Raw genomic sequence first — 72089 nt, forward strand, 5'->3', positions numbered from 1 at the left:
TCATCTTGATTTTCATTCTACTTTTCTAGGTGTTCTAATTGTTTAATTAATCCATTATTTACTAATTAGTGGGTCTGATGCTAAAGTAGTTGCAGCCTTTGATTATTCAGTGTTGTTTGTCCGCGGGTCTGTTCTGCTCATTTTTAATTGTCATTAATAAGATACAACAAAGGGGAAAAACTGCACAGAGAAAGGGCAAAGTATAATGAAATCAATGAAAGAGAGTTAAGCATTTAAATCTATAGCAAAAACAGAATTATTTCTAAATGTCTTATAAATGTAAAAATCATGCTACTGGGCCTTTCTTAATGTAGAATAAAAGAAAAAAATACCAGCTAATTAAATGAGATCAGTGTTATCAGGTGTTATCATTGATTAGGATTCTGGATGGACCAAAAACCTGCAGCCACAGTGTGACCCCAGGAACGAGGTTGGGAACCACTGGGTTAAGATGCTGAATATCTGCCTAATCTCCAGGGGCCTCATGTATAACGCCATGCATAGAACTCACATTATAACATGGCGTAAGCACAAAAGCGGGAATGTGCGTACGCACAGAAAAATCCAGATGCAGGAATCTGTACGTACACAAACTTCCACGTTCTTCCACTACATAAATCCCGATCAGCGTGAAAAGTAACGCACAGCACCTTCTCTCCCACCCCAACTCCTCCCAGAATTACGCCTCTTTGAATATGCAAATCGATATTAATAGCTTTCTGTGAAAAGACAATGGGAAAAGCACGGGGGAAAATATAAGGATTTCAGCGAATACCAAGTGGAGGCAAAGGAAAAATGTACTATTTGTTGGTTTAAACAGTGGTATAATCAACAAAAGAAAGTTGATCGAGTGACATAGCATGCCGGAGAAACTTTAAAGCTCAAGTTCACAAAGTCGCACAGTGCCCGAAATAAAAAAGAAGTCACATATCAAAGTCAGCGTGAAAAGGCGACTCGTAGCGGACCGTCTGAGTGTCATATGAAAGCTTATTAGGGTACAGAGAAAGAAAATAGGCACACAGTGGGAAAAAAGCACGAAATGTCAACTTTAATCTCGAAATTTCCACTTTAATAACGTAGTTTATTTTGTCATTAAAGTAGAACATCATAAACTTCATCTTAAAATCATTTATTTTACTCGTTTCTGAAGTAGCACGTTAAATGCTTTGTTCTGTGTTTGATCTTCTATGTGCTCTATGTGTGTGAATCACTATGTGCTTCCGTTCTTTCTCTTTCTCCGACAGGACACAGAATCCATTACATTCATGATATTACAGCTCTCTGAATAATTAAAATACTGAGATGTATACGTGATATCTTTTTCATGATGATAGGAATGAAAGCATGTTATTAAACATGGGAACACGTTGGTGCAGTGATTGTTTGTATCTCACGCAAGAGGCTTGCTGCGCCATGTGCGACCTTCGATTAAATAATTTATTACAGAAGTACTGTCTCTTTTAAACGTACTAACCTCCAATTCCTGTCCTTACTTTTCTTTCTCCAAATACCCAATCGCCACACAATCAGCTCTGTAATAGACGTTAAGCCATCTGTAAGCTTAGAACGCCAATTCTTCAAAACTTTTAAGGAACATTGAAATATCTTCGTAGTACATGTTTAATTATTCTATCCATCTATCCTTCCAGTGTCGCGTCAGCACCAGCAATAATACAGCGCAAGGCAGGAGCTATCCGTGAACTAGCTAGCGCTGCGGCACCGTGTCCTCACATGTTTAATTATTAACAATACAGATTATTTAAATTAAGTTAAAGTTTTATCTGTATACTATAAGCAACATATTTTGCTGCATTTCATCTTAAAAATGTAATCGTCATCATACGCGCTTTATAAAGTGGCGCAGGTTGTGCAATATTATAACTGTAGTGCAAGTTTACAGTGAGGTAATTGTACTTATAAGTACATACAGTTCTACAAGGAGCACTTGATTGAGTGCGTTTATAGTTCTTGGGATGAAACTGTTTCTGAAACGCGAGGTCCGTACAGGAAAAGCTTTGACACGTTTTGCCGTGGCTGAGGTAGTGTGTGCTTGAAACTGCATACCGATAATTCTCTTTCCGATCAGCTGCTGCTGTGATTCCCCACTCAGATACAGTGATATAAATACTCTGAGTGGTGCAGTGAGAGTAATATGGAAAAAGATGATCCGCTGTGGCAACCCTTAACGGAAGCAGCTGAAAGAAGAAGAAGACACAGTGAGCGTAACAACGGTAAAGCAGTTATGGTATTTGGAATACTATGGCTATTCCCTGGACCATTATATTGCTACAGGTTAATTACAATCAGATGCATTACACTAATAAACAATATGCAGTTAACTTCAGTGTATTTATAAAGCCGCGTCAGGAATGTGAAGCTAAGAAAGAAAGGGTGAGCACTGCTTTGACGCTGGGTGCCGCCAGTCTGCAAAACTGAGCGGAGAAATTGCGTACGCCAAGGTATGAGTTACCATGGAAATGTGCGTGGCTTTACGCCAAGTTTAGGTTTTATACATCGCGATTTGAGCGTGGAAACGTTCGTATGCAACATTTCTGTGCGTACGCACCATTTATACATGAGGCCCCAGGTGAACATGCGAAACAGTAAAATTGCCTGATTGGGTGCTAAATGTAATATTCTTTTTTATTTTTTATTTAAAGTGGAATTTTGCATTATACTTAAATGATCTTGTTTGAAGATAAATGATAAGCTTCCCTCTGGTCCTAAGTCAGCTTTTATTGTTATATAGTTCCTTTCCATAGGTAATACTTGGCGCAGATATGCAAAGTTTCTACTCACAAGAATTTATTTAGAATTTCAAATTTGCTATCTAGTGAGAAGTCAAGCAAAATGACAACTTTTATTGGCTAACTAAAAAGATTACAATATACAAGCTTTCAAGGCAACTCAGGCCCCTTCTTCAGGAAATTCTTCTTAATTTGTCCCACTTCTTCTTAATGTGCTATCTTTAATATGAACTATCTTCCCATTTTCTATAATCAGAAATACACAACAATGTGAGTTTTAGCAGATTGCCTGTGTCCCTTTTTAGTACTAAAGAGAGGTGTTTGTACTTTTGTACAAATTGTATCCATTTATTGACTAGAAAAGACCAAAGTGCAAATGATAACCAATGGTAAAAAGAAGCAATTACCTGAGTGATATCTTCCAAAACATTTAACAACAAAATGGTAAAAAGCAAGTCCAGGAATGCAAATGTATCTCTGCTTTAATAAAAACACACATTATTGTTCAATTCTTGTAAAAATCCAGGTTTAGAAAATAAATGCAGTTCTGTGTATTCAGTCAGTCAGTCATTTGCTAACCCATTTAGTCCTGAACAAGATCTTGGGTGTTGCAGGAGCCCATCTCAGCTAGCATAGGGTGCAAGGCAGGAACAAACCCCAGACAGGGTGCCAGACAAACACACAAACATACAATTCACCTAACCTGCATGTCTTTGGACTGTGGGACGAAACTAGAGCAAACTCATGCAGACATGGAAAGAACATGCAAACTCCATACAGGGAGGACTCTGGAGGTGAACCCTCATCTCCTTACTGTGAAGAGTGCAGGACCACCACTGTACCAACGTGCCATCCAGTTCTGTATATTAAACACAAAAAGTCTGGTTAAATCGTGGTAAAGAATTAACAAACCTTATTAGCAATTCCTATTTTAAACCAGTAAAGGGAAACACTGAGAACGAACAGCATGCTTCATGATGATAGGAATTTGCATAAAAGTGTTTAATCATTTGCAGCCATAGTGGTCAGCACGTCTGAGTGTGAGAGCCAACATCTTTAGCTAATGCAGTGCCAGTAGGACTTACTGTTGTCTGCTTTGCCTTTTGGTTGAAGGAGATATACCAAAGAGGAAAATATAATGATCTTTTTAGCATTTAGGCAAGAGCGTTTTGTGGGACTCCATGATGACAGATCCTTTATACAGTGCTTAAGATTAAGATCAGAAGGGCCGTGGCATGCTGCAGGGATGACCTGACCTTTTTAGAGTTGTAAATGGTCTCACGGTACCAAGGACAAACGGAGAGCAAACATGACAGCCAACAAGTTATTAATTGATAAAACAAGATGTTTTTGCTCTATATTTTAAACCAATATAAAATAAGCAAAAAAGTAATTTGAGAGACAGTCTGAAGAATAAGAAATTGCCTCTCTTTGCCTAAAGAAAATGTATATAAGGTTTTATATATTTTCTTGTTTTTAATCTCATAACTACTGTGCAGAAATAGGTGATTCACCATCAAGAATGAAAACTATTTTTCAGGTCTTTAGGGCAGCCATGAGCAGTAAAATCAGTAATCCAGCAAAACGTCCAATGTATAGTTAATCTAATATTTGCCTTAGCTTCTTCCGTCTGATACGTTGAGTTTGATTTCTCTGTTAGTGCTGATAAGAGTTAATGTGTGAACAGTAAGAAAACATATTTGTGGAAAACCAAACAGCTCAGCAGAATAGCAAAGGTAAAAAGACATGCAATTGTTAAATTTCCTGTGTATCCTTGGAAAGAGGAATGGGTAATTAGTCTGTTTCGGCAGTAGAAGGAGATTCCGGAACTGTGTGAGAAAGCAGTAATATTAAAGCAGGCTTGCCTTGCAAAGGTGTCAGAAGCGTGATAAGTCCTGTTTAAACTTTACCCAGAACTGAAAGCCATGTGTCAATAGGAACCCGTGCCTGAATGCTGTGATCAGGCCAGGCAAGTATCAAATCAAAGCAATAAATCAAGCAGGCATCAACAGCCCAGGAGAACAAGTTATAGTAAGTAACTCATTAAGTGCTGGCGGAATATGAGTCACTGAAGGAATGTGCATTTTTCTAACCTTGCATAAAGTCGAAGAGACCAAAATAAGTACGGTCTCAAAACCTGACTGGACCATGCAGCCTTTCAGGCTCATCTGGATAGCTAATAGTGGGGTGTCCCAAATTCTCTTCCAGAATTCTTGAAATACTATAAATAATTTTACAGTTTGTTATAGAGTCTCATGTGCCTTTGAAAGAGTGCTTAATGCATTTCAATTTGGATGTGGTTTCCTTATTTTCCTTCACTGTCCTCAAGTGCTTTATTCACTATTTAACAAAGAATTGTGCCGAATCAGCTCAATCAAATACCTTGTTTAAGCTTGAAGACTTGGATTACATTCTGACATAAGTGCAGTTGTTCAAAACTTAAAATGTTTAATTTACTGTTTAGGTGTAAGAATGTACATCATGGATTTAATTTGCATCTAGTGTTTATTATGTGTCTTTGCTCCAGATTTCATCAAACTGCAGCCTGCAGGTTTTTATTTCAGTCACTTACTTAATTATTAACTAATTACTGCTGCTAAGACAATCAACTTCTTTTGCATTCATTTTAAGTGACCTTCTTTATAAATTTCAGAAACCTTATTTTTTTACACTACTCAAACAATAATAGGATAGAACTGAAAATCAGTTAACTTGATCCCATTTGCATTGGTTTGTCCATCATCTACTATATAATAAAATGCCACTTTCTCTCTGTGTGTGTATGTGTGTGTGTGTTTTCCCTCCGTGCCATCTGATTAGTCAGTTTTGCTTTGGCCTGATTGGTCAGTTCAGCTTTGGTTGCTCAGTGATGTGGATGATGACATGATACTTTAGGGGAGTTAAGTTTAATTCATCATTGTGACCCCTTTTTTTTTGTTTTACAAAAAAAGGAGTTAAAACGAAGCATTTTGACAACAACAGAGCAAGTAAATTACTGAGAGACGTTGAGTCTCTAAATACTAACGTGTTTGCAAGAAAATAATTGATGCCTTCACAATGGGTAATGGGGGCCCATCCACCACTAATGGTGGTCAAAAGGTGGATAGGAGATGAACAAGGAACATGATTGAGAAAGGAAGAGCTGGACAAGTCAGTGTGAGACACATGAGGATGCTGTGAAAAGTCATGGGAGGAACATTGAGGGAATGGGTAGGGCAACAGTCGTTAAGACATGTCAGGATATTAAGAAGAACTCTATTTTTAAATTCATTCTGTTACTATGTGACTCTGTTTTTACCTACATTTTTATTACTCTTTCATTTAATTTTTTTTTTGTATCAGTATGCTGCTGCTGGAGTATGTGAATTTCCCCTTGGGATTAATAAAGTATCTATCTATCTATCTATCTATCTATCTATCTATCTATCTATCTATCTATCTATCTATCTATCTATCTATCTATCTATCTATCTATCTATCTATCTATCTATCTATCTATCTATCTATCTATCTATCTATCTATCTATCTATCTATCTATCTCTCTTTGACAGGTAGGCATAGCTAGTAACAATATATGTTTGAAGAACATGTTTGAAAAGACAAAAGTGTTCTGTTTTTACATTCTTCTTGTGTATGTGTGGCTTTTCAATTGAGTACATTGGTTTTCTTTCCACATCTCTTAAGACATACTGGTGAGGTTGACAGGTGATTCAAAATTCACCCTTTTCTGTGAGTGTGAACAAAATGGTCCCTGAGATGGATTGCCACCCTGTCCGAAGCTGTTTCCTGCCTTGCTGCCAGTGCTGCCATGATAGGATCCAACACCCTCCCCCCAAGCCCATCCCAAATGGTCCTGAAATGCATTAGACAGGATGGGAAAAGTTATCTGTTATGTTAGATGGAGTGGGAGTTCTCAGGCTAAATGATCTGTGCTTGTAACTCGAAGGTTGCTGGTTTGAATCTTGACAATGCAAGAAGTAATGCTACTCTCGTGGGCCCTTGAGCAAGACCCTTAACCTGTGAGAAAATGTTTTTCTTTAATCTTGATTTCTTTAATGATTTCCTTCATAAATATTATGTTTCTGTGTATTATGTGATGTTCTTCTATGTCCCTTGTGTTTTGTGGGTGGTACCTCAAGAGGCGGGGCATTGATGTATTGATGAGTACTATTTTTTTTGTTTTGATTTTCATAACTTTTGTTTACTTTGTCCTCTGTTTATTGATTTCTTCTAATGAATTGTCTTTTCAGGACTGGGTTAACTAGAATTAATTTTTGGTAAATCATTTTGCTGTTTTGAGCACTATTGTTATTTCTTGTTTGTTAAATAAATATTTTCCCTTGTAAAGATTTCTTGGTAGATTGTTCTCTTCAAACTAATGGTTTTTCATGGTTACTTTTTCCCTTGAGGGACACTTTGAAATTGTTTAAACAATTAAAGTATTTGTAAGAGCTCACTTATTTCAGGTCTGTAAAGGCCAAAATGGGCAATTACGGTTGGGGCTAAGCTCTTTGTGGTGAGGCCTATTCGAGGCAGGCAAAGGAGGTCTAACCTGGATAGTGGAGACTTTAGAGTCCAGATCATAACACTACTGTCGTTGGTCACTTCTATAATTAGAAATCTTCTTTTATCACACTGATATACACAATGCCATTTTATAATAATAGTTGTTTAGTGTATTTGTGGTGATTCTGTAAAGGTCTATCCCCAACAGAATTACAAAGCCTTTTACAGCTCTGAAGAAGGAAACATGTTGGCCAGGCTTCAGTGTGAACTGTGGTTTCTACTTCATCTTTTTGCAACATACTACGACTAAACAACAGTGGAGTATATATATTTTTGACAATGATAATATGGACTTGGTTCTTTTAATTAATTTCTACTGCTTTGAGACTACATGCTTTCAGTTCTTTATAAGAAATATGTAATAATCAGTCCAGATTTTTCCTTTGTCTATTTTTTTTCATAATACCGTATATTGAACTGCTTGTGTCAATAGTATTTGTTTGTTCTCAGCCACCCAATTATTTCATTACTATCTGTGCAACCTGACTAAGACAAGTTGAAATCTAAGTAATCAATTGTGATGTGTCATTTGTTGGAATGACAAATGCAATGCATTTTATTACTGTTGGACAGAGACATAGAGAAACAGACTCTTTTATTAAGGTGGAATAACAGTTGCATTCTAATAAAAGTATTGTATTCATTGTGAATTCCCAGCAGCCACTGTTAAGTGCTTGATGTTGTTTTACAATTATTGAACCTTTTAATTCGAATTTTATAGCCGAAGAATTTCAGTACCATGGGGTAGTAATTTCATTTTTAGCATTTATTACTCATACAATTAATTTACATTTATTTTCATTTTTTTCCTAAGACTATAAGGATCCTGATTTTTTTTTTTTAATTTATGATGACTGAAGGATATTTAAAAGTCTTTGACAGAGCAACTGCTGAAATGTTTAAAGAAACCACACTACTCTCACTTCTACATATTTAGTTGTCCACAAATTCATCTTCCGATCTGATGTTTCTCCAAACTCTGAAGCACAATACATATATCAATTTGAAAAACCATAACTGTTCAGTGTGGCGGGTGGCCGGGTCCCATGCCCGGCCGGTACGCCCCTTCTACTTATGTTCCGGGTAAGCAGCCATGGGCTCCTCATTACCTCCCCCAGGACGCTTCATGGAAGCCTCCCTGGTTGACGATGGTGCCTCAGTTTCTCGCAGGGTTCCATGGGAGATGGAGTTCTCCACAACCCTGTGGGGATCTGGGGTGGCCGCCAGGGGGTTCTACATGGATCCCAGAGCAAACATAGACACTTCTACAGCCCCTCCTGGAAGTGCAATTAGCAACAGGTGATCAAGCACCTGGAGCACTTCCGGGTGGGCTATAAAAAGGGCCAGCATCCACCACTCAGGGGCCAGAATTGGGAGTAAGAGGACAAGGTTGCCTGGGAGGAGTGGTGGTGCCATGGTGGAGGATTGTGTGTTGTGGGTTTAGTGCTTTTGGGACTGTTATGTGGCTGGGGGGTTCACGGGGAAAACGTGCCCTCCAGCTAAAGAAAATAAAAGTCTTGTTTGGATTTTACATGTGCCTCTGTGTCAGTCTGTTCCGGGTCAGGGGCTATATAGCGCCTTTCTCACATCAGGAAACTGCAACAACATTGAAAGATTAACTCTGTCAGATGAACATGTATGAACACCAGGCCTTTATACTGTAAACATTTTTAAAAGTTAATTTAATGCTAAGAATTTTTACATTTTCAGCCTCTGGTGCAACAATTGGGACAGCAACCTTACAGCTGCCAGAATCTGAACTCTTGTCATAGCCTGACAAATGCCTGTGTGGAGTTTGCATGTTCTCCTCATTTCTATGCAGTTTTTTTCATGGATTTTCAACTTTTTCCCCAGTTCCTAAAGGCATGAACTTGGGTTAACTAGTATCAATAAACTGGATAAGTGTGTGGGTGTGCGTGAGTGTGCTGTTTAATAGAATGTCATGTGGCCGGTGCTGGTCCTTGTCTGCCTGATGATAAAACAGTATACGTTGAACAGATTATAATAGATGTGTCATAGTAACCATCCCCATGGAAGCTCCATCCTGGAACTTCCCACAGTAGCATTCTTCACGTTCACTTCTTATTCTCAAAAACATGTCATTGAACATGTCTGTTTAAAACTCTCTACAGACCAACATGATTCAGGGTGCTAGATAGAAAGGGAAACAGAGGTATTCTATAACGTAGAGCACATTCAGATGGTTTGGAGAATATCATATCTGCCCAAATCCCATTTGTTCTCCACTCAACATATCCCTTGTACACCCTACCCCACCCCCCACCTCTCACAGCCTTCAGTCCATCTCCTTCCTAGGAAGCTAACTAGTGTGAGTGAAAGTATCAGACAGGTGTAAATCTGGGCTCTCACTCCTCAGTCACACTGTCATTTATCACATTGCTGTGGACTCTTCTGAATTCCTCTCATTCTTCATGAGGGCTTTAAGGTGCAAATCAAACAGGCTAGTGCAGTTCCCAGCCGCACCAACTGCCTGATTCTCCCACACTGCTTTTGTCATTAGTTTTTTATCGGCCTAGATACCTAGAAAGGCCTCTCCTTGTGTTGTCAGGATTCTCAGCAGTGTCTGAAATAACTTAACCTGTGCAAAGATAGGGAAAGGGGGAGTCGAGGCTGTCAGTAGCCCATAGGAGAGATAATTTATTGATCTGTTAGCTCCTGCTGGGTTGGAGTGGTCAGGCTAATGATCTTCACACCACCACATATCTTGTGCAGGTGGCCCTTGCTGCACTCTGTGTACTGACTCACACGGCCGACCTGTCAAGTTTGCAGTGGCTAGATCACACCCTATGTGTTAGTCGGTGGCGTGACATAAGGTCAAAGGTTATGTCTCATAGCAGTTTCCTTCTAAGAGTAATTATAAAAATATGGCACTTGCCTTAAAAACTCCCAAACTTCTGTATTAAGAATCACTTTTTACAAGAATACCTTTTTTTGTATAAAAGAGAAGCAGAATTTCAGAGTAACATGGAAACATATCCACAATGCTTTCCTCATGAAATCTTCAGTGAATAAATAATAATACCATGTGCCTGATAGATCAACGGAAATGATCTTTTGATATATTTCAAAATAAATAGTTTAAACGTAAGATGAAACAGCTCTTACAGAAAATTTAGGATTTGTTCAGCACAAGAACTCTTTTAATGAGAAAGTGTCAGGATAAGAGACACGGTGAGAAATCATACCAAGTTAGTACCAAGGAAGTCAACAGATCTTTTGTCTAACTCTAAACACTGACCCAAAAATCAGGAACCTTTAGTTAGGCTTTTAATACCAGAAATGTACCAATAACACACAAAAAACTCTTTAATGTTCTTATCTTGGATAATCTGGGAATGAACCCATATTAACTTTACAGTTTATGGTTGGGCCAATGACATCAGCCACAGCAAACATGGAAAATATTACTATACCAACCAGCATACTGTAGCCCCTAAAATGGTAGTGTTCAAGTACAGTACAATCAGAATGGCACCGTGGAAAATGCAGAAAAAAATGTAAACTTTTTCATCAAAAAGATAACATCAGAAACAAATTCCCACAAAAAATGTTTTACCTGTTATGGTTTATCACACAAAGTGGCTAAAGTCACGCAGATGGTTCAGTGGTAACACTGCTTCCTCGCAATAAGGAAATCTTGGGTTTGTGTCTCGGGTCCTCCCTGTGTGGTAACGCTTTGAGTAGTGAGAAACGTGCTATATAAATTTTGAGAATTATTATTATTAAAGTGGTGTGAGGTCTTCAGAAACAGCCAGGGGAGCAGGCCTGAATCTCACTAGTCTGCCTAGAGGAGGTACACCAGAAGGCAGTCTAGAGACAAAAGTTAAAAAAATATACTATGAAATATGTCAAAAAACACTAACAATGCCTGACAAATGAATCACTGTCAACCCCTACAGAACAAGGCAATGAACAAACTTTTTAAAAGAAGGATTCATTGGAGGAATAGGAAAAATAAAACAAAATAATTCAGACAGGTAAAAAATAAGCAAAAAAAGAGCTGCCTAAACAGGCAATCCAAAGCAAATGAGTCCAAATATGAAATTCACAGGAAAGTCCATGTAACATAATTAAAAAATAGTTAATAGCCAGAGATCAAATAAACAAAAAACATGATCCTCATAAATTCCATGAAAATCCAGCAGAGCACTTTGAAAATGAATCACTTTGGACTTTAATTCCCAGCCTGCTTTTACAAACCAGGGGGCGGTCCCTTAGCATTGTTGGATAGGTAGCTCTGCCTCTTGGGGCTTCACCAGCAAAATACATAAGAGAACAACAAAACACACATAGACACTACAAAATAGATAAATAGTATAAAATTAAAAGACATAATTATTATAAAACTAATGGACAACAAAGAACAGTAATGAAAAGTGGACAAAGAAGATGAAAAGAATCAATTTAAACTTAAGCCATCGGGAGGAAAGTGAGACCAGAAGATAAGACATAATTTGTTAAACCTAACTAAATGTGCACCAAAGGTTCTGTCCTACCTGTGGTTAAAACCCAAATTAGAAACCAAAAATGAAAGTCAAGAAAATCAGAGCACTATAGTATTTAGCTAGAAAACACTGACCAAAACACACTGTGAGACTTGCCTGGACACCACCAGTTGGAAACCACATCTTTATAAAATCACATGTTTATTAATCACAGTTTGCACAGTCCCAAGCTGCACACACAGTGCCCCAAACACCTATCACTTCTACTTAGACTTCTTTCTCAGTCCTTGGCCGCCTTTCCTCTCCTTATGGGAGCTTCATCCTGCTCTCACTCCCGACTCAAGCTCCCCGACTGTAGGAGGGGGCGCCTTTTATTTCCCGCCCGGATATGCTACAGGTGGCTGATGACGATCTTCTGGCAGCACTTCCTGGTGTGGCGGAAGTGCTGCCCTTTGCCTCGGAAGCACTCCGGGCGTCCCTGGCAGATTCATCTGCCATCTTGCCTGGTGTGGCGGAAGTGACAGTTCTCCAGGTCCCATGAAGCTTAAGGCGCCCCCTGGCGGTGGCCATGGTTCCCAACAAGTTAGAACCTCTTTGTCCTTTTCCCGTGGTCCTCTTTTTGTCCAGGGCGGCTGCCCCCTCGTAATCTGGAAGCTATTAATGTCCCTTTCCAGTCCCTCCAGGCATCCCGGCCAGGTAATGACCCCAGCAATCTGCCACAACACATAACAAAGATTTAAAGTTCTATCCACAATCTTGAACAACCAGAATGCATGACCCTGACCTTAATGCTGTCACATTGATGATGTTATGCACCACTCACTCGTGGTCATCCTTGGGAAAAAACACCACATACATGAAATTCCACAAGATGACGACACCCATAAAGAAACAATAATGGCAGCAGTCACTTGTAACATTAAGAAAAACACTTTGAAAGTGAAAATAAATTTTATATTTGGATTTCCTTATGTAAAAACACATGTATGGAGCAGGAAAATTCCGAATAAAATTTCAAAGAACCCAAATCATAGCAGCTTAAAGGTGATAGTCCAGTCTCATAGTATACAAACAGTTTTTAATTTTTCTCTATGGGGTTTTCATGTATTTCTGTGATTCTTTTCCTTTTCTGCTTAAGTGTTTCTCTACACGTGGATTTTATTTTTGATATTGGTTTTCTTCTCTAGTGTCATTTTCTGCATTTTAAGAATATTTTGAGCCTTGGAGCACCACCTTTTTGGTATTCTTTACACAGCAAATGACACATAAGACACAAAGAATCAATATCCCAAAAAAGTAATGAAATTGCGCAATATTTATAGTGAGTATTGCAAGTCTCAAAAGAAAAAAAATTAACAAGAACAATTAATGCATAGGGCGGCACGGTGGCGCAGTGGGTAGCGCTGCTGCCTCGCAGTTGGGAGATCTGGGGACCTGGGTTCGATTCCCGGGTCCTCCCTGCGTGGAGTTTGCATGTTCTCCCCGTGTCTGCGTGGGTTTCCTCCGGGCGCTCTGGTTTCCTCCCACAGTCCAAAGACATGCAGGTTAGGTGGATTGGCGATTCTAAATTGGCCCTAGTGTGTGCTTGGTGTGTGGGTGTGTTTGTGTGTGTCCTGCGGTGGGTTGGCACCCTGCCCAGGATTGTTTCCTGCCTTGTGCCCTGTGTTGGCTGGGATTGGCTCCAGCAGAACCCCGTGACCCTGTGTTCGGATTCAGCGGGTTGGAAGATGGATGGATGGAATTAATGCATATCATCAATAAAAATGCTGGTAGGAAGAAACTTCACAACAACACAGTCCTCAAAAATCCACAAAAATATTTACAAAGAAAAAAAATCAGTGCATATATAAAAAAACAAAAAGTGCACCACAAATGCAGATAATATAAACACCTCCACCAAATGCAATGTAGATATTTACATTTACATGGTAATTAAATAGTAGATATTTACATTTGCAGAATGAAAATATGTACAAAAATAGGTACAAGCCACTATGCTTGATTTACTTTTAAATCTGAGCTACACCAAACACTCACCACTACGTCTTAGTCAAAAAAAGAGATGACCCCTGCAGGCAGGAAGTGCAATTTATACTCAGCGTCATTTTGCCGACCAATCCTGGAGTTCTACGTCACCCTCTAACCAAACATGGCTAACACAGGAATGTTCACACTTCACATCTACCTTTGCAAGGCCTGCATTAAAACATAAGTGATTTTGCAGGTGTGTGAGCATGCACTCTCACTGACGTTATGGCTCGAGCACTCTCAAACTAGGTAAGTTAATATCTTTCTTTAAGCCTATGATTAGGTGACAAAGCAAAAGCTATGCCTTATTCTTCTTCACGAAAAAACTTTCTTTATTTTTCAAGTGAGTAGAAGTTAAATCTAGCTCATCCATCTTTAATAACGTGGCATCTCACACATCATCAGTTATGGGGCATCAATGTGCTTGATCACAAAGAGTAATGAAAATAGAATGAAATCATCAACATCTTAACAAAAAAGCCATAAACAATTTTTAATAATAAGGTCTAAAAAAACTGGAAGATTAAAAAATATTTTAAAATCCTAAATGTGGAACAAACTGATTGTAGATCATGACACAATGAATGGACAGGCACTCTATTTCCATTTTTACATGAATCAAGCTAGTCTTTAAAAACTGTCTGCTTCTGCTTATGGGTACTGGCTGTTTATTTGAGCAACTAACCAATGTATGTACAGTCAGCTGTTTTACTATGATTAATAATTTTCATTTTTTAATTATGATGGCCATTTGAATTTAACATGGTTCTCATGGGACATTCTGGCATTTCTCCCTTGTTACAATACTTTGACTTCTGAATGACTTTCTGATTACTGCTGCTGATAATGAATGATCTGCCACTTGATCAATGCGACATGAAAGACATATTCAGTGGAGCAAAGAACATAAGGATAAAAATTAGTTTTTTGTTCTCTCAGTTAAACCATAAACTTATTTTTGATAGTTTTGTTGATTTCATTTGAGGCATATTGGTTAAAGACTAATGTCTGTGGTGTCATTTAGTGATTCTTGACATTGACCACGCTCCTTTTGTTGGTAGGGTTTCCTTTTGTGTGTCCAAACCTCAATCACTTGATGTACTGTATGTTTATTATAATTATTTGGAAATGGTTTGCTCACCTGAGGCTTGTACACTCTTATGCTAAATATTTAATAATTACTGAAACCTTGATTTTACAAAATTCTGTTACCATCCTCATCTCTAGACTTTGGTATTTCTCACTTTCTGGCTTGTTTTATTGTTTCTGTCAGTTTACTTTGCCTCCAAGCTTTTATTCCTTGCTTTTTTTGCCTAGTTCTTGCCTAGTTGTTTGCTCTCCCTGGCTTATCAATCTTCATCTTTTCCGACCACACCCTTTCTAGTCCCTGAGCTGCCCCTGACCTTAACTAAATCAACAAAAACATTAACATTGCAGTGAGTGTCAGCTGCCCATATGCTCAGAGAAGTCCTTTGTGACTAAATACTGCTGCATCTTATCTTGAAGCATATCATTAGCATGGAAGTAAAGGTGAAGACTTAGCCTGACAGGGTGTAATCCAGTAACTAACTGAGTATGTCTGTTTAATAAAATTATTCACGGATGTGAAACAAATCTGAAATTCCTAACACTACGCTGTGTCCCACCACTACAATAAGCTAATGAGAAGATGCGCACATTGAAGCTTAGCTTAGAATGTTTTTACTGGTGAGCTTTTAGCCAAAGCATTGGATGTAAAGAGATTGTTCCATCTTTAATCCTCCAAAAATCTGATTATGTTGTGTTTTTAAATTGCAAATATATCTAGAATGTTTTGACTTTCCAACTGTCAAACAACAGTCTTGTTTAACAGGCTAACAGATATATGATCAGACTCAGTGGACAGTCTACTTTAATGATAAAATTCACAATTAAATATGACTCCTATTTTTTTTTTGTTCTTTATTTCACCTTATACAATTTCTTGTATTAGGAATTTGTTAGTTTTCGCATACCCCTTGGGGTCAGAGTGCAGGGTCAGCCATTGTACAGCGCCCCTGGAGCAATTACAGGTTAAGGGTCTTGCTCAAGGGCCCAGCAGAGTAGGATCTCTTTTGACAGTGACGGGGATTTGAACTGGAAACCTTCTGGATACCAGCGCAGATCCTTAGCCTCAGAGCGACCACTCTGCCCCTATTACCTTCACATTTGCATTTATTTGCTTAGTAGATGCTTTTATCCAGAGCCATTTACAAAACATATGGCTGTATGGCTGGTAGGCTTTTTGGGAAACAAGAATTATAAGACAAGTTTCATCACCAGTGAAGAGTTCCAGACCAAAATACTAAAGTGTAGCAGCTACTAACAGACTGAAATTCACCAAATAAGAAACTCTTCGAATGCCTCTTAAACACATTGAGGGAGTCAGATGTTTGAATGGAGGTAAGCAGCTTGTTCCACCAGATAGGATCTACAAACAAAGAGAGTCTGGATTGAAATTGGATGCCACATAGAGGTGGCATTACCAGGTGGCATTCGTTAATAGATATGAGTGGTGAAGATGGAATGTAAGACACCTCTCAAGTGTCTCCATATATATAGGCGCTGACCAACTGACTACTGTATAGGCAAGCCTCAAGGATTTAGGCATAACACTTGCTGCAGCCAGGATCCAATGTAGTGATCTGAAAAGAGGAGTGACATGTGCCCACTTAAGTTAGTTGAACGCCAGACGTACCACTGCATTTTCAGCCATCTGCAGTGACTTGGTCAAACATGCCAGTACTCCTTCCAGCAGAGAGATGAGGTAATCCAGGCATGATAATACCAAAGCCTGGACCTGGAGTTGTGCCACATACAGTCGACCCTTGATATACGACCGGCCTGATATGCGAACAACTTGTTTTACGACCAAAATTTTTGTTTTGAATTACGACCAACATCTTGCGTTGCAACCCGAATGCGGTCACGTGTATCCGCTTGTGCGATTGTAAACAAACAGCCGAGAGCGTTTGTAAGCGTCAGTCGGAGCCCAGATACATGTGTTTGTGGACGTAATTTCGGTCAGTGCAGTGATTTATATAATTTATTTCGATAATTGCTAAGGAAGGAAGCGAAGGTAACGAAGGTAAAGAAAGTGATCACAATCGGAACGAAGAAGGAAATTGTGTGGAAATATGAGAGTGGCGTTCGTGTGACCGATCTGGCTAATATGTACAGCATGTCGAAATCCACCATCTAGACAATTTTACAAAGAAAAGATTTGTATAAGGAAACTCCTTCCAAACAATAACCACCTTCCATTTCATTCTCCTCCTCCTTCCTTCCTGCAAGCTAAAGATGTCAACTTAAATGGTGAGTACAGTATGAAATTGTTGTTTCTGGTAGGCTAGGCACTTTTTATAACTTTTTGGTTAGAACATTAGAAACATTATTGGTGTTTTTGGTAAATTATGCACATTATACAACCCTTTTCTATTAAAAAAAGTTAAGTAAGTGTTGCTGTGGGAGGTTCGGAACACATTAAGGGCATTTCCATTATTTCTTATGGGAAAAATAGTCTTGACTTACAACCAACTTGAGTTACAACCAGCCCTCGCAAATGAATTGAGTCCGTAAGTCAAGGATCCTCTGTACTCTGTTATATTGTCTGATCTTGTTATGTTGTATAAAGTGTCGCAAAAACCAGATATAGGAGTCATAAAAAGGTTTGGGGCAGCCACCCGTATATTGGTATACTGGCTGCAAAATTGCAAAATGTATAACAGCACTAATGTGCACAAAAACAAGTCCAAAACAGAACTGAGGGAATAGGGAAAAGGTGGAGGCTTTTAAAGGGGAAGACAGGAAGTGAGATTAAAAGGGGTCTTCGGCCATAGGCTCTAGCCAGGATGTGTCATCACATGTACTGGAGCCGACAAGGTCTTCTTCCATAGGCTTGGATCCGCAAGTGACGTCAAGAGGGCCAGGTGAATGGTCTGCAGGAAAGGGAGAAAAAGAGTCAGTGCACTCTGCCACATCCTGGTCTGATTCGGAATTACCCTTACTCAAGCCCTTTAGCTGCCTCCCATACGCACGTGTGTGACAAAAGTGAATCTGCAAGACCAAGCAACCACAGCAACATGGTCCTGGAAGGACAGCTATTCATTAATCATCACCTTAAGGTTTCATGTAGTCTTGGCAAGTATTATCAATAATGGACTTGGATAAACAGAGTTTGGGTACTGAATAAGACAGATGATTTGGGATAACAAGAAAGTTAATTGTTGCCAGGCTGAGTTGGAGTTGATGTTCCTTCATTAAGGTTGCAATATCAGTGAGCCATTCAGAGATTCTAGCTGATACCATGTGGTTCTCCAGAGGAAACAACAGGTGTAGCAGTGTAATATAGGTATAGCACTTACTGTATAAGAAAAACCATGGGACATGATAATAAGGCTTAGTGAGGAGGTGTAAAGTGAGATGAGGAGGCGGCTCAGCACAGATCCTAGGGGCATTTCTGTGCTTGCTTGGAGTGCCCAAGAAATGCCTGCTGACAAATAAGCCTCTCTTGGTTTTGTCTCCTTTCCTTAATATACAGAGGAAGACTACATGCATTAATTCATTTTATACAGCTACTCATCACTTTGACTGTCTGCACTAAATGCAACCTGCAAAATGGATACCTTTATATTGCACATGTTATAGCAGTTTAAAACAAACATTGTGATGGAAAATAATATGTGTTGAACATGAGCGTGATTTATTCATGCATGGAAGATCAATCTGTTTACAGTGAGACAGGCTTCAGTTACTAAAAACCTAACCTTGAATTCAAGCATCTCTAACCCACATAAACAAGTTAATATACTGTATTAGCTTAAAGAAGGGCTTCCTACAATGTCTGTCAGACTGTTTAAGATTGTCCATTTGACAGTTCACATACCATTTTTCAGATTGATTAAATCAGCAAAGTTTTACCACATTGTCACTCTACTATTGGTAACAATCACAATTATTTTGATGAATCAATGATGACAATGATTCTTTGAAGATGTTTTAGTTCTTCAAGCAACAAAACAATGCAGCCCACCTCACTCATAGAGACAGTGACAGATGTGAGAGCTTTGGGAGTCAAAACGTAATACGAGTGATTCTCAAACCAGACTCAGAGCCCCCCCAACATGTGATGCCAGTTCTTCTCCTGAAACTCTTGAAAACCTAAAATACACTGAAAGATGTATGTTCTATATATATTAGCAGTATCTATTTGTCCAACCGTACACATTTTAAATCAATTTTGTGCATAGCAAATTCTTGGGAAGGCAAGAACCTATTCTTTTTATGGCAAAACAACCTTGCACTGAGTATGTTGGAGTAAAAACATGCACATTTTTTCAATGTGGGAGAAAAAGTATCAGTATTACCATGGCCATGGAAAGAAGGCACGTACCTCACCCAGAGATAGCTCTGACCAAGAATCAAATCCAAGTCCAGGAATTCATGAAGCAGCAGTATAAACTGCTGTGCTTATTTGCTACCCCATCGCAACAACATTTTGTACAAATTTAGTTTTCTATGGCTTCCTGAGAACCTCATGCTATGTGGTCTCCTTTAGAACTTCTCAAACAGCTTTTCAAAACATACAGTATATTTACAAATTTATTCAACTGAACAGTCAGTGAATCATCAGTTCTCACGGCATGACATTCTCAATTTATTTTCAAAGGACGCTGACATGCACAAATTGCTGATTGTCCTCAATCTTGTTAGAACTTGATATTAAAGTTGCATTTAGGGTAAGTTGATGAGTGCTGAATCTTGAAATTGAGAAGGTCAATGGTAGTAATACTAAGCATGAGATTTAAAAGCCTAGGGTGGGAGTGTTTTCTGGAAAGCCATATGGGGATTTCCACAATGTCACAAAGGGAAACCCCTTAAATAATATTTGAGGTAATGAATAGAAATGTTTTATTTTTAACTGCGACACATTCAGCTCAAACATAATGATCCCGGTGATTGCATTCACTACACTTGTGGCACGTAGACTTATTTTGTTAAATTGGAAGAATCCTAACTCTCCTCTGATAAGTCAGTGGGAAACCGATGTTTTATATTATTTGAAATTGGAAAAAAAATCAAATTCTCAGTTAGAGGATCTATACAGAATTTTTTCAAAACCTGGCAGAATCTAATCAATAATATTTTAGAATAAGAGAAATAATTATTACCACTTTATTTCCCTTCTCCATTTTTTTTTATTTACCTATATATATTTCTTCCTTTCTGTTGTTTATTTTTGCCCTATTAAAAAGCCCTAAGCAATTCTCTTTTGGCTAAGCTCTCCTTCTCAAGGGTGGGGTTTGATTTGTCTTTAATTCTTTTTTGTTATGAATTAATCTATATTGTATGGAATGATTACAATAAAATTAATAAATAAATAAATAAATTAAAAAAAAACAAAAAAAAAATAATGATCCTACTCTGGATTATATGATACAATACAGAGAATGTGGACCGTAAACAGGTTAGTTTTCTTTGAATTTCGTGAAGTACAGTCAGACAACAACCTTAAGTTTTCTTGTTTTATGTGTTTTTGTTATCTTCATGTTGCTTTTAAGATAAGTATTGCAGATGAATCTTCTCTTCTCAAATAAATATGAGACTGGAGATTAGCAACAAGTAACACTGAAAATGTTTCTACTTTCACAGCCTTATCTATTACTCAAAGTCATTTGCTTTAAGAATGTATGGGAAGAAATCCTAAAACCTGGTAGTAGCACTTCTGTTTTAAGGGCACAGCGAAAGCACATGTTGTGAAAAGTATAATTCCCTCAGTAATTAAACTTATTATTAAAATGTTTATAACAACCCTCGACTTTGTCTTCTTCACCTCTTTTCTTACCAATTTTCTATCTTATATTAACAGTGTAATTGGCCCTTTTTACAAAATTTCAGAAGTGACGCATTGTCAACGCCTTGTCTGTTTCCTGTTAATTAGCCAGTAACAGATCGTGTTTATTCTACTTCTCTAATTTCACTTCCAGTAATCAATTTTTACAATGTAAGAAGTATTAAAAAAAATAAACAACAATACAAGCAAGCTGGTCAAAGACTACTTCATGGAGGAATTCCTTCATAAATTATTAAGGTAGGTTTGTTAACTTTCATATACCAGTAGGCTAACAGTTTCAGCTAAACTGTTTTAATATTTGACGTTAGCTTAGTTTCGACATATGTCAGTATATTGTAATATGGAAAAACAAGGTAAATACTGTAAGATGTAATCTTATAAAATAACTATATTTGATTTACAGTATGTTTACATAGTGACCATTTATCGTGCTACTGTTTTCAAGTTTTTCATGTTTGTTTTATGCGAGTTATTAAAATTCCTGACATGAAACATTAAGATGTATAGCATTTATAATTTATATTATTAGTCAGAAAAAAAAATTAATTTAATCACATTGCAGTTGTATATACTGACCATGAAAAGGTAATTGTGTTCCTTTGAGAGGAGACTTGCTGCGCCATCAGCGCAGACTCTGAAACGTTAACTTTTAAAATTTACCTTTTAAAAAGTTGATTCCAATGTCAGTATGACTCCAGTGTTGTCTGAGCTATAAATATACATCATCAGTATTAGGGCAGCATGTCATTTTTATTTTAAGTACCAGCCACAAGTGTAAATGTCATTATTGCATATAAAAAATGTGGTCCTTGATGTGTTATGATCACTTAGGTCCATTTTCTTCACTATGTTTCATTGGTGGGAAAGCTGTTGAAACTCACACAAGGTTGTTTTTGTTTAGTATTTGAACACAGAGGGGCATCACCTTCATAATTCTGCCATTGCTTAGGATAACTGAAAGTGATATTACTCATCAGCAATGCCCCCTGGAAAAAAAAATACAGAAGTATTTAAAGGGCTAATTTTTTATCTTGAAATATATTGTTTTAAGCTTGTACTGTGAGTTTGGACTTTCCAGGGTTATTCAGCCAAAACAGTGAAAAGCTAGTACGAAAAGTCCATTAGCATTTTCTCCCTTAAAGGTAATAAGAGAGAATAATGCAGATCAATTTGAGAAATGCATAACGCACAAGACGTAACGCTGATCAGAATGGGGCTTAGTGGCATCTTGGTGTTCATTTATTACTGGAAACCTTAGGTGTGCTCCTTCCACTGTGTGGAATACAAACTAGCAGCAATATGCCCTTAACAACATTACAGTTCCCTGAGCAAAGCAGTGCACTAGGGCTCCTACCTACACAACCACTCAACAAGTCACAACAGACATAGATAAGAATGGGGCCCCTGTGCTCGTGGGACAACTGCCCAGTGTGCCCATGCGTTAAGATGGCCCTGAAGATGCCCTGCTTCCAAGAAGCTCAGAGTCATGGTGTTGGAAGAACAGATTCGTAAAAAATATTTTTTTCAGTTCTTTGTTGGCTTCACATTGTGCAACAAACACCAGGGTGCATAGTAGTTAGTGGTCACGCAGTGTGTGTAATCTGTCAGTGTTACTGAGGATTCACTTTTTTCACTCAGTTCAAAACTTGAGGTGTTGCTGTTTCCATTTAGGTAATTCATAGGCAAACATTTTGTTACCAGGAGAGGTAGTTGCAAGGCCCGAAGTTTACTTAACATTTAAATTTATTTAGCTGTATTTTGTAGGATGAAGATGATGTCAGAGGGTATCACAATGATCTGATGCTAATCTAGACAGACCAGGAACCAGCATCCCATTCTTTGATTCATTGTTTGTGGTGTAAAAGCTGCATGAACTTTCATGTTTAGCCATTAGCAAAAAAGGAACAGATGTTATCAGAGAGAACTCTGAACTTAGATAAGAAAATTCTAGTATGGGCCTACCTGAATTTTCATGCTAAAAATGCTACTGGTGACTTTGTATTTTATTTTTAAAGTTATATAGAAAAGCTGTCACCTTTTTGAATCAACCCTTAATGTATTACTGAAAATCATAAAAACAGGATTGGGAATATGACAAAGAGAAAAACAATACTGGATGCTGAATTAGAGATACTATATAATGATTCTTGTAATGATTTGCTAACTGAAGCATAAGAAATCCCCTTTAAATGTATTTATTTCCTAACCATCTGTGCCAAACAAGCATTATATATCTTCAAATGTTCAAATGTATCTTAAATGAAAGGAAATGGATCATGTCAGTCTTGATCTTTACAACCTTTAAGGTCTAATTTTAAAATTTTGACACAGGCCCTTCAAAATGTTTCACTTCAGCATCTCTGAGTGGAATCCGAGATGGGAAAAGGGATCTAAGACATGATTTAGCAGTTTACTCCCAATATTTGCTCTGAAATTTTACGCCACATTTCGAAGCCGAGCTGAGAAGTTTCCCAAGCCCTGGGTCTCTGGACTAATGTACGACATGCAGGCTAAAGCTGTAGGATCGGCACCACCCCTGAAGCCAGACAGCTTCCATCCTTTTAGAAAGGATTTTTTTTTTTTAAGTCTCGAGTTTTGTATGCCAAGACAAAGGCAAACTAGTAAATTGGCAAAATCTGGAAAGGCACTTTTAAAATCAATTGTTTAGTATGCAAACTCATTGACATTCTAAATAGCTTGGCTACAACTTCCCACTTTTCTGTTAAAGGCCTGGGAAACCAAATCTTTGCAGTCCATGTTTATAATCACAACAGGGTAGAGTATAAGATGCTATCCTAATTGCATTTAAATGCACAAAATGCCAATTTGGCATGAAAGTCCTCTCATCTCATCTGTTAAAGTTTCTGCAGTGTCTACAGTAAACTTTTGCAGGAATTACAGCTGTAACTGAAAAATAATTCTAAAACTTTTGGGCTGGCAAATTTCCAGAATTACGGCTTATGTGTATCAATCATTACAGTTATTAGCAAAAACATATATTACTATCTGAAATAGATTAATTTTGTTCAGACCATCCAACATATAATATACTGAAATCAACATCACTGTGTATATTCAATAACTTGATTCTGTTTATTCTGATTTACTGAAGCCCTCAGCTTAATAGCCATGATAAGTGCACTTCTTAAAAGAAATTCTTTGAGGACTTGTGATTGTGCAACATATTTCTCATATTCCATAATTCTGTGAATTATGATGCCAAACACCAGCTTGTTGGCCCTAAAGCCCGTAGGGAAATATGAACTAAAACAGCCCCATTTACAAGGGCACAGAACATAATTTCAATACCTGTGCATGAAATGAAACCAGAGAATGTGTAAAATCTGAAAGGGGGTAAAAGCCAAACATTACAGTCAACGACGCCAATAAGTCGGGAAGGGCACATTTGAAATGCACTGTGCTCATTCTATAATCTCACACACAGAAAATAAATGTGTTTACAAATGAAACCATTTCTAGAGTCACTTGTAAGCATATGGCAAATATAATTTAGGTATTAATTTGATTCTTACAGAATACAAAAACGTCTATTGATCATTACTCTTTAGAGCATTAAAACGGTACAAAGGATAAAAGCTTTGTTATATGTGCATAATTCTCTTGATGACATCTAAACTTATTTTCAGCAAAATACCCAAGACATTACTTTTGACTGGATTAAGTGGATTTAAGAATTGTGTTATATTACAACTGCTACTGCATCTCTTGGAGAAAAAAATTACAAATGCATTTTACCTGACTTTGTTAATGAAATAAATGGTTGTGGGATGCCATGCTAAAGTTTATAGTCACTGCATTGAGTGGAGATAAAACTAATAATTTGCATTTAATTATTTTACAGTATTCATAAATAATGCAAATAAAGTATTGCATATAGTGATGGTGTGGTTGTGTTTGCATTCAAAGGTGTTAAATATAAGAAAAAAATATTTACCTGAGTATTATATCATATCAATATCATATCGTATAGTATAGTATAGTATAGTATAGTATAGTATAGTATAGTATAGTATAGTATGGGTGGCACGGTGGCGCAGTGGGTAGCACTGCTACCTCGCAGTTGGGAGACCGGGGGACCTGGGTTCGCTTCCTGGATTCTCCCTGCGTGGAGCTTGCATGTTCTCCCCGTGTCTGTGTGGGTTTCCTCCGGGCACTCCAGTTTCCTCCCACAGTCCAAAGACATGCAGGTTAGGTGGATTGGCGATTCTAAATTGGCCCTAGTGTGTGCTTGGTGTGTGGGTGTGTTTGTGTGTGTCCTGTGGTGGATTGGCACCCTGCCCAGGATTGGTTCCTGCCTTGTGCCCTGTGTTGGCTGGGATTGGCTCCAGCAGACCCCCATGACCCTGTGTTTGGATTCAGTGGGTTGGAAAAAGGATGGATGTATAGTATAGTATAGTATAGTATAGTATAGTATAGTATAGTATAGTATAGTATAGTATAGTATAGTTTAAAGCTTAAATATGCTTAATCCAGTTCAGGGTCACTGGGGTAACTCTTATTTCAGCAGCATTGGGGTGCAAGGCAGGAGCCATGCTTGGGTAGAGTGCCAGTCTCATGCAGGACACATCCACACACCCACCCACATTCACTTATGTAGGGCAAATTGACAGGGTCCAGTTAACCTAATACACCCTTTCTGGGATTTGAGAGTCAAATCTGAAGCACCCACACAGAGAGAGTGAAAACAGACTCTACAGTGTGGTTATTATACCCAGCAATTTGATGCCAGGAGGCAGCAGTGCTGTGTGGCACTCTGCCCAAGAATAGTATAGTATAGTATAGTATAGTATAGTATAGTATAGTATAGTATAGTACTGTACAGTATAGTATTAGAAATATATTTAATGTTATATTCTGTTAAACCACCCAATGATCCATATTTCACTATGGTGAACCAGACCCTTGTAGGAACCAAACCTATTGGATGCCACTCCATCAAAGAGAAAATTCACAAACACAGCTGCTGTGACATTTTAGAGTCTCTGATTGAGCTCATGAATTTGAGATGTAGAAGGAAACTGGAATACAACTCTCTGACTTACTCAGCCACATTCTCTCAGATAAGTTCAGTTTACAGCCAGTAGTTACCACAGCATGCAAGAGAAATTGACTACTCAGAGAAAAACAGGACACAGAACATTTAAACATCACACAGACAGTGTGCAGTTAGGCAGCGTCACTAAACAGGGCGTTACTGCATGTTTAGCACTGCTGCTGTTCCCACTGTGCAGACATTCTCATTGTGAAATGACTACATATAAATGGAAATAAATAAATAAACAAACAACAATCCAGTTCTTACTGCTTGATGAATATGTACAGAAAGAAAAAATAATTAATTAAGCTTTGCAAACTCAACAGCATGCAAAATCTATATATTAAAATATTTGCTCGACTTTACAATTACAGCTACAGTTTTAAGTTTCAAACAAAGAAAATGTTAGCAATAAACTTGATGGTAGAAAAATAATTTAAATTACATATTCATTTATAACCAACTCTCCACAGTATTAAAAGAAAAGACTGTTTCTTGTAATGAACATTTCAGCACGGCATAAATTTAGAAACAAATAAGCACCAAAATATGTTTGAACAGGACATTTTACCTTCAAAGACATGCTGTCCCAGTGAGTAATTGAAAGTGAAAGATGTGATTACCAGAAAGACTGACAAGCTAATCAAGCTTGTTTTTTTTAATTATTCTGTGGGGTTATGACCCAAGATGGCAGCTGGCTGATGTACTTATACTTCGCAAATATGCATTTAAACGAGGAAGTTGCTGGAATTCTTAATTAATATTTTTGAATCATGAAGTGTTTCGTCCGTGGACTGTAATCGAAAGGCTAAATATCTTTATGCTGTACATCTGGAAAATAATTTTCTCTGAAGTATTTTTCCTTTTTTTTCATTAACTTTTCGTGAACAGGAGTCGAGTAAGTGTTTTGCAATTAAATCACTATTTGTCTGTTTATATTTTGGCATATGTTTACCAAATACTTAAAAATCTAAAATGATCTCTTCAAATTCCATATTTCATATTAATCCAATAACTATTTCAACATTAGTAACTGTTAACGTAACTGATTAATTTTGTTTCAGTCTTAAATGTTTCAATTATTTAACTGCTTGTAAACAGATACTATAGTTCTTTATGTAGTATAATTAAGAATAAAGTAATATAGTTATTAGTGTATAACTGCACGAGTTGCTTCATAGACCAGCTAATTTATTCAAGGTTATTTTTTTTTATATTTCTGTAATTTCTTTAAAAAAATCTCAACTCTCTTCAATACATAATTTTAAATACAGTCATGATTAAATAACAAATTCAAAGAAAAATGTAGTAAATAGAAAGAAAAATATATGAACACGGTCTCATTAATCTCTGTGAATGCCCATCCATATTCTTTAAGGAATTCTTTATGTGTTACTTTCATTCGGGCGTCCAGCAAATTCTAAGAGCAGAACTATATGGGTCGTAACTAGTACGCTGTTTATTTCGTAAAAAGATGTATGCTAAATGAAATGTAATAAATGTATCGCAAATTGCCAGTACGGTAGTAGTGATGCCGCCTCGGAGCTCCAAAGTATTGAGTTTAAATGCCGGCCCGGCCACCATCTCGGTGCAATTTGCCTATTCTACCATAGTTTATTGGAGGTACATTTTTCGTGGTTGCTCTGCTTTCCACCCACTTTTCAATCGTAAAGCTATTTTGATCTGGTACGAGTGGTGTGTATGGCTTCCCTGATACGAACTGGTGCCCAGCTCTGACTTACCTAGTGACTTGTGCTATAGACCCCCCCAGGTGTATTCCATAATCTAATATTGGGGAAAGTGGAAGAAAGAGCTTAGTTTATACTATGCCATTATAGAGATTTGATAATAATAATAATAATAATAATAATAATAATAATAATAATAATAATAATAATAATAATGTGTCTTTCTGCTAAAGTTGCAGTTCAGTTTCAGGCTGACACAAAAAAATGTACACGATTTGGATTCATACGATCGCACATTCCAACTGAACAGTTTTAACTAGAAAGAAAGAAAGAAAGAAAGAAAGAAAGAAAGAAAGAAAGAAAGAAAGAAAGAAAGAAAGAAAGCATAACGCTTGTACTCGCATTTCATTTACATTCAAAGGGCAAGTTTAATTATCAGGAGAGGTAAAACGTATTAAATAAAAGGTAAATACGAGTTTATCTTTGATATTGCTTTTTGAAACAGTACCGACAGCAGGTGTTTAATTATTTAAGCATTTTATGGTTCTTATAGTTATAAAACAATTGTGTCTCCGCACAGTAAACGGAATGCTGAAAAGTATTCCCAGTAAAGGAATATGGGGTCATCAAAGTCCAAGCTGTTTGAAAATAAATGAGACTTAGCAGACTGTGCTGTTATGATTAGAAAACTCGGAAATTATTTCGGTAATAATATGAAAGGCAAAGAGACGCAGGTGCGTGTTAGGTGTGCTCTCTCTCTCTCTCTCTCTCTCTCTCTCTCTCTCTCTCTCTCTCTCCGCTTCTTCATTCTGTCTTTGAAAGTGCAGGTGCACGTATGGCAGATCCAAATTCTTACGAAGCCGAGATCTTTGGCGCTTTTATCTATTTCATGCCACTGCCTTCTATCTATAAAAGTAGTACCTGGCAATGGTTTTTTCTAACCACTAATTCATCATAAGAATCATAATTTTCAAGTCCGTTTAACCCCCGCATCCTCCGATGGAACACACACACGCGCGCGCACACACACATGTAATGTACGGGTGGGTGTGTACGCATTTAAATTACTTTTACGTATCATAAATTTCGATAAGGCGTGTAAAGTTTATGTTTTCTACTATTTAAAACTGTAATTGCACATCTATTAATAAATGATGCGGTCTTAAACAATCTATTTGACATTTCGCAGTAGAAAATTGTAGTAATTATCAAAAATACTCTTCAAATGCTTTGTCAGGAACGGAAAGGAGTCATAAAATAATTTAAGTGCATTTTTACAACAAGAATTAGAACTTGATGCATAGAAAACGCGTATAACAAGCCATTTCATACAGCGATAATTCTATTTTAAATAAACGACGGACTCCTCTCGTCTACCAAGGCAGTCCATTTAGCGATGAAGATACTGTTATCAGACGTTGAAATAGTTCGGTGTTCTGCTTAGACCACAAAGTGGTTAAGACGTGAATATGTTAAATAAATACATTCAAATGTAAATAAACTTAAAATTGTGGACCAGACCTGGACTCGGTTCCAATATAGCCTTATGTATTTTTTAAAAAATAAATCAAGAGCTCTAATTAACATGGCTAGAAGATAGGATTACTGACTGATTCGACGTTTGGGGGGTTTGACATAATACAAACAAACAATTTTACAAGTTCCAGAAGTCTGAATTTCCTCCTATAGAAACAAGGCAGTATGCAAGCTGCTAGGATGGGGGGTGGGATGGAGAGGGACGGGGGGCAAAGCCTCGGAGACATCTGTAAACTATTAGCAGCGAAACTTCAGGTAGCCTAGGAAAGCACATATGCTGCCCACATTACACCTAAAATTACATTTCCACAACTTTACTTACCCAAATAAACAATTACACACTACATACATTAGCTCGAAACTACAAAAACACAGAGCAAGAACAGGTACAGAAAGGGAGGTTTATTTTCTGTTCAGTCCTTTGTGGGATTTAAATGCATTGCTCGAATAAATTCGACTTTATTTAAAGAAAATTGACTAGTCCAAGCAGCACTGTCGGACGAAATGTGCTTTTTAAAATGTATGATAATTCTTAATCCCACACATTTTATGAAGCTACTGGCCTCTAATCCACTCTATACATAAATCACACGCCATTAAAAATGTCAAACAGTTAAATTGCATCACAATGTGCTCTATAATAAAAACAGGCGCACGTGGCTTTGTATTCGATAAAAACAAATGACAAAAATAAGAGACTTCTTAAACCGAACATTCAGTTCAAATGGTAAGAAAATAACGGAGAAACAGAAGTGAACCAAATGCTGATTCTGCATCTAATCAATGCTTACACTTAAAAAACATACTTTTCTATGTTTGTTTAAAATACATTTGAGGGAAAAAAATTTTAAGAGTCCTGTGAGTGATAAGGCAGCTTTGCTTTTATTCCAAGTCCCCCTTTTTATTCTTGTGACTCTAATACTGAAAGTACTTATTAGCCAGGAAAGCATTATATATAGAAAGGAATGAACCTATGCGCATAAAAATCCATTGGTTTGAAAAATGTATTTTCCGTAATGTATAATGCGGATTCAGAAAATATGTGGTTATGTATAATAAAAATGAAGTAGATTCTAAGCACATTTTAAAAAATATTTGTAAGTATAGTTCGATACTTTGACATTCACCTACTACAGCTGATTTTACGTTATGTTATTTTGGATGCCAGGATTAATACTTAAAGTGGGTTAATTGAACACAGTAAGAGTTCATTTATCCCGGTGATTGCTGTGTATTAGTGTCTAAAGTATGCTGCATAATGGCTCTTGGGAGTCACAGATAACATCAACTGTATCTGATTTAAGGTGAACTCTTCTAATGTACGCATATACTTTCAGACTACTAGAAGATTGGATGTACTAAAGAATAAGCACGGGGGATATTGTTACAGTCAGTAAAGTTTCTTGGGACTATATAACTATGGTTATTGAAAACGAATGAATGAGCTAAGAAGCATCTCCTCTTTGAAATAATCGTTGATTGTTTATCTTCGTCTCATCTGTAATAAAGAAAAAACATACATTGCCGAGACTGGAATACAAAAAGCGTGTTTTTATATATAACACATTTTTCAAGGCAATATATGTAGGCAACTAAATGAAACAAAGCAATATCTTCAAAATCCGTTATATCTACACTGCCCACCGCTACATTATAAACATTTTACACACCCACAAAAAAAAGTTTTGAAAGCGCATATTCGCTTAATAGGACACATTTTGGGAGAAGGGTGAAAACATCGGGGTTGGGGGTGTACTTGTGAGAGGCTCAGCATTTTGAAAGTCAGTGCTTCAAATAAACTAAGCCATCAGTACAATATACGTTTATCCAAGTCTGAACAGCAAAAGTAGATATGATTTTTATTATTCCTATTATAACAATGTATATTATTATTATTATTATTATTGACGTGATTCCAGTATAATTTTTACTTGTATTATACAGTTGTTGCCTATTACAAGAAGGCGATGCCCAGTTTATCAGCTATACTGCCATTTCACCAATAAACGTGAACCAGACGAGCACTCCTTGCACTCATTGGATTGCGGCAACAGAACGGACAGTCGATGAATGGCGCTCCAAAGTGTGGCCCACAGAAATGACACGCTCTTCTGGTTATTTCACGTTCGTGATGCTACCCTACCTGCTACGAAGAAAAGCACATTTATTTGGTGAACCCCACAAGACGGTTTATTTTTCGCATAATAAAATAACGAATCAATTTATTAGTATGTCCTAAAAGAAATGTTAACATTTTTGTTTATAAATTTCCGTGTATTAAACACACATCTTGTGGTTTTTATTTTTTCGTACAATGTATTCATAATTTTAGCAGTTTCCAAGAAAGTATTGATTATATGCGGAATTATCAGAAACTATTCGTAATGAAAACTGCGAAGAAACAGGGGGCGTGACTGGAAATTAAGCATTTTAATGTTTAAACAACCAATTACATTTCTGGAGTATTTACAAGCAGGAGATATATTACTAATTTGAGATTAAACAAATAAATAATAAATCATTAGAGGCAATTCAACCAAATTTATATAGTTGTGTAAAAATCCTGTACTCTTGAGTGCAAAAGTGTATTGTTTACTAGACAGAAGGAACAAATCCAAAACCAAAGTTGGACGCTAAATGCGTGAACAATCAACGCCTTCGCAGTCGATAATATTAGTTTTAAGTGACCTCTCATTAATCTTTATCACAGAAACGCATTTTTACACTCATATTAATTAAATACAAAATGACTTTGAAAATCCGTTACTCGGAAAATAATGAGTTTAAAGTTAATTAATCATTCACGCCTAATTATTTACATCATTTTAACAAATGTATTCTTTACAGTATTCCAATCTTCGCGCTTTACTTTGGCCACCATCTGTGAGCTATGGCTGCGTGCGCGAGTGTGTGCTGTGCTGTATACTGCTCTCCCGTCCGGGCTTGGTTCTTCGTTTGTGTCAGTTTTAACCGGGCTAGTTTCCAACCCACGGTAATAATTCCACACTACTCTAAGATTCACGCAAACGGCCAGACATTTAAATTAGAAAAACAGTCGGTTTGAATTAAACGATTCTTCTGTTAACAATGCAACAATCGTACACTAGAGACGTGCAGATAAATGAACTTATTAGGAACACTCAGATGGCACTTCGATTTTAAGCAAAATGTCAGAAAAAGGCAGGAAAAGGGATTCGTATTTAAAATATATAGGCATAAAGAATGAAAACGTGAATAGAAAACTTATCTATATAATAAAGTTAACCTAAATCAAGATTATTTTGTGTTGTTAAAAAAATCTCAACTGAAAACGTGCTTGGAAATAGTTACAAGCGAATAGTTACACTCGCACATTTGCTCGCTGTTAAATTTCAACTTGAACGAACGAAGTTCCTGGACTGTTGTCGCCCCCCTACGGTCAGTGCGAGCAATGATTCAAACTTGATGCACGGCAATATAAACTTAGTCGATCCGGGCACATATCGAGGACAAATATTTATTCAAAAATACATATCATCTGATTATACTTTCCGGTGGCAGGGTTAAGATTCCAAAAACATAATATAACAGCACCAACGGCAAATGCAAGGTTTTGTTTTACGCAGAATCGCTTGGTGCGATATGCTTTGTTTATTTACTTCCCTCGGGCAGAAATGGGCGCAGTGCAGAAAATGGTGAATGCAGACGGCAATGAAGATTTCTATAGAGTTCATGAATAGTCTGCAGAATATCTTAAGTAAAACGTAAATTATGAGGTTGGCAGAGAAACGACTAGAGACGTTTTTGCTCCTGCTGTGTGAATTAGAACAAAATGACAACGAGGATTAAAGGCAATGCAAGGTGCTGACACAAGAACGGTCGGCATTACGTGAGCAAATCACAAGTAGGCAATCGATCTATCTCTCTCAGTCCCTCTCTCTGTTTTTCGCCTGTCATAATGTGATTATATATTATTCAAGTAATGGTGGAACACGAACAATTTTAACTGATAATAAACACTTTACTGTTTTTAGAAAACCGTTTAGGTTTTAATGGTGTGCTGGAATTGTCCGAAAGACGATATTTTCGAAATATACATCAGGAAATAATTAAGACAAAAATATATATATATATATATATATATATATATATATATATATATATATATATATATATATATATACAACTTTTAAAATAAGATCGATGAATCAAGGTAAGCATAGTGTCAAGGTAGCTCTTTGTTTCATGTAAACGGCGAACATACTCTTTTTAGGTCTGTGTTACTTTCACTAGAGTCTGTCTCGAGTAATAAGGCAGCGGGTACATCAGTCGTAACTCTTCTTTTTTTCCAAGACAAAATACAAAATAGGTGCAAGTAGTAAATCCTATGAAACTTTGTCTTCTCCAGCAATCTCAGGTTCCATCTCCGCCCATTTTAGTTGTGCTAACCAATCAGCGTCTTAAACACACCCACCGCTCTGGCGAAAGAGCTTGAAAGCCTGCTACACTATTTATTCGAAATCTCCCGACAGAACTAGTCAGAAATCTCGCAGACAACTTGGAAATAAAGTAAAAGGAGCTTGTTTTTTTCTCCAGCAAGATTTGACTTTAAATATTCATCGAAACGCTTGTTTCATAAAAAAAAAAACAGTTCGTACCGCACGTGTATCTTCAAACTCGTTTCAGATTCAGACAGCTGCTTTAAACATTTTTTTTGCAGCTAAGAGAATTAACTTCATCACGCGGCAGTGCATGTCTGACAGCTTTATTAGCTGTTACCAATACTGAAGACGCTTTTATTTCTTCGAAGCATTGTCTTGTTGCCCCGAGCTGCATTTCCCGGTTCCATTCGGGAGCGCTCCATTCAGGCCGGGCGAGGTTTTATTCGATTGCATTTTTTTCCCGCTGATTTTTGTCAGTACCCGATCTTTCGTATGAATCTACTCGATCCCTTCATGAAGATGACAGACGAGCAGGAGAAGTGTCTTTCAGACGCCCCCAGTCCGAGCATGTCTGAGGATTCCGCTGGGTCCCCCTGTCCGTCTGGTTCCGGATCCGATACAGAGAACACCCGACCGACGGAGAATAACGTCATGGGCCCGGATGGCCAGAGGTCCGATTTCAAGAAAGATACAGAGGACGACAAATTCCCCGTTTGTATCAGGGAGGCGGTGTCCCAGGTGCTGAAGGGCTACGACTGGACCCTGGTGCCAATGCCTGTCAGGGTGAACGGATCAAGCAAAAACAAGCCACATGTGAAAAGACCAATGAATGCTTTTATGGTGTGGGCTCAAGCTGCACGACGGAAACTGGCTGACCAGTATCCCCATTTGCACAACGCGGAGCTCAGTAAAACGCTTGGAAAACTATGGAGGTAAGCTGGCCTTTTATTCACCTATTAGGTCCAACTGATTATCGGAAAGGGTTTGTTTGCGCTTTTGGTGTCAAAACATTTTTGCTTTCCTATCTTTGGCCTCTCGAAGTTTAATAAAATAATGACCGCCTCTGTGCAAGTGCCAATAACAAGCGTTTTCTGTATGTTGTTCTAAATTAATATCATGGCGAAAAGTTGTATTTTTGAAGGAATGGAATTGTTACTTTGCATTAAAGTGTAAAACCGCAACACATCTCGTAAATGCCGACTAACTGGCCCCCCTAATTGTACAGTATATTGAAGTTTATTAGTATAAAATACATAATTTGATTGCGCTCCTGAAATTCCAAGGCTCGTATAGGTTAACAACGAGCCAGTTTCTGTGCCACAAAATATTATTTTAAAATTGAACTACTGTGTCATTGAGAAAATTCTGTCGCAGCCAACGAGACAACTTGTGTATGAACAGCCACTGGAAGGCGTTGTCTTTAAGTTTATATTCCCTGCTCGCTTTTCAAAACCAACTTGGCAGCTGTTTAAGTGCTGCTGTTGCTGTATGTGTGTGTGTGTGTGTGTGTGTGTGTGCGCGTGTGTGTGTGTCCTTGTGCGCCGTGGGGTGCTACTGTGTAATTTTGCCAGCGCACTGCACAACTTTGTAGTACTGTTGATTGTACCAGAAGTAATTATAATAAGAGAAGAGAATTAACCAATAAATGCCAATCTAAAAGTCTAGTTGTTAAGCTGGAAAGTTGAGACGCAGTTGTGTTTTGCTGATTGACTGACCGATTGTCTTTTCTTGCTTAGATTGCTTAACGAAGTAGAAAAGCGTCCTTTTGTCGAAGAGGCCGAGCGACTGAGAGTACAGCACAAGAAGGATCACCCCGATTACAAGTATCAGCCCAGAAGGAGAAAGTCAGTGAAAAATGGGCAAAATGAGCCGGAAGACACAGCGGAGCAAACTCACATCTCACCCAATGCCATCTTCAAAGCCCTGCAGCAAGTGGACTCCCCGCACTCGGCTTCTAGTATGAGCGAGGTGCACTCTCCAGGCGAGCACTCGGGTGAGTCCGTTAGCTATACAGCGCCTTGAGATTGCGATTGCATTCAGATCAAATATAGATCTGAACATTTAGAGCTTCACTTGTCGACTGTCAAGAGAGTTTAGCTAAAAGTCGAGCTTGCCAAGTTTAGTGTATTATATATTTAAAAAAAAGTAAAATAAAACGAAGCGCTTTGATGTGCCCTCTAATGTCTTCACGTGTGAGATTTATTTGGATAATGAAAATGGGGAAACTGGATTTAGATGGTTATATACCATAATGCCTTTCAATGGTTAATTTAATCAAATCCAGCATAGATCGGATTATCTCCTAAACAGAGTGTTGATTTTAAAAAGAGTTGATTTATGCAAATCATTACTTTTCATTTCCAAAGAAATGAATGTATGTTTAAGATTTTAAAGTTACCTTTTGGAAGAAGGTGAAGACCACTTCAGTTTAATGTTTGTTTCCAGGCTTTGAAACATTCCTTGACATTTTTAAAGCTGTCTTTACCCTTGCTAGTTTATATTTCAAAATGTACAGCATGCATTTATTCTTCAAGTGCATTTGTTAGTGGAGGACAATGTTTAGCACACATCTTGTAGATTTACATCTGCAAAATAAATAAATAAATGCTTTTCATTCTCTAGTCTTTACCCTTTCCAATGAAAATTGAAACTGTTTTTCTTTAGTATGTTTACATTCACTAAACATATATGGCTTCATTTTTATTTTTTAGGTCAATCCCAAGGGCCCCCCACACCTCCCACTACTCCGAAAACCGACGTGCAGCCTGGAAAAGCTGATCTGAAACGCGAGGGGCGCCCTCTGCAGGAGGGAAGTGGCAGGCAGCCCCACATTGACTTCAGAGACGTTGACATTGGGGAGCTGAGCAGCGATGTCATCTCCAATATTGAGGCATTCGACGTTAATGAGTTTGACCAATATCTGCCACCAAATGGTCACCCTGGAGTCCCCGTCACCACCTCAACACATGGCCAGAGTGGACAGTCCGTCTACACTGGTAGCTATGGCATCAGTAGCACCTCTATCAGCCAGACAGCAGGCGTTGCAGGGCACAACTGGATGTCCAAACAGCAGCAACCCCAGCAGCAGCAGCAGCCACAGCCACAACAACACTCCATGACTACCCTCAGCACTGAACAAAGCCAGGGGCAACAAAGAACAACACACATCAAGACCGAACAGCTGAGTCCAAGTCACTACAGTGAGCAGCAGCACTCACCACAACAGATCAACTATGGCACCTTCAACATGCAGCATTTCACCCCGTCGTATCCCAGCATCACCCGCTCCCAGTATGACTATTCAGACCACCAGAGTGCGAACTCTTATTACAGTCACGCTGCAAGTCAAAGCTCAAGCCTGTACTCAACGTTCACTTACATGAGCCCCACACAGCGGCCCATGTATACTCCCATTGCAGATACCACAGGGGTCCCTTCTATTCCACAGACCCACAGCCCTCAGCACTGGGAACAACCTGTCTACACACAACTCACTCGGCCTTAAGAGACTTTGAAACCTGCACACAAAAAGTGACTGTTGTTCCCGTGGCCGGCTGAATTCACAGAAAGAAACTGGAGAAGCTATGTATCACCGTTCAGTGTCAACCGATTTCTAAAAAGAAAGTATTTCAGAGGAAACTTTGAAAAGCGGGACTTAGAGTGAAACCGAGAAAAAAAAAATTAAAAAGGCAATGTGAAAAGGTTTGAACTTTCTGAACAGTTTACTCAGTGCCTTTTTGTCTGGACTTGTAATTAATCATTTTTTAGCCATAAAAGGGTCCTCTGTGAGGACATATGAATTTGAAATATTTTAGTATGTACTGTGTATGTTTACTTTTTCTGCAGTCTATTTTTTTGGGATTTTAAACATATTTGTAGAGAAAAAGAAAAGCTCTTATTTTTTCAAATAATCTATAAACCACTTCTGGTAGTGCTGTCCGCTATAGCTTTTTCTTTTGGTGATATGACATATTTTTGTACAGGATAAAAAAATATATATCATTTTGTTTTTACTTCGTCTAGCAATAATGTACCATGCTTTTGTAACTTTTGTAGCTCCTCTGAAATTGAAAAGAGGTTCCCTACATATCGAAAAAGGTACCCCAACTAGAAAAAAACACAAGTTTTTGTAGCCATATAAAAAAAGATTTAGCGCTGTACTTTCAAGAGCAGAATGTGTGAAAAATAAACGGGAAATCCCTTTCACTGCCCATAATTCCTTCTTGATTCTTTTCACATGACTACAATGAGTTCTCGCGGAAGATATTTCACCGCACCAACAGTGCCTACGATCCGTGCATTTGAGACCCAGATGAAATTTTCTCCACTTCCCATAGCCTGACATGCCACACCAGTGCTACACTGGCCAGAAGCCCCAGCTGATACATTACTCACTGCTTGACAACATCTGCTAAACAGGTCCAGGAAATGGCCTTTGACACTTGAAGATCTTACAGGTCACCACCACAGTCACTTCATTCTTTCAGTCTTGTGTTATCCCTGCACCACTCCCTATCCCGAACCTTTGTTAAGTTATTTATTAGTATTAATTTTATTTTAAAATAAATATTTGCATTTTATTCCTTTTAATACAGCTGTGTACAACTAATTAATATTTTAGTTTACAAAAAGACAAAAAAATTTGAAGCTGTTATTGGAAGGTTATGTTTGTCTAAAAAGATGGTGCAAATTAAAACCATTGTTTATTTATCAATTGTATGATTTGTTTGTTATTAAAAAAGTGTTTTTTAATCTTGCATTTAGCTGTGTACAGATGTGTTTTAATTTTAATAAATCTTTATTAAATGTAAAAGTACAAAAAGGAAAGATCAACTGGAAAGATTCTCTCTTATTCTTCCAAATGTAACGCATCACTTACTTGTTCTGATTTTCAGCTCTTGGGACTATTAGTCAAAATGAACTTTCAAAAAAAAGAGCAACACTAATTGGGCCTGTTACTAATTGTTCCATATAAAATAATTTGTTGGCTGCATTGTAAAGATTTCTTTTCTTTATAAGCACAGCATATTTTTTCCATTTAAAATAGGGTATATTGTTTCCTGCTTTTTTTTTTATATATATTTTATTACTGGCTTCTGCAAATTCTGTATGCAACTGAACAAAGCGTTTTGTTTTTCTCTAGGTACGTTTAACACGTTGTTGCCTTTTTTGTATAATGTTGTTTGCAATAAAAGCAAAATTGTATTAAAATCAGATATTCTTGAATGTATCTTCTTTTTTTCAGTGCAGTAATGTGTGGCCCGTGTTCCTTACATGCACATGGGGACTGGCAGCCCTGTGCTTCAACATGTCAGTGTGTTGGCTGTCGTGCCGCACCATTAAAAAGAGAGCTGAGTGCGGGGAACAGATGACAACTCACGAGAGTGTGTGTGGCTGAACAGGTACTAAAGAGTGTGTAAGGCTTTGTGTTAATGGCAGAGTGTCAGCAGTGCACTACAGAGATGGAGCCGAGTCAGGTTTCAGAGGCGGGGACCCATTAGCCAAATGCACGTTTTTGTATGTCGTTTTTGTGGCTCTACTCTTAACATAAAACTTAAACGACAACCGTTGTCGGGATTGTGGGCTGTCTGTGTAGCTCAGGGCCTGAGCTCCGGGTTACACATAAAATATAGCAGTCTGAAGTGCTCAAGTGGCAGTCTTGATCAGCACTGTTTGCCTGCTAATTTTAGAACTCTTTAAGGCTGATTAACAGAAAAATGTTATTTAAAAAAAAAGGGTTGTAAGAAAAATTCAAACAATTTTTTAAGAATATAAAGCAAGTCTTTTAGCAGCACTGGCAAGTTGTTTTAAAGGTATGGCAAGGCCAGAGACTCCATAACACTGTGAAGGGAAAAATTCACAAAAAGGCAGGGATACATCATTGCTAATAGACGCTGGAGTAGGAGCATGTTCTGGCGATTGTATTTGCTCATTTTTGTTGAATACCTTGTTCACGCTGTAACTTAACATTTTCCTTATGAAAAAAAGTTGCTGTTTGCCACAGCTGAATACATTTTAAACGGCGCTTATCTGAGTAATCGGGCAATGAACCCAGAAATTTAAACTGCTTTAATTATTGCGGTCGTGGTTTTTCACTCATGTAAGGACAGAGTGAAATCCTTAAAAAAAATATCAAAGCTAAGAAATTACAAACCGCTTATTAAAGTGGGTCCAATACATCACTTGACCTTTTTTATAGTCTTGAATAGCAAACATTTTTGTGAACAATTTTACAAAACACATGAATGATAAAAGCAGTTCTACAAAATGCAGAAGCATTTGGTAAATATTTCTATAGAAATGGCTGAGGGGTGAAATAATGGTTCATAAAAAGTCTTTAACTGTGGCAACTAATAACAATTAAATCTCTAAATGAAGACACTTGCCGCAAGAATCCCTGTCTTTATGGTCCAGGATTCTCCACCTTTTGTCAGCACTCCATTAAATACCTGATTGTGTTTACCGTAATATTTAGAAGAATACAGTTAGAGTCTTTGTCAGTCATACTACGTTTTGCCTCTAAATTTCAAAGCAAATGATGATTTACCCGTCAAAAGCAAAAGCAGGTATCCATACAGCTCACACTTTAAAGGAACGGTCATGTTTACCATTTCCATTCATTTGCTTAGCAGATGCTTTTATTCAAAGCAACTTTCAAAAGGGATCAAAATAAACACCAGTCTGAGGTGTCACAAAAAACATGATGCAAGAGTCATAAAAAGGTTTGGGGCAGCCACCCGTTTAATATTTTCTGGCTGCAAAAGAATAAATTGTTCACATTGATGTGCTCAGTACAGAGTCCAAAACAGAACTGATGAGTTAGGGTAAGTATGGTGGCTTTAAAGGCCAGCAAGGGAAGTGAGGTCATTCAGGGTGAAAGGGCTGGGACCTTCCATAGGCTGGGACCCGTACGTGACATTATCAAAACGGCTGGAACCAGAAGGCTCTTCGTTCATAGGTTCCACACCGGAAGTGACATCATCAGAAGGGCTGGAACCAGAAGTGACATTATCAGGGCCAGGCGGAATTTCCTGTAAACGGTGTGCAGGAAAGTGAGAAAAAAGGTCAGTGCACTCTACCACCTCCTGGTCTGGTGTGGAATTACTCTTATTTAGACCCTTTAGCTGCCTTCCATGCACACATGTGTGACAGAAGACTGTTTGGGAAACAAGTGTCACAGGACGAGGGTACACAATTGATCATCACAAGTGAAGACCTCCCAACAAAATACAAGCTAGTTACAATTTCCTAGATTAAAAAACCTAACAGTATAATTTAGACAGAATTTCACCAAACGAGTTTCTAAACGTTTCTTAAACACATTGAGGGAGTCAGCTGTTCAGATGGAGGTGGGCCGAGTGTTCCACCAGCCAGGAGCTACACATATAAAGAGCTTGGACTGAGATTTGATTCCACACACAACTGGCATCACAAGATGCTGTTCATCATCAAACCTGAATGGTGGAGAAGGAGCGGAAGATCTCAGTAGTGTCTACAGGTATACAAGTACATACCCACTGACTACTCTGCAGGAATTAAGCAGCCAGTAGCCATACTACCTGTGCTTCAGAGCATCTACATGAAGCTAAGCACATTTGGGCCTGGCCAGTGCTTGGATGTGTGACCATCTAGGAAAAGCTAGGGTTGCTTCTGGAAGAGGTGTTGGTGTGACCAGCAGGGGGCGCTTACCATGTTGTCTATATGTGTATCCCAATGCCACAGTGAAGTGACAGGGACACTGTGCTGGAAATGTCGTGTGGTCCTTCGAATGAGATGTGAAATCAAGGTCCTGACTCACTGTGGTCAATAAAGATCCCTGTATATCTTTAAAAAAATAGGTTTTATCCCAATGTCCTGGCTAAATTACCCATCACGGCCTAATCTATTCTGCCCCCCCTAATCATCCCCTGTCTCTAATTGACTGCCTCTCTCACACCTTCACCACCTAATAGCTAATGTGTATTGAGCATACTGGTGCAATAATGGCAGCCATCACATAATCCAGGTGGGCTACACGTTGGTGGTGGTTGAAGTGGTTCCCCTCTGTCTATGTAAAGCACTTTGAGTAGCATGAAATCACTATATACATGTAATTAATTATTATTATTATTATTATTATTATTATTAATACATGCCTGTACAAGAAGCCAATGCAGTGATCTGAAGAAAGGAATGAGATTTGCCTGTCTTAGCTGGGTGAATATCAAATGTGTTGCTGCATTTTGTATCATCTGTGGCAGCTTGGTGATACATGTCAGTGCTCCTGTAGATGAGCAAAGCCTGGACCAGGACTTGTGCTGCATCTTCTTGTATAAAGTAAATCTACAAGACTGAAAGACCATAGCAACATGGTCCCTGAAGGACAGCTGGTCATCATTCAATACCCCAAAGTTGAGAACTTATTTGAAGGTGTTAGTGATAGTGAGTCAAGCTGAACAAGACAGGATGCTGAAACAATGAACAAACTGGGATAACAAGATGGTCCGTCTTTACCAGGTTGAGCTGAAGATGGCATTCCTTAATTCAGACTATAATATCAGTGAGACATGTAATATTTCTAACTGTGATTCTCTTGAGGGAGCAACAGGTATAGCTGTCTATTACCAGCATAGCACTGATGGGAAAAACCATGGGACTGGATGACTGGACCAAGTGAGATGGTATATTGAGAGAAGAGGAGCTGGCCCAGCACTGATACTTGGGGCACACCACTGCCAGGACACACAGTAGGACGTACCCAAGAGGTAGGCCTGAAGCCACTTGAGGGCAGTACTAGTGATGTCAAAGTCAGAGAGGGTGGCAAGGAGGTTCTGGTGGTTGCTAGCAGCAAGGGCAGACAAGAGACCTAGCAGGATGAGCACAGATGCCATGCTGGTAGCTCTGGCCTGCTGTAACATATCAACACCTGGAAGTAGAGCTGTCACGGTGGAGTGGCCATTCGTGGATGGGTTATGAATAGAACTGGATCCTGTTATTCAGTGAAGCTTACTGCTGAAGTACAGCGTTAATGATAAAACATGCTGTGCTAATTAATGGTTAGCTATTAACATTTGCCTGCAAGGTGGAAGGTGAACAAAGTAAACAAACATTAAACAGGAAATTCCCCCTTTTGACAAATTGGCTCATTAAAAAGGTTCCCAGCTCATCAAAGTCCTTTATCTACTGTACTTGCTTCTCAGTAGAAAAAGAGAAGATAGATTCATGGATATCTAAATTTTAATTTGGCTTTTATTGTAAACAAAATAATATAAATACACTTGCATACAGAACTGGAAGCAGTGATTATAAATTTAAATTAATGCAGGGAACAAAATTCCCCAGTTTTAAATGAAAACATATTCCGCACAAAAGCTCCTATTTAAACAATCAAAAATATGCCACAAATCGCATCACATGTAATCCCATAATAATGTGGTCATTTTTCTTGATACATTTCAGAAAACATAACATTTTTAATCAATCAGAATTCATGGTTGCAGGACCCAGAGCACATGCATGCAGCTCAAGACAGAAAGTAGCTCAGGACAGGATGCCACTCTATCGCAGGGCCCATTCACGTATACACCTATACCCACTGAGCCAGTCTGGAATTGGTAGGGAACCTAATCTGCTTCAGGATGTGGGTGGGTGGAAAGACAATAGGAGAAGGAGATAGACAAGGGGACAAACTGCTGACTCTAAATGTACAACAACTAGGTACATAATTCAAACCCAGCATGGTGAAATCATAAAGCAGTAGTGCTAACCACTAAACTACCCATTTCTGAAAAACAGTTTCTTATATTTTAACAAATACAAATTGATTATTGTAGTTTATTTAGTTGTTAACACTCATTGGGGCAGTAAAAAACAACACTGTGGTCGAGTGAGGAACGACAAGTTTAAAACGATAAATGTAGGGATCCAGTCAATCCAGTCAAGCAGAAGCATTCTATGGAGCAAAAAGGAAAACAAAGTGAGCAAAACATGAGAGCCAGTTAGGGCTTGATGGTTCTGTTCCGTCACTGCAGACTGTGGTATAGGAGCTGTCTTGTGGTGTGCTCTAATCACAGAGTAGCACCTGTTTCCTGTGACCCCGTGATTCATAGGTGGGAGACCAGAAGGGACAGAGTCAGCTGCCCTCACTGGACATCTTCTCTGCTCTGTGAAGGGAATGGAAGAGGGCATGATTAGTGCCAGCGCCCCCTCTTGTTACGGAGTGGTATTACGTACCTCAGATGAGCCTGGAGGGTGATCCACTGTGTGACATATGAAAGAAGCTGATCACTGTTGCACAAGATGACAACAGTTAATCATTTCCACACTGTAACCTGCAAATTGATATTTGTTTCCAATATATGGTGTGAGACTTACCCGGACACCACCAGTCGGAAACCACATCTTTATAAAATGCACACGTTTATTCATCCACAAATAAACACAGAATCACAGTCCCAAACAACACACAGTGCACTCAGCACCAATCCCCCTTATTCGGGCTTCTCTCTCAATGTCCATGGCCGCCTTTCCTCTCCTTATGGGAGCTTCGTCCTGCTCCCGCTCCCGACTCAAGCTCCCCGATTGTAGGAAGGTGGCCCCTTTTATTCCCGCCTGGATGTGCTCCAGGTGTCTGATGACGTCCTTCCGGCAGCATTTCCTGGTGTGACGGAAGTGCTGCCCTTTGCACCGGAAGCACTCCTGGCGTCCCTGGCAGGTTCTTCCGCCATCTTGCTGAGTGTGGTGGAAGTAAAGGTTTCCCGGGTTCTACGAGGCTTAAGGCGCCCCCTCGCGGTGGCCACGGGTCCCAATGAGTTGGAATGTCTCTCCTCCTCTCCCGTGGTCCTCTCCTGCTCCAGGGCAGTTTCCCCCCTCATGACCCGGAAGACATAAAGGTCACCTTCCAGTCCTTCTAGGCGTCCCGGCCGGGTCAGAACCCCAGCCATCTGTGACAATGGAAAGAAAAAATGTAAACAACAGAAAATATGACTTTATTTTGAACTTCTGAAATAATTATTAGAATAAAGGCACATGAGCTCTTGATTTACAACAGCTACTGTAACCAAGGAAAAAGGGCAAGGGGTGTTTATAAAGTATAGTAGGTCAGTTTCTAGAATAAATAGGTTTCCATGTGAGGCATTAGGTGGAGGTACATCAAGGTTATTAAAATCTGATTTTTTTTTCTATGAGCAACAGATATAAAAACATTCATCACTGACCGAATGTCATAATTAAGCCATACTTTTGGAAAGCTGAAATTTAGACTGTTGTACATACTGCACTCAGCAATAAATGTGCAAGGAACATTATTTAAACATTACAATATGAAACTTTTTATGTCAGTCTAGCTATTTCATTTGTGAAAACTGGACATCAAAAACAAATCCTTAATTAAAAGGTCTAGATTTGACGAGCTGTATGGAGGAGAGTTAATAGGATTTTGCTTGACAAATTGAAATGAGTAGTGATTTTTTCCATAAGCAAACTCAGACTAAAAATACAAAAAGGAACAAAAATTAGACAGCTTAGAAAAGCCCACAAAATGATGAATCTGTTCTGCATCATAGGTTTATAATATCCTCCAGATTTTTTTTGATGCAATCAGTTAAATAATATTTTAATGCTTATGTGAAGTCTGTACTTTCAATTTCTAAACGTGTTTGATCCTTTTGCAGGGTTACAAGGAGGAAAAACTTATTCTAGCAGCCACGGGTTGAAGGCAGGATCAAGTTTAGTGGGGCAGATTCATGCACTCACTTCAATATGGGAATTCAGAGTCACCAGTTCACCTAATGGGCATGTTTTGATGCAACCCTAGTAGAATTTGTAATGTGGTAGTGAGGATGCATTTTGAAGTACTGTAGGCAGTTCACAGGCTAAATACTTCTGGCGTCCATGCTACAAAAAAAGACACAGCTGTTCTAAAGATGTTCCGACAATGGCAATGGTCTCCTGGATTGTCCTAATTATTATGTTTTTATGAAACTGGAATAAAAGCCCACACTGACATGTAGAAACTGCACAAACACCCCACAGAAGGTTTCTAGCCTAGAAATGTAGGACTTTGGATTGTTGAGACAGGTCAGGTTAGGTCAGGTTGGGGAGCATGTACTGGAACAAAGCGTTGCTGCACCCACAACACAACAAAACAGCTCAGGATTCCGGTTGGCCACCCCCCAGGCAGACACGTGGTGCAGTCCCAACCTCCAGAAATGACCATCTATCTACCGCACCCAGGTATTACATGGGTATCCCATTGGCCTGGTCGGGCCCTCAACAATGAATATCCTGCGTGCTGGGTCACCCTCATGGAATGGCAGCACATGGCCGTAGTGCCGTAACTGACACTCCCTCACAATGCAGGTAATGTGCCTTATTTAGGACTCTGTGAACAACTGCTTATTCGACACAAAGTCAAACCAGCGGTACCCAAGGATTCTCTGAAGAGACACAGTACCAAAGGAGTTTCAGGTCACTGGATGTCTCGCAACCACATAGCAAAACAGGAAGCACTAGGACTCTGAAGACTTGGACCTTCAACCTTTTGCAAAGGCTCAACATACCCCTTTCTAGCTACCTCGTGAGCCCCCCCACCCCCATGCTCTCCCAGTCCATCTACTGACTTCATAGGAAGAGTCACCAGAGACATGAATGTCACTGCCGAGGTAAGTAAACCTCTCGACAAGGTTAAGGTTGAGACAGCAGTGCTAAATACTGTGTCAACATATCACTTCAGTCCAGTAATTAGTTTAACATTTTAATGCTGTTATGTGTGAAATCCATACACCCCAATTCTGAACTCATTCAATCTTCATAGGGTTTATTGAACCTTCCTTGGTACAATTAGAAACAAGACAGAATCCAGCCTAACAGTCCATTGCTGGCACAATAATTTAGACACATTAATTAAACACTTACCTCACCACGATATGGGAGAAAGCTGGAATACCCAGAGAAAACCCAAATCAGCATGAGATGAATCTGTAAATTCCACACTGACAATGACCCAATAGACAATTAAACCTCGGTTCTCAGAAAAGTGAAGCCACAGTGCTCATCAATGCATCACTCCACTATCCCATGATGCAGGGTGTTTATCAATTTACCCTGAATTGTTCACACTTTTAGAATGACATATATCATCTTTCTGGCCTTCTATTTTTGAAGTCGTATGCAGTACATTACCGGAAATCAGAGTTTCAACGTAACTTGCGTGATGCCGCAGGGAATGGACGGGCATCCCAGTGATTGATTCCTTGCCTGGATGGGATGCCACAATTAAGAAAATTGGAAAGACAGGTTCTCTGACCAGATGGGAACAGGAATCCTTACCCAGCAAGGAGGCCGGTATGTTGGAAGAAATGTATCACCACAGGGCATCATGGGAGTTGGAATCCCGGAGTATAGCTCTGTTGGGTTCCATGTGTGCCACCTGAGGGATATGTGGAGGGATATGGTCCCTACTTTGTGGAACTCCTGTCTGACCCGGAAGTGTTTCCAACTCACCATGCCTTAGCCTTTGAAATACGACTGGGTCAAAGATAAGAGGAGCCACTTCACAGTCAGAGTGAAGGTGGTTTACAAGGCTTACTGGGAGAGGAGTGGAGAAAGAACATTCTATTGCTGTACTGATTACACTTTGATCATATTTACCTGTCTGTTAAGGTAACATAGTTAATAAACATTATTAAGAAACATTGACATAAACATTATTAATAAAAACTGTGTTGGTTGGGTGTGGTTGTGTCTGGTGTTTGGGGCTTGGTGGTGCCCCCTACTGGTTACATCTGTAAGCAGAAAGTCCAAGGCTGCATCATTATACAGTATGTTGTATATCATTATTTTAAAAATAATTTCCCCAGTGCTAAGTGTCATTATTTACATGAAACTATTGCATTGAATTAATTGATTTGCATTATTTATCAGTTAAACCAATAAATGCTTATGCAGTATTTCTATTTCTACCAGGCTTCTACTTCCTAGAAAACGTTTTGACAGATTCTACTCCCTCCACCAAATAATTTATTAATCCATGAATCCTTTTTCTCTGCCGCATATCCATACAGAAAGATTTGTGACACTCTGTTAGCTGAATCAATTTTTTTACATGGCGTATTCAGCAAATTCTGAAGTAGTCTGTGTACTCCTGAGTCACCATGTCTGCAAAAAGTTGATCTTCAATCGTTATATCCCCTAACGCCTTCCAATTTTCCCCTGCAAACCTGCCAAACAACATAAATCTGGGAGAGCTAGCTGCACATGTTACTAACAGATAAAACTTTACAAGAACATCTGAAAATGAAGGGCAATAGAAGACTATTCAGCCCACACAGCCTTGCTTGAATTTTTTTTTCAGAAGAGTGACTACATACTGTAAACTGACAAAAAAATCCAGCTGTTTTAAGATGGAGGACAAAAACTCATGGGACCCATAAGAATTACATCAATACAAAAAAATAAAATAATGTCATATATGAATAATTTATTCCAAAAACGTGTGATAATACAAACCATTCCAATAAGGATGCATTTAGTCATCAGTGTTAAGTTATATGTAATATTTCCCCTGTTTCGCCTTTTGTGACAGCGTTTTAGTGATTTCAGCAATCGATGTCTTGTAGTATTTAAGTGCAGAAGTGGGTGGACTAACATTCCAACTGGGTTTAAGGAAAATTCCCTCCTAGGGGAAGATCATACATTTCTAAAACCCATTCAGGAGGAGCAATTAATGAACAGGTAATTTGTCCCCCAAAATGAAAGATGGCAGTGCTCCTCTGAGCAGGTCCCGGATTAGACACCATCATGGTTGCCTGGGATGTGGTACAGAAGGGCAACCCTGCCAGGGGATACTGTCAGTAGAGGACCACCCTGTTATGGGCAGATCTACGTGACCCAATGCTTCTGTCATGCAATGCTGTTTCACCAGAAATGCTCTAAGATCAAAGGAGGCATCTTGCCTCACTCAGGGAGAAGGAGTGGTGTGGAGTTGGAAGGAGTGGAGGAGGAAAAGAAAGAAAGAGAGGGAAAGAATGAAAAGAATTGTATTGTGTTTCTGCCACTGTTATAAGGAAGTCTTTTTAAGGTATTTGTATAGTAAACCTTGTATTTGCACCTGGGACTTGCGTCTGTGCAGTTGTGTCTGGGTTTGGGTAACAACAACACCCCCTTGTGGTCACAAGTGTCATGATCACCCTGCTGCTCCATGCATGTCTTGTTCTCTTTTCATTCTTCAGTTGTTTTCTTTTTCTGCATGAATTGTTTTAACCAGTTTTGATTTCAGTTAACTGTTAACTAGTTCTTTTTAAAATACAAGCATTTTTTTAATAGTTTTTCTTTTGTTCCTTAATTGTTATGGTCAGCCCCCTAATTTTGTTGGGCTACTGTTAGGGCAGACACATGAAGATGCTCTATTTAAAGACCATGTTAGCTGAGGCATTGAGTTTTCCTAATAGTCATTGGGTCTTCTTCCCTGAGTAGTTGCTCAAAAATTTGTCTAATTGTGTGAAAATTTAATTTTGGAAGTAAATATTGTTTTTAGTTTGAATTCTTTTGGTTTAGAAGATTCCTCTCCTCCTTTATATAAGTACTTGGAGTTTTTTAAAGATATATTTGAATCTATTTATTTTATGAACTGTCCATAACTGAAGTCCAAGTAAGGAGACAACTTGTGAGCTGCACACAGGAATAGCCAGAAGATCAGATGAAATCAGTCCTCGAGTTCTTGATCAAGTTTATGGTATCATCTGTCATCTGTTCATTCTGTACCTAAGGCTCCAGAAAGTGCCACTGATGCAGAAAACACCCTGCATTGTTCCTGTTCAAAAAAGGTAGGTACCTCTTCACCTAATGACTACAGACCCATGGCATTTATGTCTCACATCATGAAGACCTTTGAGAGGCTGGTCCTAGATTATATGAGTCATCTTATGGTAGACCACCTGGACCCATTGCACTTTGCCTACCGGACAATTGTCTGATGCAATTATCTATCTACTCTGCAAGGCTTATTCTCGGCTAGACAAAGCTGGCTGCATGGTGAGCAATTTTGTTTTTTGATGTCTCCAGTGCCTTCAGTACCATTCAGCCATCTCTATTAAGGGGTAAACTCAGAAATATGCAGGTGGAAGAGGCTATGGTGTCCTGTCAGGCAGACTGCAGTTTGTGAGAGTCTAGGATTGTGTCTCTGTTATAATAGTGAGCAACACTGGAGCACCAAGAGGAACAGTCCTGTCTGCTTTTTTCTACACTCTATACACCTCTGACTATTAATGAAACAGCAGGTCATGTCACTTGTAGAAATTCTTAGATGATTCTGCACTTAACTTCCTCATGGACATAAAGTGAGAAGTCAAGCAAAATGACACCTTTTATTGGCTAACTAAAAAGATTACAACACGCAAGCTTTCATGGCAACCCAGGCCCCTTCTTACATCTTGCCTAATCTTACATCTTTTCATTACATCTTGCCTGAAGAAGGGGCCTGAGTTGCCTCGAAAGCTTGCATATTGTAATCTTTTTAGTTAGCCAATAAAAGGTGTCATTTTGCTTGACATCTCACTACATTCACAATGGCTAACACAGTGCAACACCCTAGTACTCATAGAGACAAATATACTCCAATCTATCCACTTTTTATTTTTTGTTGGTTTAGTTTGTTTACTCTTTTTTGCAGAGTTTATTATTTAAAGTTAAAAAGTTTTTTTTTTGTTTTCATCTTCTTTTATTTAAAGTTGAAATATAAATATAACATGACAAACATAAGTGGTTAAGGTGAGTAATTAGTGTTAGCTTTTCAAGCTACAATTGTTTATGATGTGCCACAGAAACTTAATCCCAGTGTACTGACTCCATTGGGTTGCAGCAGTATTTAAATAAGAATGGAATCAGGAACCAGATCGTGGTTTTATTAACAGGCAAAAATCAATACTGGGTAGACAATACTCTAAGAAACAATCCCAGAACATGAAACCAAAATTATAAATCAAAGAACATAGTGGAGGAACCTAAAACCAAAATAATTTCATGTAACCACAGCCAAAGACAGAGTCAATTATGTGCAGGCAGTGTGGTGCAGTGGTTAAGGCTTTAGACATCACACCCTAAGGCTGTGGGTTCAATTCCTGCTACTGACACTGTTTGACCCTGAGTAAGTCACTAGACTTGCCTGTGCTTCAATTGGAAAACCAATAGAAATATAACCAATTGTATCATAAATGTTTGTAAGTTGTCATGGGTAAAGGCATCAGCTAATTATATAAATGTAAAAAAAATATCTGAGGCCAAGTACCAGACTTAAACACTAATGACCCTGCTAGTCATTTCTTTGTTGTATCCACAAACTTGGACAAACCATCAAGTACATGACACTGAGCTTTATGCTCTTGACCTAGGAATGTCACCACCACACAATTCCGGTGGACCTTAATTGCAAATAGACCAAACAGAATGCAGAATGCCTATACTAGAAACCAAAGGGTGCAAAAAAAACAAAAAAAACAATACCATTGGATTCCATAACATTACAAAGACCCAACACAATGCCTTGGTTATTTTTTAAAGGCCAAGGAATGACTGCAGAAAATTTAAATACAACTCAGATGATGATGGCCAGCATTTTACTTTCTTAACATAAAGTATGATGGAATCAACCATGCATGAATCGCCACACAGTCCTGTGTGGCTTAGGCCCAGGGGCCCAAAGATCGTGGTGGTGTGCATGGAATTGAAACCAACAGTCTTGGTAGCAGAACCCAGGTAATGATGTTGTGCCCCCAACTTTAAATAAGTTTTCTACTACATATACTACAACATAGTGATATGTGTTGGTTGAGTGAGATAATGTTGATGGCTATGTTATAGTTTGTAGCTTTACAGATTATCTCAGGTACACCTGTTAGAGAACAGCTTGCAAGCACCAGCAAAATCCAGTGTAGACCCATTTGTTTGGCTTTAGCATACACAGCGTCAATTCAAGCAAATTAGTGACAGTCATTTTTGTTCGCTTGTGGGGAAAGAAGGCAGCCAAAGAAATAAGTTAAATTATTGCCCAATTTGTATTATTGCTGGGCACGTTGTTTGAGGGTTTACTTTATTTGTATTTTATTACTGAATGCAAAGTGTTTATAGAATTTATCCCCAGTTGCCAGCTCTTCAGTTAAAGCATGCTATTCTTGTATAAATGATATAATAAGTGCTGTCTATGCTGGTTGCATAATCAGGTTTATTAGACTGTGATTGAGTCCTCTAAATAAAAATCAACATCAGCATTTGGTTGAATTGCACATTTTTTTTATTGCTTCTGGCTGCCAGGAGTGACTGTGGGTGGGGGGATTGATGTCTTGTTAGGCCCATGGGCCTGTGGACTTGAAAATTGTCCTTGGAATCGACTGGTAAAGCAACTGCTTGCAAGAACATTGTGATAAGAGAACGATGGCAGATAAACTACGTCCACCGTCTGTGGCTGTTTCATGAGCAAGTTGGTTTTCAGAACAGGCATGGCCTCTCTGTTATTTTTACAGGATGCCAGTAGAAAAGAAAGTCAAGACCAACCCCATTTTGATTTTCTTTGTGGTTTTCACGCTCCAGCATAAATTACCCAACACGCATGTTGCTAAGAATTATTTGTGACACATCTGAATTCTACGTTTCCACTCTTTCTGATTAAATTTAAGGTTTTTCAGGACTTGAAATATGTTTTATTGTATGGAAATGAAAATAATGTTGTTGTAAACGTTACATAAATAGCTAGTTTCTGAATATTTGTGGCATATTTATGACTAACGGCTGTTACAGTTTAAACATTGTGGTTAAAGCCTTTTTTCTAGGCAACATGAACTAACTTAAAGAAAGAAAGAAAGAAAGAAAGAAAGAAAGAAAGAAAGAAAGAAAGAAAGAAAGAAAGAAAGAAAGAAAGAAAGAAAGATTTTCTTGAATCCAGGTTTTTGAATGGTTCAATTGTAAAATACAAAGAAATGTTTGCTGGCACTACTTTCCTGACAACATCCACCTACGAGTCGCTCCATTTTGTGGGCCTGCTTATTCCTGCAAAGGTTCATGAGATACCAGAGCTTTTCCCAGCAGCATCATGCAAAAGTCAGAATTTAACTCTGGATGGACCAGTACAGGGTACATGCACACACCCACTGTCACAATCTAATATGCACACATTGTTGTGAAATGTGAAACAAACATTGAGTACCTCGAGATAATCCTGGTGAGTGCTGAGAAGATGTGTAAACTCTACACAGATGATTTGGTCCCTTGAAACAAAAGGACAGCTCTGTTCTACTGTGCAACCCTCAAATAAGAGCTCAGTCATTCATTTTCCAAACCTACTGTACTTATTTGACTTTTGGTTCAGAAGGAACTTAAGTCTATATTGGGATTCCAATTTTGAGCTGTTGTATTAAATGAGATTAGAGTAAGAGCATACTGTAAGAGCATAGTAAAAATCATGTGCCACTTGTTCTTCTTCTTCTTTTGGTCTATCCCGTTAAGGGTTGCCAAAGCAGATCATCTTGTTCCATATCTTCTTGTCCTCTACATCTTGTTCTGTCACACTCATCACCTGTCCTCTCTCACCACATCCATAAACCTTTCCTCTTGCCTGGAAGTTCTATCCTTAACATCCTTTTCCCAATATACCCAGCATCTCTCCTCTGCACATGTCCAAACCAACACAATCTCACCTCTCTGACTTTGTCTCCCAACCTTCCAACCTGAACTCACCCTCTAATGTATTTGTAATTTCTGCCAGCACCCTCTTGGCTAACCGTACTGGTGGCGGGCATTGTTAATTGTCATCTCTAGACAGAGGAGCAGCTTCAGCGACAGACTGCTGTCACTGTCCTGCTCCACTGACAGACTGAGAAAATCGTTCCTCCCCCAAACTATGCGATTCTTCAATTCCACCCGGGGGGGTAAACGTTAACATTATATAAAGTTATTGTCTGTTTTTTTACCTGCATTATTATCAATCTTTAATTTAATATTGTTTTTTGTATCAGTAAGGTGCTGCTGGAGTATGTGAATTTCCCCTTGGGATTAATAAAGTATCTATCTATCTATCTATCTATCTATCTATCTATCTATCTATCTATCTATCTATCTATCTATCTATCTATCTATCTATCTATCTATCTATCTATCTATCTATCTATCTATCTATCTTAACCCGGGCCGCGACCGAACCGGTATGGAAATTTGTATTGTTGTCCGCTGTTTGATCTGGCAAAATTTTCAACTGGATTCCTGACATAACCCTCCCCATTTATCTGAGCTTGGGACCGGCATGAAAAAACACACTGGTTTGTGCATTCCCTGTGGCTGGGTTGTATAAATAAAAACAATAAATAACAGAAACATAAGATAATTAATAAATAAAAAGCATAAATAAATAAATACAGTACAATAAATAAGACCCCTCCTTTAATCGCCACCTTATCGTGGTGGAGGGGTTTGCGTGTCCCAATGATCCTAGGAGCTCTGTTGAACTCTGTTCCTCAAGGCTCTGGATGTTGTAGGACTGTCTTGGTTGACACGCCTCTGCAACATCGCATGGACATCAGGGACAGTGCCTCTGGATTGGCAGACCGGGGTGGTGGTCCCCCTCTTTAAGAAGGGGGATCAGATGGTGTGTTCCTACTACAGAGGGATCACACTCCTCAGCCTCCCTGGAAAAGTCTATTCAGGGGTCCTGGAGAGGAGGGTCCGTCGGATAGTCGAGCCTCGGATTCAGGAGGAACAGTGTGGTTTTCGTCCTGGTCGCGGAACAGTGGACCAGCTCTATACCCTTAGCAGGGTCCTGGAGGGTGCATGGGAGTTTGCCCAACCAGTCTACATGTGTTTTGTGGACTTGGAAAAGGCATTCGACCGTGTCCCTCGGGGAATCCTGTGGGGGGTGCTCTGGGAGTATGGAGTACCGGCCCCCTTGATAAGGGCTGTTCGGTCCCTGTACGATCGTTGCCAGAGCCTGGTCCGCATTGCCAGCAGTAAGTCGAACCCGTTTCCAGTGAGAGTTGGACTCCGCCAGGGCTGCCCTTTGTCACCGATTCTGTTCATAACTTTTATGGACAGAATTTCTAGGCGCAGCCAGGGCGTTGAGGGGGTCCGGTTTGGTGGGCTCAGGATTGGGTCACTGCTTTTTGCAGATGATGTTGTCCTGTTTGCTTCATCAGGCCGTGATCTTCAGCTCTCTCTGGATCGGTTCGCAGCCGAGTGTGAAGCGGCTGGGATGAGAATCAGCACCTCCAAATCCGAGACCATGGTCCTCAGCCGGAAAAGGGTGGAGTGCCCTCTCAGGGTTGGTAGCGAGATCCTGCCCCAAGTGGAGGAGTTCAAGTATCTCGGGGTCTTGTTCACGAGTGAGGGAAGAATGGAGCGTGAGATCGACAGGTGGATTGGCGCGGCATCCGCAGTAATGCGGGCGTTGCATCGGTCTGTCGTGGTGAAAAAGGAGCTGAGCCACGAGGCGAAGCTCTCAATTTACCAGTCGATCTATGTTCCTACCCTCACCTATGGTCATGAGCTATGGGTAGTGACCGAAAGAACGAGATCGCGAATACAAGCGGCTGAAATGAGTTTTCTCCGCAGGGTGTCTGGGCTTTCCCTTAAAGATAGGGTGAGAAGCTCAGTCATCCAGGAGGGGCTCAGAGTAGAGCCGCTTCTCCTCCGCATCGAGAGGAGTCAGATGAGGTGGCTCGGGCATCTGATCAGGATGCCTCCTGGACGCCTCCCTGGTGAGGTGTTCCGGGCACGTCTAACCGGGAGGAGGCCCCGGGGAAGACCCAGGACACGTTGGAGGGACTATGTCTCTCGACTGGCCTGGGAGCGCCTTGGGATTCTCCCGGAAGAGCTAGAAGAAGTGGCCGGGGAGAGGGAAGTCTGGGCATCTCTGCTCAAGCTGCTGCCCCCGCGACCCGACCTCGGATAAGCGGGAGACAATGGATGGATGGATGGATGGACAATAAATAAGATGAGTTTTTGAAAGTAACAAACAGTACAATTACACATCAACTATCAGTAGGGTACACAGTACAGGTAAGGCAGGATCAGTAAACTGGAGTTCAGTGATGTTATGGCCTAGGGAAAGAAGCTGTCTCTGGTGGAGTGAGTGGTGAGGCTCTGGCAGCACTTTGCAGAAGGCAGAAGCAAAAACAGGGGACGAGCTGGATGGCTGTCATCAGAGATGATGAAAACGGCTCTCCTGGTTTTGTAGGTGGTATAAAGCACTGGAAGGTCAGCCCCATTGATTTTAGAAGCTGCAAGACAATCCTTTGTAGGAGCCTGTGATCTTGGCAAGTCAGGTTACCAAACGACACCATGATGCATCTAGTCAGGATGTAATAGTGCAGTGGTAAAAATTTACTAGTGTTTTGCTTTCCACCCCAAAGCTATTTAGCCTCCTTAGGAAAAAAAGCATTTGCTCTGCCTTTTAGAGTATGTAGGTACTATTGACAAACCATGAAAGGCAGTCAATGATCTGAACACCCAGGAACCTGAAACTGCTAAATGTCTGGACAGGGGAACCATTTATGTGGAGTGGAGTGTGATTGCCTTTCTTCTTTCTGAAGTCAATAATGACCTCCTTTGTTTTGTTAACATTCAGGGAGAGATTGTTGTTATGGCACCATACAGTCAGATATTTTACCTTTCTACAGTAGGCATCATTGTGACTAATGAGGCCAATCACAATGGTGTCATCCACGAACAAGATGATGCTGCTGCCGTCATGCCTAGCTACACTGTCATAACCACAGCAAGGAAACATTTATTCAAACACCTATACTTATTCAGCAAATTTACAGTAAACACTCAACTAAACCTGCACATTTTTTGGAAATTATAGGACCTATTGCAGTGACAAGAGCAGAAATCTGAAAATGGGTGGACTTTAATTAAATAATAATAATTAAACCGCTGTTCTGGTCCTGTTCTTAATCAGAGTAAAATTGTGAAAGTGAAGATGATTCAGAGAGTAGGGTCTAGGTGCATGGGCTCAATCCATTTTGGTATCTTCTTTAATAAGCCATATATACTCATTTTAAAATGGAACTTTCCATGGTAGGCTAGCATGTTTTTCATGAAAAGGAATCAGACGTCTTGTAGTAGATGTGTGCTAGTGAGCGCAATCTTTGGTGCTTATGCTTAAATGATGACGGAGTCATGAAGCAAATGTTTCTTTGGATTCTATCATTATTTTTTAAAGTTGTCCATGATCATAGTTAGGTATAGATCTGTTTGTCTAGCAAATGTGATCTGAACCAAGTGTAAAAGGCATGTAAGAAGAATCTGGCTAGTAATCATAGAGAGGCCTACACAATCACATCAAAGTATTTCTAATTAAATTAAATTAAATCACATTTTTGAAAGGTGCAGTAAATGTGTGTGATTTATGTGTCATTCATATGTAAGAAAACTCCGTTTCATATGTTTTTTTTTCTCCTCTTCAGTCGTTACCATAACATTTTCTCAGCTCTGATTGGATGGATCAGCTGTCTGGGTGGGTGGACCTGTGCCACCCTGTCTGTTATAAGGTTTTTGTGCCTAGCCTGAAGCAATCATATGTATTCTCCACACAGAAACGCCCATGCTAGGATTTCAGCTGAGAGGCAGCAATGTTGTGCTACTGTGCCATCTTCCTGTCCTTATGAATTAAATTTACATTCTGTAAGCAAGCATTGGTTCTGCAACAGAATTTACTTTGCCATATTATTTGTTTTCATAAAGATAGGCCTCTACAGATGAAAACTGTTTCAGAATGTTTAATTTATGAACAGACTCTTTACTTCTTAAAGCTGCAGTCAGAAGGAGACTTTCTGACAATATCAAGCATAAGGCATGAGCCAGCCCTGTGACACCACTCCATCACAGTCCACACTCTCTTATACTGTGTATTCACACTCACATACTGTGTATCTGGCCTAATATCTTATTTATTACCTGGACATGGGAGGAAACCAGAATGCTTACATAATACCTATAGGAATGTGCTGCAGAGAGAAAGAGAAAGAGAGGGCACAAACTCCATGAGACAGTGATTAGGTTGAAAATAAAAGTCAGGTCCCAGGGATTAACCACTGAGTCACCACACAGACGTGAATCATCCATTGTATAGCAGCACTAGTACATTGCTATTTACTTTTTATTGAATGTGATCATAATTGCCTTTGTTTCTTTCTCAATACAGTATGTAGATTTATTGTTATTGGCAACTGTAATTTAATCAATAAAATGAGTCAATGTGTACCTTTTGAAGATTTATTAACTTATTTTGGGGCATTATAGAGTGATTTTTTTATTGAAAATGTGCACAATTATTTTTATTGCAGCCATGCAGATTTGATAAAGAATTGTACTGATCACATATGGCAAGCCAAATTAACATTTAGAGATATCTCCAAATTTTAAGATAAGGAAATGCAGTTTCAGATATCTCATGAATTAGAAGATATCTTGAAATAAGATCCCCTGAATTTTCAGATTTCTCAAAGACATGATGAGATATCTTAAAATAAGTCTAAAGTCATTATGAGATATGTGAAATTCAATTCAAGATATCTTAAATCGTCTTCCTGTAAAACTGTGTATATTCTCAATGGGACTTCCTGTATATTTTAAGAGGTCTTGAAATAAATGTCAGATATCTTGAAATAGGCAGGAAGTTATTTTAAGATATCTTGAAATACATTTCATATATTTGAAAATTTACAGGAAACTATTTTAAGGCATCTGGAAATGAATTTGAGATATCTTAAAATGCATTTCAGATATGCCAAAATGGTCTGGATGTTTTTTAAAATATGCAGAAAAATAATTTGCGATGATTTAAAATTTATTTGAGATACCTTCATTTTGACTCATATTTCAGATATCTAAAATACATTTTTAGTTATCTCCACTTCCTTTCGTGCTACCTTATTATGTGTTTTCCCTCCATTTCAGATATCTTAAAATGTATTCACATATCTAAAATATATTTTAGGATATCTTTAAAAGTCATGAACTTATTTCAAGCATACAGCAGATGGAGTTTAACTGGGAGCCACATGCCCTCCCCCCAGATGCAAAATGTTACTGAAATAAATCTTCAATTAATGGCTTTTGTTCCCTCAAAAGTTTAAATTAATTAATCTTAAATTAAATTAAGATTATTAAATCTATCCCACCTGAGCAACTCTCACTTACGCTTTGCCCTCCACTAAAACAAACTGAAAAGTATTCTGTACAAAATTAATGATTGATTACTTTACTGTCTCAAATTCAACATGGGAGATGTTACTTCAACTTGAATATTCTGAATATTGTACGTTCATCTTTTACATGTCACATAGCTACTCCTATCAGCAAACAGATCCTCAAGTAGGTTTGAAATGACCACAGAGTCAAGAGTCTGCATCTTGTGCTTGAATGTGCCGCCTCTACAAACCTCAGTCACACACACCACTGAGACAAAATATTTAATGAGCAAAAATGTATCTTTAAAAGGGTTTGAACTTTCCATCAATTCATCCATTTTGTAAACACACATCCTGAGAAGGGATGCTGGGGAGGCTCGTGAGGCGCAAGACAGGAACAGTCCCTGGACAAGACACCAGCCCATCGCAGAATGTCCATACACATGCCACACACACACATACACTAGGGTTGGTTTAATATCGCCAATCCACCTAACATACATGTCTTTTAAGACATTTAACACAATTCCAGAACACCTCACAGCATACATGCATTTTCTAACTTGTTAGAAAAATAGGAATGCATTTCTAACTTGCTCAAAAAATAGGAATACATTTCATTTTGCTACAAGTACAAAAAGCAGGCAAAAAATAAATAAACAAATTTCTCTCAATATCGATAATGGAACTTGTGTGCTTTATCAGAATTTCAATGATTTAAACAAATTACTGTAAGTGAGATGTAGGTGACTGTAAATTTATATACAAACAATCTATGATAAATGACTTTGGAAATGATGTAAACATATAGCAGTTCAGTTGCAACTCTAAAAAAATGCAGTTATTATTTTACAGTTTGTCCGGCCCCCCAAATCCGAAGTGTCAAACTCTGCCATGACGTCAAGGTATCTGAAATCATTTTCAGAAATCTACAATAAAATGGTTCCAGATATTTTAGAACAGCATTTTGTCAATCTTCAGATCTCTAAATATATTTCAAGATATCTCAAAATTGCTTCCTGCTCATTTCGAGATATCCTAAATGCATTTCAAGCTATCTTAAAATACACAAGAAGTACCATAGTAAGACATTTTTAAGAAAGTAATTTCAAGATATCTCAAAATACATTTCAGTTAACTTAAAATTCAGGCAACATCTCAAAATGTTTTTGACATTTCCTACAAATGTGGATTCATTTATTTTGAGATATATGAAAATGTATTTTGAGATATTGTGAGATATATTTCAGATATCTCGGAATAAATTGCAGACATCTTCAAATGTAAAGCTGGAGATACCTGGAGTTTCAGTTATTATAAAAAGTAAACTGCAGTTTATGATATCTGAAAATCATGTTGAGATATCTATAAATTTAAATTCAACTGAAAATTTAGCACAGATATTGTTATTTCTGTTGAAAAGTTGATTATGATTTGCTGTGTATCAGCCTCAGTGCAGAGCTATGAGAACAATATACATTTGCTTAAGATTGAATTAAAATAGCGTTACCTGTAGATATTGTTTAAAGAGAATAAAGTTATAAAAAAAGATTAAATAAAGTGTAGTGTTGTTTGTTTGGAACAAATTGCCAATGTTTCTAGAGGTATAGATTGCTCTTTACCCTCCGATCTCACCACACCTCCTCTGAATTACTTGTTTACCCAATTGAAAAAGAACTGGATTTTCACTGGCAACTCTCCACTTTCTCAATTCTGTTTGTAATTTACCAAACAAAGGAGGTCTTTATTATTTTAGATAACAGCAAAGTATTGGCTCCTTAAGCTGAAAGACCTGCGGACAAAGCTGACAGATAAACATATGCCTTGGTTGAAGAGGGTCATTTCTGAAATTGATGCTGAAAAGAAGCAAAGTTTTTCTGCCAATCTAATTTTGCTGCATATATGCCTTAAGTGTCCATTTTAGATTTACTTCTCATATCCTGAGAGATGGTCAATGGTGATCTTCTTTTATTTTTCTGTTTTTTCATAAAGCAAGAAGGATGATATAATAAAATAAATAAGCAATTAACTTTATATTGTTGGTGAGCTATTTGGCAGAGAGAGAGAGCAAAATAAAAGCTGCTAGGAAGAAAGTAAACTTTTACTGCTAAATGATCTGTAAAAGATGTTTCTCAGAACATCCTTTGAGACAGTCTTCATGCAAGATAATTAGTGGTTATATAATAGCTTTGTTGACAGATTAAATGTAAGGCAAAATAATAACACCTGTATTTGAATCTGCCGAGATGCTGGTAAAGATAGTCAGTACATAAAGGGGAAGACTTTGAAGGTGATGAAGAATTAACCTTTCTTCTGTAAAAACTAACTACTTGAGTTTGAACCATGGACCCTTCTGTCTATGTCATGCACAGTGGACACTTAAGTAACCTGATTTCTGTAAGAGAGATGTTTTGCTTATTTTATGAATGTAAGCTGAATAATGTTATGCTCTTACCACCTTTTTCCTTAGTGAACGGCATGTCCTCTGCTCCTGCCATTTTGATTGTGTTCACTTTTAGTGGTCACCATGGCTCATCCCTAATCTGTGATTGAACTCTGGTCTTTGAGCTCTTATTTCAAGTCGCTGAGTAAACAAATAAAAGGTAAGTAAATGTATATTGGACCAGTATGTAGAGCTTCACATGAGAGAAGAATATCCAGCAAGAGCAGCAAGGGTTTTGTACTGCTCATGGTACTATTTACCATCATGTTCTTCTTGGGGGTTCACTCAAGATGATTCTATCTATCTATCTATCTATCTATCTATCTATCTATCTATCTATCTATCTATCTATCTATCTATCTATCTATCTATCTATCTATCTATCTATCTATCTATCTATCTATCTATCTATCTATCTATCTATCTATCTATCTATCTATCTTTCTTTCTTTCTTTCTTTCTTTCTTTCTTTCTTTCTTTCTTTCTATTTTGTAAAGTTTATGCTTAAGAGATGCACTTAGGATAAGGGGATTAGGCATACCTTGTTGTTTTTCTGTTGCTCGTCAAACAATATCAAAGTTTTCATTCTAAGACAGTCATCCACCTCTGATCAATCAGCTTTAAAGTTAGCTTCTGTCATCATAGATTAGTGACTACATGCCACCAGATACTAATATTACATATTATTTAATCAAATACTGTAGGACATATGAGTAATAAAAAATGCTTTGCTATTTTAAAATTCCAAATATTATTTGAGAAGCACCTTGATCATTGCAGAAGAGTAAGCAGAAAGGGTGCTCAAATTTTGGTTTGTTTTAAACACAACACAATGTCAAACAAACTAAACGTCTTCTTTTCAAACAAAAAAGTCACAATTAAAGTTATTGATCCTTTAAACAACAGTGAACAGAACAGGGTTACATTTGAAAACTCATAAACTTCTAATCTGCAGAAAACAGACTTTATGGGGATATTGTCTAACAAAAACAGAATGTGAACCTACAAAAAATGTATTTATAAATAATATGAGATGTCACTCAGTTTCGAAACAAATACATGCATACACCTAACACTAAACAGCCAAATTGGATGAATAAGGACATCATAATAATTTAAAGCTGGCAAGATCAATCTAAAAAAAATATAAGTAAGTTAAAACATTCAGAAAAGTTCAGAAAAGAAAAACATTGCTACTAAAGCCAAAAGAGTCAACCATTTTCCAGCTATGAAAAAATACACAAATAGCCAATGAATGAAATTATTTTATTTCACCAGTATACTTGTCTAGAAGACGCAAATAGAATGCTTCATGGAGAAAAGAAAACAAGCTTCACCTTTACAGATTTTAAAAATAGAAGAGTTATATGTGCTTTAGTCCTTAATAAAACCTCTGGCCATAATAGGATTTTACAAGTAGTGTTGAGAGAAATTAAAGATGTAATTTAAAAGGGAGAAGTACATGATGACTAGACAGTTTCAAATATGCCTAATCCACAAGAAAGGAGTCACAAAGATACTATTAATTATAATAAGCCTTTTTACCTATTAAAATATGGAAACTGAAATATAGAAAATAATTTAGGAAACTTTTTTTTTAAATAATGCACTAAATAACATCCATTATGTAATCATGAAGGAAGATGTTACATTATGTGACTTCCAGTCATGAGGTATATCAGACTTGTTGAATGCTGTTGCTGATCTTGTTCCATGTCAGTTTAAATGACTGAAAATCACTGGGAATGTCAAATTACATGACTGGCTGACAGTTTTCCAGCTCAGTCAGGATAGCCTCTTTTTCTGAAAGCCAATACCATGCTGCCTGATGGAGCCAATGCTGTACGAAGAGTTAATAGGTACGCTGACTTCAGCCACAGTCTCTTCTTTTTTTTTCCATTCTGTCATGGTATGTAAAACAGGAAACATCAAACAGACAGGCTTCTCTACTGTTCCTTAATCCTCATCGCTGTATTATATGCATTTCTTTTCCAATAAGCATTCGTTGGTTGTCAGCTCTCATGCACACAGAATCTGTCCCTACAACTAAAGAAAATGTCAAGGCAAGTCACGGACTAGTTGAAGTGAGTCATTGAGGATGTCAGACTAGAAGACTGGCCTTCACAGTAGCAGGTCACCAACTGCTATCATGTGCTAAAATTATGTATGAAAAAGTCATTTAATATGACATGGCCTTAAACCAATCTGTTATGAACAAGAAATTGGAGATTAGGATTTGAAGTACCTTCAGAACTGACTTGATGTTGACTGCTTGTTGGTCTGAATGGCCCATTCTCATCAAAATTATTACAGTGTTCTAATGTACTAGTAGATAAAAGTGAAGCATACATCATAGCTCATTTAGACCATCAAAAAGCCTTTGACACATATCCACACCAAAGAATAATTTGGAAACTAAAATAAACTCTGCATGGAAAGAGGTTATCAGTGTAGCCACTTGGGTGTCTGTGCTTGGACCATAACCTTTACTAATTAATATTAATAGCATTAATTGTGATGTAGTTCGTAAATATTTTAAATTTGCAGATCCTACAATTGTAGACATATTGGAGGTGTGATGATGAATGTTGTTAGTGCATATGCCCCACAACTTGGGTGTGCAATAGATGAGAAAGAAGATTTTTGGAGTGAGTTGGATGAAGTGATGAACAGTGTACTCAAGGGACAGAAAGTGGTGATTGGAGTGGGTTTCAATGGACATGTTGGTGAAGGGAACAGAGGAGACGAGGAGGTGATAAGTAGGTATGGTGTCAAGGAGAGGAATGAAGAAGGTCAGAGGATAGTGGATTTTGCCAAAACGATGGACATGGCTGTGGTGAATACGTATTTAAAGAAGATGGAGGAATATAGGGTTACGTACAAGAGTGAAGGAAGATGTACGAGGGAGATTACATCCTAGGCAGAAGAGTCAATCTGAAGGAAATTGAAGACTGCAAAGTGGTGGCAGGGGAAAGTGTAGTTAAGCAGCATAGGATGGTGGTCTGTAGGATGACATTGAAGATCAAGAAGAGGAAGAGAGTGAGGGCAGAGCCAAGGATCAAATGATAAAAGTTGAAAAAGGAAGACTGCAAGGTTGAGTTTAGGGAGAAGGTGAGACAGGCACTGGGTGGTAGTGAAGAATTACCAGAGAGTTGGGAAACTACAGCAGATGTAGTAAGGGTGAGCAGCAAGAAGGGTGCTTGGCGTGACATCTGGACAGAGGAAGGAGGAAAAGGAAACCTGCTGTTGGAATGGGGAAATACAGGCGAGTAAACAGAGGAAGAGGATGGCAAAGAAGAAGTGGGATAGTCAAAGAGATGCAGGAAGTAGACAAGAGTACAAGGAGATAAAGTGCAATGTAAAGAGAGAGGTGGCGAAGGCTAAAGAAAAGGTGTATGATGAGTTGTATGAGAGGTTGGACACTAAGGAGGGAGAAAAGGACCTGTACCAATTGGCTAGACAGAGGGACCGAGCTGGGAAAGATGTGCAGCAGGTTAGGGTAATAAAGGATAAAGATGGAAACGTACTCACAAGCGAGGAGAGTGTGCTGAGCAGATGGAAAGAGTACTTTGAGAGGCTGATGAATGAAGAGAATGAGAGAGAGAAGAGGTTGGATGATGTGCAGATAGTAAATCAGGAACAGCTACGAAGAGGATGAAGAATGGAAAACTGTTGGTCCCATGACATACCTGTGGAAACATGGAGGTGTTTAGGAGAGATGGCAGTGGAGTTTTTAACCAGATTGTTTAATGGAATCTTGGAAAGCAAGTAGATGCCTGAGGAGTGGAGAAGAAGTAAACTGGTGCCTATATTTAAAAATTAGAGGGATGTGCAGGACTGTAGTAACTACAGGGGAATAAAATTGATTAGCCACAGCATGAAGTTATGGGAAAGAGTAGTGGAAGCTAGGTTAAGAAGGGAGGTGATGATTAGTGAGCAGCAGTATGGTTTCATGACAAGAAAGAGCACCACAGATGTGATGTTTGCTCTGAGGGTATTGATGGTGAAGTACAGAGAAGGCCAGAAGGAGTTGCATTGCGTCTTTATGGACCTGGAGAAACCATATGACAGGGTGCCTCAAGAGGAATTGTGGTATTGTATGAGGAAGTCGGGAGTGTCAGAGAAGTATGTAAGAGTTGTACAGGAGATGTATGAGGGAAGTGTGACTGTGGTGAGGTCTGTGGTAGGAGTGATGGATGCATTCAAGGTGGAGGTGGGATTACATTAGGGATCGGCTCTGAGGCCTTTCTTATTTGCAATGGTGACGGACAGGTTGACAGACGAGATTAGACAGGTGTCACCGTGTACTATGATGTTTGGTGATGACATTGTGATCTGTAGCGAGAGTAGGGAACAGGTTGACGTGACTCTAGAGAGGTGGAGATATGCTCTAGGGCAGGCATGTCAAACTGACTACCATTGGTGGGCCGCTTCGACTGCCATACGTGCGTCATCGGGCCGTACTGTAACAAATACTATTATACAAAGTTACTGTAGCTTTCTTTCCAATACTGAAAACTTTAAAAAATGTAACACTTTTTAGCAATTTATTTCCATACAATCTCCGTACAACAGCGTACAATTAGAGTCTTAGCCTCTTAGCTAGATCCTTATATAGGAGTCTTACAGTCTGAGATCTATTTCTTTTGTCCAGACACTTGACATCTCTTGTTAGTAACCAGTTCGTCAATATCAGGCTTGAAGTCTTGTGCAGCTGCAACCTTTATGAGGGATGAAAGGTGCTCGACATTAAGTCTTGAGCGATGTGGGGTTTTCGTAGCTTTCATTAACGAAAACAATTGCTCAAAGGTAAGTGCTTCCGAACATAGACAGTACTCTCAATGCCAACTTACAGACATGCACATACGAGGGTGGAAGGTAAGTATAGAAGGCTGGCACACCAACTTCGTTGTATTTTGCCTTCAGAATAGAATCTGACTGCAGTTCAATCAATTCCATTTGGATATTCTCAACATTGTACGAGTACGGTGACTTAAACAACGCAAAGTCCTGTTCATGTGAACAGAAATCACAAAAACGCTCACTGAATTAATTGTTCAGTAACTCAAGTTGTAAAACAAATCCTCCAAAAATCAAATTCTCATTTGAATGCTTAAGACCCTGACATGTAGGAAAATGGACAAGATTCTAATTTCTTAATTGATGTGTCCACAGAAGAATCTTGCCTTGGAAGCTTTTCACATCATTGTACATTGTAGTTACAAGTCTGTGTTTTCCTTGTAACTTCAGATTCAAGTCATACAAATGTCCAGTCAAATCCACAGCAAATACCAAGTCCTGCACCCACATGTCATCATTCAGAAAACTCACATCTTTTCCTTTCATCTCTAGAAACAATGTTATTTCTTCTCACAGCAGGAAGAACCTCTTCAGTACTTTGTGACAAGATAACCAGTGTATCTCTGTATAATAAGGAACTGTGTCAAATTCACTTCCTACATCCTCCAGTAATGAAGTAAACCGTCAATGATTTAGTCCACGTGCACGAATGAAGTTGACTGTTTGTGTAACCGGTTTAAGGACTTTGTCTACTTTCAAAACCTTCGAACACAACAATTGTTGGTGGATTATGCAGTGAGCAAACTTGCAATCAGGTTCTGTCTCACGTATTTTTGACAACAGCCTCACACCAACACCGTTAGTGTGTCCCACCATTGTAGCAGCCCCATCTGTTGCCAAACAAACAAGCTTTTCCATAGGCAGAGTGTACTGAGAAAGAACTTCTTCAACCTTGTTGAAAATGTCCTCGCTGGTAGTCGTGTCATGCAAGGGAACAAGTTCCAACAACTCCTCTGTAATTTCTAAGTTTGTGTCACAAGCTCTTATAAATATAGCAAGCTGTGCAATGTCCATTACATCCGTCTTACTCATCAATGGCAATCAAAAAGCACTCTAATTCAATTGACTTATTTCAAAACTGTTCTCTCAAGTTGCTGGCCATGTCATCAATTCTATCAGCAACTGTATTCCGTGTTAATGATATATCTTTGAAAGCCTTTGCTTTTTCAGGACATACGATCTCTGCTGCTCTCACAATGCACTGCTTAATGAAATCTCCCTCAGTATACGGTTTAGCATTGCTCATAATAAGCTCAGCCAGTGCATAACTAGCTTTTACACAAGCCACACCTTCTTTACGCACCTTGAAGAAAAGTGTCTGCTGTTTAATTAGATTACTTTTGATTTCTCGCAGTTTATCTTCTCGCAATTTTCCTGTGTATTTGTCGTGAGTTTCTTTTGGTACAGCAATGACATTATTTCAAATCAGACAATGAATTTTGTCATTTCTTGTCATACAAGAATATAGCAGTTCCTGTTTCTCTTGAAAGATACAATGCTCATCTTGTAGCTTTCTTTTCACCTTGGTCAAGGTCATTGTACCCTTCATACTGCAATGCAAATATTTCATTTTAAATTAAATGACAAAGACATAGGCCTATCAATTTACGCATGTTTGGCATTGTTCAGTTCAAAATTTTACTTTACTAAGTTTACTTCAAAGTTTATATTGTAAAATAAGCCAATATGAAAAAAGCCCCCTGACCCACACTAATTTTACAAACTTAAAATCACAAAAATTTGTTAATAAACTTCTCACATCCACTTCAGATCTTCAGCTGTAGTCTGCATTAACTGTTCGTTACAATACTAGCACAAAATTACATAAAACTAGAGCAAAAAAACGTGAAAATATGCGAGCTATTACTACTCGTGATGGTCAGTTCTGTCCAGTGGCCAGTCTCAGCAGCCCAGCCAGTAGTGTAGCCTGCCAGGCTGCTGCAGCCTAGCACTTCAGTTGCGATGTCACAGCTCATTAACTTTGGTCAAGGCTTGTGGGGTTTTGGGGCAGTGTCATGCCTAGGGTATCAAGGAGCTGAAGCCGCAGCTACAACTGTACTAGCAGATGATATTTCCAGTACCGCAAAGCCATGGGAAAACCCGCTTTTGTCAGAAGGCGGAAGTAAGAAAAGCCAATAAGTAACACCGAAGATACAGAATAATTCAATCACAAATGATAGTAATCATTTTGTAAAAGTTTAGTGCTAACTAGGATCTGTCATGCGGGCCGCGGGTGCCGTGTCTGACATGTCTGCTCTCGAGAGGAGAGGAATGAAGGTCAGTAGGAACAAGATTAAATACATGTGTGTAAATGAGAGGGAGGTCAGTGGAATGGTGAGGATGCAAGGAGTAGAGTTGGCAAAGGTGGATGAGTTCAAATATTTGGGAGTAATGGGGATTGTGGAAGAGAGGTGAAAAAGAGATTGCAGGCAGGGTGGAATGGGTGGAGAAGAGTGTCAGGAGTGATTTGTGACAGATGGATATCAGCAAGAGTGAAAGGGAAAGTCTACAGGACAGTAGTGAAACCAGCTATGTTATATGGGTTGGAGACGGTGGCACTGACCAGAAAGCAGGAGACAGAGCTGGAGGTAGCAGAGTTAAAGATGCTAAGATTTGCACTGGGTGTGACAAGAATGGATAGGATTAGAAATGAGTACATTAGAGGGTCAGCTCAATTTGGACGGTTGGACGACAAAGTCAGAGAGGCAAGATTGCGCTGGTGTGGACATGTGCAGAGGAGAGATGCTGAGTATATTGGGAGATGGACGCTAAGGATAGAGCTGCCAGGCAAGAGAAAAAGAGGAAGGCCTAAGAGAAGGTTTATGGATGTGGTGAGAGAGGACATGTAGGTGATGGGTGTAGCAGAACAAGATACAGAGGACAGAAAGATATGGAAGAAGATGATCTGCTGTGGCGACCCCTAACGGGAGCAGCCGAAAGAAGAAGAAGAAGAAGAAAGAAGACAATTGTAGAGATAGCAGATACTGATGAAGCAGCAAAAATAATTCAAAAAGACCTAGGCAGTTGGGAAAATGCAGTTTAATGTAGAAACTTTTTGAGTGATGAGTGCTACATACATGTAAAAGGGACATTAATTATGAATACAAGATAACTGACACTGTCTTGCAGGAACAACCTCTGAAAAGCATATAAGGGGCTGTGCTAATACAACATTCTCATCATCTATAGGCCAGGGGCATCAGACTCAGATCCTTGAGGGCCATGGTGGCTGCAAGTTTTCATTCCTGCCACTTCCTTAATTAGTAACCAATTACTGCTGCTAATATTTGATAATTCTTTTACCAAAATTATGATTTTCTTGCATAATTGTTTTTGATTTAACCAGCAACCAAGCAATAAAGAGATAGCAGATGATCAGCTAACTCAGGGGTCTCAAACAGTCTTTGAGGGTTTCCATTTTCACTCTGGCCAGTTTCCTATTTAAGTGTCTGCTGTTTAATTCCATGGCTTGTTAGAGTTATCATTCCATTATCATGAGCAAATGCTTAATAGTGGAGAAAGTGGCAGAAGCAAAAACCTGCAGTCACTGCTGCCTTCCAGAATCTCAGTTTGACATCCCTGGAGTAAGCAGTATTGAGAGGCTGTTAAAAAGGAAAATAAAATATTTAGATTATATTGTAATATCAAATCAAATGAAATTTAATTTGTCACATAGAAATTGTGCATACAGTATAATACAGTATGTAATGAAATGATTAGTTTCTCAGTTCCAATGACTGTGCCTTCAAGAGAAATATGAAAGGAGAATAACATCAATACATGACCTTATAAATATAAAAAATCAGTAATTGAATTTTGAATATGTGATAAATAACTTAATGTAATTGAGTTATGCCATGTGGTGGGCTGGCGCCGTGCTTGGGGTTTGTTTCCTGCCTTGCGCCCTGTGTTGGCTGTGATTGGCTCCAGCAGACCCCCGTGACCCTGTAGTTAGGATATGTTGGATAATGGATGGATGGATGGATGGATAATTGAGTTAACAATTGGCATCATGTAGTTTTAGACACTTTCCTTATTCAAGATGCATGTGGACAGTATGAAAAAACTCCACCTCAGTCCCTCTAAACTGGTGTTCAGGCAAAGGTAGTGTTTACCTTTGCTCTTTTGGCAAGATGGTGCTGCCTGTAGATACTGTGGCTACTTCAGGTATGAAAAATTCTGTGCAAATGAGTTAAATGTTATCTCTTGTGTGGATCGTGCTACATGTATTTTGCGGAATACCTGCTTTCTCTATACACTGCTTTACATCAGTGATCATTGCTCAGCATACAACATTACCCCAGCATTAAGGCAGCAATTGGGCAGTCTTGGAATTCTGTGAAGATCAGGCTGTGAGAACGTGGCTTTACACAAATCAGCTATCAAAAGGAAGATGCATCACCATAGTAAATAATGTGAATGGAAACAGAAGCGAGGCAAACAAGCTGGTGTCCACATCAGGACAGAAATAAATTTTGATCAGGCTAGCGCTTCCTTACATCGTGCATTCAAATGTCCACTCACTGGACAGAAAGCTGGATGACCTTCAACTTCGATGGATAACCGAGTGAGAGATGGGGGCCTGTTCCATTTTTATTTTAACCAAAACATGGCAGCACAATAACATCCCTGATGCCTGCATACTGAACAACTCTGAAATGGTCCAAGCCAATACTCAGACAAATCAATGTTGTGGCCAAAGGGAGCAGTTTCAGCACTGCAGGTCTGTTTTGATCACATGGACTGGGCCATGTTTAAAGCAGCTGGCACCTATGGCCATCAGATCAACTTAGAGGGGTATGCATCATCAGTCACTGATTACATTAACAAGTGCATCGATGATGTGACTGTCTCAAAAAGTATCTAAACATGTTTAAATCAAAAACCACAGATGACATTGGAAGTATGTTTACTGTTAAAAGCCCATAATACTGCCTTTAGATTAGGGGACAATGTAGTCCCTCAGCAAATCAAGGACAAACCTATCTCAATGTATCAAAGCAGCTAAGCGAGAGTATGGCAAGAAAATCCACAGCCATATTTTAGGACAGCAGAAACACATGGCACATGTGACAGAGAATCCAATCCATCACAGAGTATAAGACTACACCACCTGTCTGCAGTGATGTCTCCTTTCCAGATGTTTCAAATAACTTCTACAGACATTTGATGCCCTGAACGACTTGCCTGCAAGGAAGCCCATCCCTCCTCAGAAAGTACAGATGCTGAGCTTATTCACTGCTGATGTGAGAAGAACGTTGTTGAATGTAAACCCACACAAAGCTGCTGGACCAGAAAATATACCCAAACCATTACATTGAAGATGATATATCATCTACTTTTCATCTGGCCCTGTCCCAACTGGACAAAAGAGACACTTATGTTAGAATGCTTTTAATTGACTTCAGTTCAGCTTACAACCCCATCACCCCAAAGAAGCTCATAGGAAAGTTGGGTGTGCTAGGCTACAACACTTCCCTATGCAGCTTGGACTTCCTGACAGAGAGTCCCCGGAGAGTCCACACTGGAAACATCATTTCCAGTACCATCACACTGAGCACTGCTGCCCCATAGGGCTGTGTACTCAGCCCACTTCTGTTCACTCTGCTGACTTGACTCATAACTATATGCTTCTGTACAGCTCTAACACCATTAGTTTGTGGATATCCTCAACAGTGGTGGGTCTCATCAGCAATGGAGATACAATGATTGAAAGTAGACAAGACGAAAGAGATGATTGTTGACTTCAGAAAGGCACATGCAATCCACACCCCACTGTACTTTGAGAGTTCTGTGATAGAATTGGTCAAGAGCACCAAATTCCTTGGTGTGCACCTGGCAGCTGACCTTACTTGGTCAATTAACACATCTTCCATAGCCAATAAGGTGCAGTAGCATCTCCACTTAGCCCCTTGATCTGAGTTAACAATTTACCCATATTGTAATCGCTACTTCCAGCATGATAATGAACCATGTCATAAAGCAAAAAGCATAAACATAACAATGAATTTATTGTTAAGTGGTCATCCCAGTTCCCCTTTCCAAATCCAGTAGAACCCGTTTGGGATGTGGTAGAATACAAGACAGGAGAAACAGTGCATGATGCAATCATGTCAGCATGGACCAGAATCTCAAAAGAATGTTTAATGTTTCCAATATGTTGTGGAATCCATGCTATGAAGAACTGAGGCTGTTTTAGTAGCAAAAGGAGACCCTACTCAATGTTAGCATAGTATGCCTAATAATTTCCTCAGT

At 38.8% G+C, this 72089-nt stretch overlaps 1 protein-coding gene across 1 annotated transcript; it reads left to right on the forward strand.

Moving 5' to 3' along the window:
• Positions 1-33454: 33454 nt before the first annotated feature.
• Positions 33455-38594, forward strand: sox9a (SRY-box transcription factor 9a). The gene is made up of 3 exons (XM_028819430.2): positions 33455-34312; positions 35117-35373; positions 36092-38594. The coding sequence occupies exons 1-3, from the start codon at positions 33873-33875 to the stop codon at positions 36883-36885; spliced, it is 1491 nt and encodes a 496-aa protein (XP_028675263.1). The 5' UTR covers positions 33455-33872; the 3' UTR covers positions 36886-38594.
• Positions 38595-72089: the final 33495 nt, after the last annotated feature.

This window comes from Erpetoichthys calabaricus, chromosome 14, assembly GCF_900747795.2.
Source record: "Erpetoichthys calabaricus chromosome 14, fErpCal1.3, whole genome shotgun sequence".
Classification (NCBI taxonomy): domain Eukaryota; kingdom Metazoa; phylum Chordata; class Cladistia; order Polypteriformes; family Polypteridae; genus Erpetoichthys; species Erpetoichthys calabaricus.

Bases quoted from the DNA above. Each gene is read 5' to 3' on its own strand.
- sox9a (XM_028819430.2), top strand. From the start codon at position 33,873: ATGAATCTACTCGATCCCTTCATGAAGATGACAGACGAGCAGGAGAAG. The intron at 34,313-35,116 runs GTAAGCTGGCCT...TTTCTTGCTTAG, and splicing joins ACGCTTGGAAAACTATGGAG to ATTGCTTAACGAAGTAGAAA. The intron at 35,374-36,091 runs GTGAGTCCGTTA...TTTATTTTTTAG, and splicing joins CTCTCCAGGCGAGCACTCGG to GTCAATCCCAAGGGCCCCCC.